Consider the following 72,089-nt stretch of genomic DNA (forward strand, 5'->3'; position numbering starts at 1 on the left):
ACCACACGAGCCTATGCGCCAGAGCACCTCATACCTCACCACTCCAAACTCTGCAGCCTTACCTCTCCCAGTCACACATATACATCCACCAGCCCAACACTCAAACCTAATCCTAAAATCCAAGGGGGCACACACCCCCACAAACCCTCGGCACATCCCAGTGATCATGCCACACCCCCACAAACCCTAGGCACACCCCGACTAACCCTGGCCACTCCCCCACAAACCCGATTACCTTTGTCAGGAGGGGCAAGATCCAAGAAAGGCAAGTGTTGGACCTGGTTAATGAAGGCGTGGGCCAGATCAAAGTGGCAGGGTCGCGTGAAATTGAATCTCAAGTGAGGAGATCAAAAAGCACAAGAGGGCTGATTTGCCCACTGCCCGCATACTCTCAACCTAACCCTAACCCTAATGCATCCTAACCCTAATGCCCAGTAAACACTGTCAATTTAACCCATGCAATCCCAGGCATACAGATGCCAGGTAATGATGTTTAAAAACGTCATTACCCTCATAGTTACATGCCTCTCATTATCCTGGTCCATGGGAAAACACAAGCCGAGCTTGATCAACTCCGGCTGGGTCATCTCGGGGAGGCTGTTTAATGATGAAAGACCCGAAACACCCCATGCTCCGAGGATGCATTACTGATGATGTGTCCCAGTGCACACCCGGTCCATTGAACCAAGTGGTGTCGGACCACGATAATGAAAGGCATGGGCCAGATTCACCTAGCTTCACCACACAAGCCTAAGCCCAATAGCACCTCATACATCACCACTCCAAACTCTGCAGCCTTACCTATCCCAGTCACACATATACATCCACCAGCCCAACACTCAAACCTAATCCTAAAGTACAAGGGGGCACACACCCCCACAAACCCTCGGCACATCCCAGTGATCATGCCACACCCCCACAAACCCTAGGCACACCCCGACTAACCCTGGCCACTCCCCCACAAACCCGATTACCTTTGTCAGGAGGGGCAAGATCCGAGAAAGGCAAGTGTTGGACCTGGTTAATGAAGGCGTGGGCCAGATCAAAGTGGCAGGGTCGCGTGAAATTGAATCTCAAGTGAGAAGATCAAAAAGCACAAGAGGGCTGATTTGCCCACTGCCCGCATACTCTCAACCTAACCCTAACCATAAAGGCATGGGCCAGATTCACCTGGCTTCACCACTAAGCCCCATAGCACCTCATACCTCACCACTCCAAACTCTGCAGCCTTACCTCTCCCAGTCACACATATACATCCACCAGCCCAACACTCAAACCTAAACCTAAAGTCCAAGGGGGCACACACCCCCACAAACCCGCGGCACATCCCAGTGATCATGCCACACCCCCACAAACCCTAGGCACACCCCTACTAACCCTGGCCACACCCCCACAAACCCGATTACCTTTGTCAGGAGGGGCAAGATCCAAGAAAGGCAAGTGTTGGACCTGGTTAATGAAGGCGTGGGCCAGATCAAAGTGGCAGGGTCGCGTGAAATTGAATCTCAAGTGAGGAGATCAAAAAGCACAAGAGGGCTGATTTGCCCACTGCCCGCATACTCTCAACCTAACCTAACAGTGACACGCTCTTCATTCTCCCGGTCGACAAAATGCCAAGAACAAAGCCCAGATGCCCAAACGGCAAGAGAGAACCAGAAAGTTAAACCCAAGCTGGGTCCACAGAAAACCAGTCACCACTAAACTCAGGTGCAGAGACACCGAATGCCCAGTAAACTCTGTCAATTTAACCCATGCAATCCCAGGCATACAGATGCCAGGTAATGATGTTTAAAAACAACATTACCCTCATAGTTACATGCCTCTCATTATCCTGGTCCATGGGAAAACACAAGCCGAGCTTGATCAACTCCGGCTGGGTCATCTCGGGGAGGGTGTTTAATGATGAAAGACCCGAAACACCCCATGATCCGAGGATGCATTACTGATGATGTGTCCCAGTGCACACCCGGTCCATTGAACCAAGTGGTGTCGGACCACGATAATGAAAGGCATGGGCCAGATTCACCTAGCTTCAGCACACAAGCCTAAGCCCAATAGCACCTCATACCTCACCACTCAAAACTCTGCAGCCTTACCTATCCCAGTCACACATATACATCCACCAGCCCAACACTCAAACCTAATCCTAAAGTCCAAGGGGGCACACACACCCACAAACCCTCGGCACATCCCAGAGATCATGCCACACCCCCACAAACCCTAGGCACACCCCGACTAACCCTGGCCACTCCCCCACAAACCCGATTGCCTTTGTCAGGAGGAGCAAGATCCAAGAAAGGCAAGTGTTGGACCTGGTTAATGAAGGCGTGGGCCAGTTCAAAGTGGCAGGGTCGCGTGAAATTGAATCTCAAGTGAGGAGATCAAAAAGCACAAGAGGGCTGATTTGCCCACTGCCCGCATACTCTCAACCTAACCCTGGTTAATGAAGGCGTGGGCCAGATCAAAGTGGCAGGGTCGCGTGAAATTGAATCTCAAGTGAGGAGATCAAAAAGCACAAGAGGGCTGATTTGCCCACTGCCCGCATACTCTCAACCTAACCTAACAGTGACACGCTCTTCATTCTCCCGGTCGACAAAATGCCATGAAGAAAGCCCAGATGCCCAAACGGCAAGAGAGAACCAGAAAGTTAAACCCAAGCTGGGTCCACAGAAAACAAGTCACCACTAAACTCAGGTGCAGAGACACCGAATGCCCAGTAAACACTGTCAATTTAACCCATGCATCCCCAGGCATACAGATGCCAGGTAATGATGTTTAAAAACGTCATTACCCTCATAGTTACATGCCTCTCATTATCCTGTTCCATGGGAAAACACAAGCCGAACTTGATCAACTCCGGCTGGGTCAACTCGGGGAGGGTGTTTAATGATGAAAGACCCGAAACACCCGATGATCCGAGGATGCATTACTGATGATGTGTCCCAGTGCACACCCGGTCCATTGAACCAAGTGGTGTCGGACCACGATAATGAAAGGCATGGGCCAGATTCACCTGGCTTCACCACTAAGCCCCATAGAACCTCATACCTCACCACTCAAAACTCTGCAGCCTTACCTATCCCCGTCACACATATACATCCACCAGCCCAACACTCAAACCTAATCCTAAAGTCCAAGGGGGCACACACCCCCACAAACCCTCGGCACATCCCACAGATCATGCCAAACCCCCACAAACCCTAGGCACACCCCGATTAACCCTGGCCACTCCCCCACAAACCCGATTACCTTTGTCAGGAGGGGCAAGATCCAAGAAAGGCAAGTGTTGGACCTGGTTAATGAAGGCGTGGGCCAGATCAAAGTGGCAGGGTCGCGTGAAATTGAATCTCAAGTGAGGAGATCAAAAAGCACAAGAGGGCTGATTTGCCCACTGCCCGCATACTCTCAACCTAACCCTAACCCTAACCCTAACCCTAATGCATCCTAACCCTAATGCCCAGTAAACACTGTCAATTTAACCCATGCAATCCCAGGCATACAGATGCCAGGTAATGATGTTTAAAAACGTCATTACCCTCATAGTTACATGCCTCTCATTATCCTGGTCCATGGGAAAACACAAGCCGAGCTTGATCAACTCCGGCTGGGTCATCTCGGGGAGGCTGTTTAATGATGAAAGACCCGAAACACCCCATGCTCCGAGGATGCATTACTGATGATGTGTCCCAGTGCACACCCGGTCCATTGAACCAAGTGGTGTCGGACCACGATAATGAAAGGCATGGGCCAGATTCACCTAGCTTCACCACACAAGCCTAAGCCCAATAGCACCTCATACATCACCACTCCAAACTCTGCAGCCTTACCTATCCCAGTCACACATATACATCCACCAGCCCAACACTCAAACCTAATCCTAAAGTACAAGGGGGCACACACCCCCACAAACCCTCGGCACATCCCAGTGATCATGCCACACCCCCACAAACCCTAGGCACACCCCGACTAACCCTGGCCACTCCCCCACAAACCCGATTACCTTTGTCAGGAGGGGCAAGATCCAAGAAAGGCAAGTGTTGGACCTGGTTAATGAAGGCGTGGGCCAGATCAAAGTGGCAGGGTCGCGTGAAATTGAATCTCAAGTGAGGAGATCAAAAAGCACAAGAGGGCTGATTTGCCCACTGCCCGCATACTCTCAACCTAACCTAACAGTGACACGCTCTTCATTCTCCCGGTCGACAAAATGCCAAGAACAAAGCCCAGATGCCCAAACGGCAAGAGAGAACCAGAAAGTTAAACCCAAGCTGGGTCCACAGAAAACAAGCCACCACTAAACTCAGGTGCAGAGACACCGAATGCCCAGTAAACACTGTCAATTTAACCCATGCAATCCCAGGCATACAGATGCCGGGTAATGATGTTTAAAAACAACATTACCCTCATAGTTACATGCCTCTCATTATCCTGGTCCATGGGAAAACACAAGCCGAGCTTGATCAACTCCGGCTGGGTCATCTCGGGGAGGGTGTTTAATGATGAAAGACCCGAAACACCCCATGATCCGAGGATGCATTACTGATGATGTGTCCCAGTGCACACCCGGTTCACTGAACCAAGTGGTGTCGGACCACGATAATGAAAGGCATGGGCCAGATACACCTGGCTTCACCACATGAGCCTATGCGCCACAGCGCCTCATACCTCACCACTCCAAACTCTGCAGCCTTACCTATCCCAGTCACACATATACATCCACCAGCCCAACACTCAAACCTAATCCTAAAGTCCAAGGGGGCACACACCCCCACAAACCCTCGGCACATCCCAGAGATCATGCCACACCCCCACAAACCCTAGGCACACCCCGACTAACCCTGGCCACTCCCCCACAAACCCGATTACCTTTGTCAGGAGGGGCAAGATCCAAGAAAGGCAAGTGTTGGACCTGGTTAATGAAGGCGTGGGCCAGATCAAAGTGGCAGGGTCGCGTGAAATTGAATCTCAAGTGAGGAGATCAAAAAGCACAAGAGGGCTGATTTGCCCACTGCCCGCATACTCTCAACCTAACCTAACAGTGACACGCTCTTCATTCTCCCGGTCGACAAAATGCCAAGAACAAAGCCCAGATGCCCAAACGGCAAGAGAGAACCAGAAAGTTAAACCCAAGCTGGGTCCACCGAAAACAAGCCACCACTAAACTCAGGTGCAGAGACACCGAATGCCCAGTAAACACTGTCAATTTAACCCATGCAATCCCAGGCATACAGATGCCGGGTAATGATGTTTAAAAACAACATTACCCTCATAGTTACATGCCTCTCATTATCCTGGTCCATGGGAAAACACAAGCCGAGCTTGATCAACTCCGGCTGGGTCATCTCGGGGAGGGTGTTTAATGATGAAAGACCCGAAACACCCCATGATCCGAGGATGCATTACTGATGATGTGTCCCAGTGCACACCCGGTTCACTGAACCAAGTGGTGTCGGACCACGATAATGAAAGGCATGGGCCAGATACACCTGGCTTCACCACATGAGCCTATGCGCCACAGCGCCTCATACCTCACCACTCCAAACTCTGCAGCCTTACCTATCCCAGTCACACATATACATCCACCAGCCCAACACTCAAACCTAATCCTAAAGTCCAAGGGGGCACACACCCCCACAAACCCTCGGCACATCCCAGAGATCATGCCACACCCCCACAAACCCTAGGCACACCCCGACTAACCCTGGCCACTCCCCCACAAACCCGATTACCTTTGTCAGGAGGGGCAAGATCCAAGAAAGGCAAGTGTTGGACCTGGTTAATGAAGGCGTGGGCCAGATCAAAGTGGCAGGGTCGCGTGAAATTGAATCTCAAGTGAGGAGATCAAAAAGCACAAGAGGGCTGATTTGCCCACTGCCCGCATACTCTCAACCTAACCTAACAGTGACACGCTCTTCATTCTCCCGGTCGACAAAATGCCAAGAACAAAGCCCAGATGCCCAAACGGCAAGAGAGAACCAGAAAGTTAAACCCAAGCTGGGTCCACCGAAAACAAGCCACCACTAAACTCAGGTGCAGAGACACCGAATGCCCAGTAAACACTGTCAATTTAACCCATGCAATCCCAGGCATACAGATGCCGGGTAATGATGTTTAAAAACAACATTACCCTCATAGTTACATGCCTCTCATTATCCTGGTCCATGGGAAAACACAAGCCGAGCTTGATCAACTCCGGCTGGGTCATCTCGGGGAGGGTGTTTAATGATGAAAGACCCGAAACACCCCATGATCCGAGGATGCATTACTGATGATGTGTCCCAGTGCACACCCGGTTCACTGAACCAAGTGGTGTCGGACCACGATAATGAAAGGCATGGGCCAGATACACCTGGCTTCACCACATGAGCCTATGCGCCACAGCGCCTCATACCTCACCACTCCAAACTCTGCAGCCTTACCTATCCCAGTCACACATATACATCCACCAGCCCAACACTCAAACCTAATCCTAAAGTCCAAGGGGGCACACACCCCCACAAACCCTCGGCACATCCCAGAGATCATGCCACACCCCCACAAACCCTAGGCACACCCCGACTAACCCTGGCCACTCCCCCACAAACCCGATTACCTTTGTCAGGAGGGGCAAGATCCAAGAAAGGCAAGTGTTGGACCTGGTTAATGAAGGCGTGGGCCAGATCAAAGTGGCAGGGTCGCGTGAAATTGAATCTCAAGTGAGGAGATCAAAAAGCACAAGAGGGCTGATTTGCCCACTGCCCGCATACTCTCAACCTAACCTAACAGTGACACGCTCTTCATTCTCCCGGTCGACAAAATGCCAAGAACAAAGCCCAGATGCCCAAACGGCAAGAGAGAACCAGAAAGTTAAACCCAAGCTGGGTCCACCGAAAACAAGCCACCACTAAACTCAGGTGCAGAGACACCGAATGCCCAGTAAACACTGTCAATTTAACCCATGCAATCCCAGGCATACAGATGCCGGGTAATGATGTTTAAAAACAACATTACCCTCATAGTTACATGCCTCTCATTATCCTGGTCCATGGGAAAACACAAGCCGAGCTTGATCAACTCCGGCTGGGTCATCTCGGGGAGGGTGTTTAATGATGAAAGACCCGAAACACCCCATGATCCGAGGATGCATTACTGATGATGTGTCCCAGTGCACACCCGGTTCACTGAACCAAGTGGTGTCGGACCACGATAATGAAAGGCATGGGCCAGATACACCTGGCTTCACCACATGAGCCTATGCGCCACAGCGCCTCATACCTCACCACTCCAAACTCTGCAGCCTTACCTATCCCAGTCACACATATACATCCACCAGCCCAACACTCAAACCTAATCCTAAAGTCCAAGGGGGCACACACCCCCACAAACCCTCGGCACATCCCAGAGATCATGCCACACCCCCACAAACCCTAGGCACACCCCGACTAACCCTGGCCACTCCCCCACAAACCCGATTACCTTTGTCAGGAGGGGCAAGATCCAAGAAAGGCAAGTGTTGGACCTGGTTAATGAAGGCGTGGGCCAGATCAAAGTGGCAGGGTCGCGTGAAATTGAATCTCAAGTGAGGAGATCAAAAAGCACAAGAGGGCTGATTTGCCCACTGCCCGCATACTCTCAACCTAACCTAACAGTGACACGCTCTTCATTCTCCCGGTCGACAAAATGCCAAGAACAAAGCCCAGATGCCCAAACGGCAAGAGAGAACCAGAAAGTTAAACCCAAGCTGGGTCCACCGAAAACAAGCCACCACTAAACTCAGGTGCAGAGACACCGAATGCCCAGTAAACACTGTCAATTTAACCCATGCAATCCCAGGCATACAGATGCCGGGTAATGATGTTTAAAAACAACATTACCCTCATAGTTACATGCCTCTCATTATCCTGGTCCATGGGAAAACACAAGCCGAGCTTGATCAACTCCGGCTGGGTCATCTCGGGGAGGGTGTTTAATGATGAAAGACCCGAAACACCCCATGATCCGAGGATGCATTACTGATGATGTGTCCCAGTGCACACCCGGTTCACTGAACCAAGTGGTGTCGGACCACGATAATGAAAGGCATGGGCCAGATACACCTGGCTTCACCACATGAGCCTATGCGCCACAGCGCCTCATACCTCACCACTCCAAACTCTGCAGCCTTACCTATCCCAGTCACACATATACATCCACCAGCCCAACACTCAAACCTAATCCTAAAGTCCAAGGGGGCACACACCCCCACAAACCCTCGGCACATCCCAGAGATCATGCCACACCCCCACAAACCCTAGGCACACCCCGACTAACCCTGGCCACTCCCCCACAAACCCGATTACCTTTGTCAGGAGGGGCAAGATCCAAGAAAGGCAAGTGTTGGACCTGGTTAATGAAGGCGTGGGCCAGATCAAAGTGGCAGGGTCGCGTGAAATTGAATCTCAAGTGAGGAGATCAAAAAGCACAAGAGGGCTGATTTGCCCACTGCCCGCATACTCTCAACCTAACCTAACAGTGACACGCTCTTCATTCTCCCGGTCGACAAAATGCCAAGAACAAAGCCCAGATGCCCAAACGGCAAGAGAGAACCAGAAAGTTAAACCCAAGCTGGGTCCACCGAAAACAAGCCACCACTAAACTCAGGTGCAGAGACACCGAATGCCCAGTAAACACTGTCAATTTAACCCATGCAATCCCAGGCATACAGATGCCGGGTAATGATGTTTAAAAACAACATTACCCTCATAGTTACATGCCTCTCATTATCCTGGTCCATGGGAAAACACAAGCCGAGCTTGATCAACTCCGGCTGGGTCATCTCGGGGAGGGTGTTTAATGATGAAAGACCCGAAACACCCCATGATCCGAGGATGCATTACTGATGATGTGTCCCAGTGCACACCCGGTTCACTGAACCAAGTGGTGTCGGACCACGATAATGAAAGGCATGGGCCAGATACACCTGGCTTCACCACATGAGCCTATGCGCCACAGCGCCTCATACCTCACCACTCCAAACTCTGCAGCCTTACCTATCCCAGTCACACATATACATCCACCAGCCCAACACTCAAACCTAATCCTAAAGTCCAAGGGGGCACACACCCCCACAAACCCTCGGCACATCCCAGAGATCATGCCACACCCCCACAAACCCTAGGCACACCCCGACTAACCCTGGCCACTCCCCCACAAACCCGATTACCTTTGTCAGGAGGGGCAAGATCCAAGAAAGGCAAGTGTTGGACCTGGTTAATGAAGGCGTGGGCCAGATCAAAGTGGCAGGGTCGCGTGAAATTGAATCTCAAGTGAGGAGATCAAAAAGCACAAGAGGGCTGATTTGCCCACTGCCCGCATACTCTCAACCTAACCTAACAGTGACACGCTCTTCATTCTCCCGGTCGACAAAATGCCAAGAACAAAGCCCAGATGCCCAAACGGCAAGAGAGAACCAGAAAGTTAAACCCAAGCTGGGTCCACCGAAAACAAGCCACCACTAAACTCAGGTGCAGAGACACCGAATGCCCAGTAAACACTGTCAATTTAACCCATGCAATCCCAGGCATACAGATGCCGGGTAATGATGTTTAAAAACAACATTACCCTCATAGTTACATGCCTCTCATTATCCTGGTCCATGGGAAAACACAAGCCGAGCTTGATCAACTCCGGCTGGGTCATCTCGGGGAGGGTGTTTAATGATGAAAGACCCGAAACACCCCATGCTCCGAGGATGCATTACTGATGATGTGTCCCAGTGCACACCCGGTCCATTGAACCAAGTGGTGTCGGACCACGATAATGAAAGGCATGGGCCAGATTCACCTAGCTTCACCACACAAGCCTAAGCCCAATAGCACCTCATACATCACCACTCCAAACTCTGCAGCCTTACCTATCCCAGTCACACATATACATCCACCAGCCCAACACTCAAACCTAATCCTAAAGTACAAGGGGGCACACACCCCCACAAACCCTCGGCACATCCCAGTGATCATGCCACACCCCCACAAACCCTAGGCACACCCCGACTAACCCTGGCCACTCCCCCACAAACCCGATTACCTTTGTCAGGAGGGGCAAGATCCAAGAAAGGCAAGTGTTGGACCTGGTTAATGAAGACGTGGGCCAGATCAAAGTGGCAGGGTCGCGTGAAATTGAATCTCAAGTGAGGAGATCAAAAAGCACAAGAGGGCTGATTTGCCCACTGCCCGCATACTCTCAACCTAACCTAACAGTGACACGCTCTTCATTCTCCCGGTCGACAAAATGCCAAGAACAAAGCCCAGATGCCCAAACGGCAAGAGAGAACCAGAAAGTTAAACCCAAGCTGGGTCCACAGAAAACAAGCCACCACTAAACTCAGGTGCAGAGACACCGAATGCCCAGTAAACACTGTCAATTTAACCCATTCATCCCCAGGCATACAGATGCCAGGTAATGATGTTTAAAAACGTCATTACCCTCATAGTTACATGCCTCTCATTATCCTGGTCCATGGGAAAACACAAGCCGAGCTTGATCAACTCCGGCTGGGTCATCTCGGGGAGGGTGTTTAATGATGAAAGACCCGAAACACCCCATGATCCGAGGATGCATTACTGATGATGTGTCCCAGTGCACACCCGGTCCATTGAACCAAGTGGTGTCGGACCACGATAATGAAAGGCATGGGCCAGATTCACCTGGCTTCACCACACGAGCCTATGCGCCAGAGCACCTCATACCTCACCACTCCAAACTCTGCAGCCTTACCTCTCCCAGTCACACATATACATCCACCAGCCCAACACTCAAACCTAATCCTAAAATCCAAGGGGGCACACACCCCCACAAACCCTCGGCACATCCCAGTGATCATGCCACACCCCCACAAACCCTAGGCACACCCCGACTAACCCTGGCCACTCCCCCACAAACCCGATTACCTTTGTCAGGAGGGGCAAGATCCAAGAAAGGCAAGTGTTGGACCTGGTTAATGAAGGCGTGGGCCAGATCAAAGTGGCAGGGTCGCGTGAAATTGAATCTCAAGTGAGGAGATCAAAAAGCACAAGAGGGCTGATTTGCCCACTGCCCGCATACTCTCAACCTAACCTAACAGTGACACGCTCTTCATTCTCCCGGTCGACAAAATGCCAAGAACAAAGCCCAGATGCCCAAACGGCAAGAGAGAACCAGAAAGTTAAACCCAAGCTGGGTCCACAGAAAACAAGCCACCACTAAACTCAGGTGCAGAGACACCGAATGCCCAGTAAACACTGTCAATTTAACCCATTCATCCCCAGGCATACAGATGCCAGGTAATGATGTTTAAAAACGTCATTACCCTCATAGTTACATGCCTCTCATTATCCTGGTCCATGGGAAAACACAAGCCGAGCTTGATCAACTCCGGCTGGGTCATCTCGGGGAGGGTGTTTAATGATGAAAGACCCGAAACACCCCATGATCCGAGGATGCATTACTGATGATGTGTCCCAGTGCACACCCGGTCCATTGAACCAAGTGGTGTCGGACCACGATAATGAAAGGCATGGGCCAGATTCACCTGGCTTCACCACACGAGCCTATGCGCCAGAGCACCTCATACCTCACCACTCCAAACTCTGCAGCCTTACCTCTCCCAGTCACACATATACATCCACCAGCCCAACACTCAAACCTAATCCTAAAATCCAAGGGGGCACACACCCCCACAAACCCTCGGCACATCCCAGTGATCATGCCACACCCCCACAAACCCTAGGCACACCCCGACTAACCCTGGCCACTCCCCCACAAACCCGATTACCTTTGTCAGGAGGGGCAAGATCCAAGAAAGGCAAGTGTTGGACCTGGTTAATGAAGGCGTGGGCCAGATCAAAGTGGCAGGGTCGCGTGAAATTGAATCTCAAGTGAGGAGATCAAAAAGCACAAGAGGGCTGATTTGCCCACTGCCCGCATTCTCTCAACCTAACCCTAACCCTAATGCATCCTAACCCTAATGCCCAGTAAACACTGTCAATTTAACCCATGCAATCCCAGGCATACAGATGCCAGGTAATGATGTTTAAAAACGTCATTACCCTCATAGTTACATGCCTCTCATTATCCTGGTCCATGGGAAAACACAAGCCGAGCTTGATCAACTCCGGCTGGGTCAACTCGGGGAGGGTGTTTAATGATGAAAGACCCGAAACACCCGATGATCCGAGGATGCATTACTGATGATGTGTCCCAGTGCACACGCGGTCCATTGAACCAAGTGGTGTCGGACCATGATAATGAAAGGCATGGGCCAGATTCACCTGGCTTCACCACTAAGCCCCATAGCACCTCATACCTCACCACTCCAAACTCTGCAGCCTTACCTCTCCCAGTCACACATATACATCCACCAGCCCAACACTCAAACCTAAACCTAAAGTCCAAGGGGGCACACACCCCCACAAACCCTCGGCACATCCCAGTGATCATGCCACACCCCCACAAACCCTAGGAACACACCGACTAACCCTGGCCACACCCCCACAAACCCGATTCCCTTTGTCAGGAGGGGCAAGGTCCGAGAAAGGCAAGTGTTGGACCTGGTTAATGAAGGCGTGGGCCAGATCAAAGTGGCAGGGTCGCGTGAAACTGAATCTCAAGTGAGGAGATCAAAGAGCACAAGAGGGCTGATTTGCCCACTGCCCGCATACTCTCAACCTAACCTAACAGTGACACGCTCTTCATTCTCCCGGTCGACAAAATGCCAAGAACAAAGCCCAGATGCCCAAACGGCAAGAGAGAACCAGAAAGTTAAACCCAAGCTGGGTCCACAGAAAACAAGTCACCACTAAACTCAGGTGCAGAGACACCGAATGCCCAGTAAACACTGTCATTTTAACCCATGCATCCCCAGGCATACAGATGCCAGGTAATGATGTTTAAAAACGTCATTACCCTCATAGTTACATGCCTCTCATTATCCTGGTCCATGGGAAAACACAAGCCGAGCTTGATCAACTCCGGCTGGGTCATCTCGGGGAGGCTGTTTAATGATGAAAGACCCGAAACACCCCATGCTACGAGGATGCATTACTGATGATGTGTCCCAGTGCACACCCGGTCCATTGAACCAAGTGGTGTCGGACCAGGATAATGAAAGGCATGGGCCAGATTCACCTGGCTTCACCACACAAGCCGAAGCCCCATAGCACCTCATACCTCACCACTCAAAATTCTGCAGCCTTACCTCTCCCAGTCACACATATACATCCACCAGCCCAACACTCAAACCTAATCCTAAAGTCCAAGGGGGCACACACCCCCACAAACCCTCGGCACACCCCAGTGATCATGCCACACCCCCACAAACCCTAGGCACACCACGACTAACCCTGGCCACACCCCCACAAACCCGAGTACCTTTGTCAGGAGGGGCAAGATCCAAGAAAGGCAAGTGTTGGACCTGGGTAATGAAGGCGTGGGCCAGATGAAAGTGGCAGGGTCGCGTGAAATTGAATCTCAAGTGAGGAGATCAAAAAGCACAAGAGGGCTGATTTGCCCACTGCCCGCATACTCTCAACCTAACCTAACAGTGACACGCTCTTCATTCTCCCGGTCGACAAAATGCCAAGAATAAAGCCCAGATGCCCAAACGGCGAGAGAGAACCAGAAAGTTAAACCCAAGCTGGGCCCACAGAAAACCAGTCACCACTAAACTCAGGTGCAGAGACACCGAATGCCCAGTAAACACTGCCAATTTAACCCATGCAATCCCAGGCATACAGATGCCAGGTAATGATGTTTAAAAACAACATTACCCTCATAGTTACATGCCTGTCATTATCCTGGTCCATGGGAAAACACAAGCCGAGCTTGATCAACTCCGGCTGGGTCATCTCGGGGAGGGTGTTTAATGATGAAAGACCCGAAACACCCCATGATCCGAGGATGCATTACTGATGATGTGTCCCAGTGCACACCCGGTCCATTGAACCAAGTGGTGTCGGACCACGATAATGAAAGGCATGGGCCAGATTCACCTGGCTTCACCACACAAGCCGAAGCCCCATAGCACCTCATACCTCACCACTCAAAATTCTGCAGCCTTACCTCTCCCAGTCACACATATACATCCACCAGCCCAACACTCAAACCTAATCCTAAAGTCCAAGGGGGCACACACCCCCACAAACCTTCGGCACACCCCAGTGATCATGCCACACCCCCACAAACCCTAGGCACACCCCGACTAACCCTGGCCACACCCCCACAAACCCGAGTACCTTTGTCAGGAGGGGCAAGATCCAAGAAAGGCAAGTGTTGGACCTGGTTAATGAAGGCGTGGGCCAGATCAAAGTGGCAGGGTCGCGTGAAATTGAATCTCAAGTGAGGAGATCAAAGAGCACAAGAGGGCTGATTTGTCCACTGCCCGCATACTCTCAACCTAACCCTAACCCTAATGCGAAGGCATGGGCCAGATTCACCTGGCTTCACCACATGAGCCTATGCGCCACAGCACCTCATACCTCACCACTCCAAACTCTGCAGCCTTACCTATCCCAGTCACACATATACATCCACCAGCCCAACACTCAAACCTAATCCTAAAGTCCAAGGGGGCACACACCCCCACAAACCCTCGGCACATCCCAGTGATCATGCCACACCCCCACAAACCCTAGGCACACCCCGACTAACCCTGGCCACACCCCCACGAACCCAATTACCTTTGTCAGGAGGGGCAAGATCCAAGAAAGGCAAGTGTTGGACCTGGTTAATGATGGCGTGGGCCAGATCAAAGTGGCAGGGTCGCGTGAAATTGAATCTCAAGTGAGGAGATCAAAAAGCACAAGAGGGCTGATTTGCCCACTGCCCGCATACTCTCAACCTAACCCTAACCCTAATGCGAGGGCACACACCCCCACAAACCCTCGGCACATCCCAGAGATCATGCCACACCCCCACAAACCCTAGGCACACCCCGACTAACCCTGGCCACTCCCCCACAAACCCGATTCCCTTTGTCAGGAGGGGCAAGATCCAAGAAAGGCAAGTGATGGACCTGGTTAATGGAGGCGTGTGCCAGATCAAAGTGGCAGGGTCGCGTGAAATTGAATCTCAAGTGAGGAGATCAAAAAGCACAAGAGGGCTGATTTGCCCACTGCCCGCATACTCTCAACCAAACCTAATCCGAAGTCCAAGGGGGCACACACCCCTACAAACCCTCGGCACATCCCAGAGATCATGCCACACCCCCACAAACCCTAGGCACACCCCGACTAACCCTGGCCACTCCCCCACAAACCCGATTACCTTTGTCAGGAGGGGCAAGATCCGAGAAAGGCAAGTGTTGGACCTGGTTAATGAAGGCGTGGGCCAGATCAAAGTGGCAGGGTCGCGTGAAATTGAATCTCAAGTGAGGAGATCAAAAAGCACAAGAGGGCTGATTTGCCCACTGCCCGCATACTCTCAACCTAACCTAACAGTGACACGCTCTTCATTCTCCCGGTCGACAAAATGCCAAGAATAAAGCCCAGATGCCCAAACGGCAAGAGAGAACCAGAAAGTTAAACCCAAGCTGGGTCCACAGAAAACAAGTCACCACTAAACTCAGGTGCAGAGACACCGAATTCCCAGTAAACACTGTCAATTTAACCCATGCATCCCCAGGCATACAGATGCCAGGTAATGATGTTGAAAAACGTCATTACCCTCATAGTTACATGCCTCTCATTATCCTGTTCCATGGGAAAACACAAGCCGAGCTTGATCAACTCTGGCTGGGTCGTCTCGGGGAGGGTGTCTAATGATGAAAGACCCGAAACACCCCATGATCCGCGGATGCAGTACTGATGATGTGTCCCAGTGCACACCCGGTCCATTGAACCAAGTGGTGTCGGACCATGATAATGAAAGGCATGGGCCAGATTCACCTAGCTTTACCACACAAGCCTAAGCCCAATAGCACCTCATACCTCACCACTCAAAACTCTGCAGCCTTACCTCTCCCAGTCACACATATACATCCACCAGCCCAACACTCAAACCTAATCCTAAAGTCCAAGGGGGCACACACCCCTACAAACCCTCGGCACATCCCAGTGATCATGCCACACCCCCACAAACCCTAGGCACACCCCGACTAACCCTGGCCACTCCCCCACAAACCCGATTACCTTTGTCAGGAGGGGCAAGATCCAAGAAAGGCAAGTGTTGGACCTGGTTAATGAAGGCGTGGGCCAGATCAAAGTGGCAGGGTCGCGTGAAATTGAATCTCAAGTGAGGAGATCAAAAAGCACAAGAGGGCTGATTTGCCCACTGCCCGCATACTCTCAACCTAACCCTAACCTTAACCCTAATGCGAGGATTGGTCTCCTTCCAGTTCAATAAAATGGATCTTCCGGCCATTAAAGTAACAAATGCGATCATCCGACAGGCTGAAGAGGATAAAAGTCTATGTTCTATCATTGGCAAACCAAAAATTGCCTAATAGGATGAGGTTGTAAATCAAAACGCAAAACTGTTGAAATAATATCAAAACTATCTTTCCAGAAATTTTCCAAAACAGGACAGGATCAAAACATATGAGTTAAGGAAGCCACCTCAGAGTGACATCTGTCACAAATAGGGTTTATGTGGGAATAAAAACGGGCTAATTTATCTTTAGACATATGGGCCCTGTGCACTGCTTTAAATTGCATTAGAGTATGTTTGGCACATGGAAGAAGTTCTCAAATGGCGGGGGTAGGCACCCGTGGCTGACAAGGGAAGTTTAGGACTGTGTAAAACCTGAGGAAATGTCATTTCAGGTAGCAAAAGTGAGTGGGATGCTCGATTACTGGATGCTTTGAAAATCGAACAAAAGGCAACTAAAAAGCGATAAGAATGTTAAAGATGAAACGTGAGGCAAACTAGCCAATAATATAAAGCAGGCCACTCAGAGATTTTTTCCCAGTTGAAAAAGGAGTGAAAGGGAGATGACAGTTGATATTGGACCACTGGAAAATAATACTGGTGAGATCGTAATGGGGGACAAAGAAATGGCAGATGAACTTAATGAATACTTTCCAACAATTTTCACTGTGGAAGACACAGCAGGATTGAGTGACTTTGCTATTACAAAGGAAAAAGAGCTGGACAAACTCAAAGGTCTTAAGGTGGATGTCATCTGGACCAGATGGACTACATCCCAGAGTCCTGAGGGATGTTGAAGAGATAATGGATGCATTGGTCACATTCTTTCAAGAATCACTGGATTCTGGCATGGTCCTGTAGGACTGGAAAATAGAAAATTGCACTCTTTAAGAAGGGAGAAAGGCAAAAGAAAGGAAATTATAGGCCAGTTAGCCTGACCTCAGTGGTAGAGAAAGTATCGTAGCCTTTTATCGACGTTGGGTTTTCAAGGTGTTTGGAGAATAATGATAAAATAAGTCAATGTCAGCATGATTTCTGTGAAAGAAAACCGGGCCTAACAAACCTTTAGAGGTCTTTGAGGAAGTGAAAAGGAAGGTGGACAAATGAGAGGCAGTGGATATCATTTACTTGGATTTTCAGAAGGCCTTTGATAAGGTAGCACACACGAGGCTGCTGAACACTATAAAATCCTATGGCATTACAGGAAAGATACTGGCATGGACAGAGGAATGGCTGAAAGGCAGGAGGCAGCGAGTGGGAATAAATAGTGCTTTTTCAGGTTGGCTGCCAGTGACTAGTGGTGTTCCTCAGGGGTCAGTTCTGGGACTGCCACATTGTTTGTAAAAGATTTATATAATGTAATTGATGGCTTTGTGGCAAAGTTTGTGGATGATGTAAAGATAGGTGCAGGGGTAGGTAGTGCTGAGGAAGCAATACGATTGCAGCAGGGCTTAGACAAATTCGAGGAGTGGTTAAAATAAAAGGTGGCAGATTGAATACAGTGTTGGGAAATATATGATCATGCATTTTGGTCCAAGGAATAATATTGCTCAGTATTATTTAAATAGACAGAAAATTCACAAGTGCAGGGGGCTTAGGAGTTCTCTTGCAAGAGTTCCAGAAGGTTATTTCACATTTTGAGTCTGTGGTAAAGAAGGGAAATGCAATGCTGGGTTTTCTTTGAAGTGGAATAGGATATTTAAGCAAGGAGATAATGCTGAGCCTTTATAAGACACAAGTTAGGCCGTACTTGGAGTTTTGTCAACGTTTTGGGTCCCATATCTCAGAAAGGAAAGGGGAGTCTCATTGAAACCTACCGAGTGTTGAAAGGACTAGATAGGGTGGATGTGGAGAGGTTGTTTCATGTGGTGGGGATATCCAGACGAGAGGACACAGTCTCAACATTGAGGGGAGACCTTGCGAACCGAGGTCAGGAGGAATATTTTTAGCCAGACAGTAGTGACCCTGTGGAATACTCTATCACAGACTGCGGTGGAGGCCAAGTCTGTGGGTATATTTAAGGCGGAGGTTGATCATTTCCTGATCGATCAGGCCATCAAACGACATGGTGAGAAGGCAGGTGTATGGGGTTGAGTGGGATCCAGGATCAGCCATGATGGAATGGCGCAGCGGAGTCGATGGGCTGAACGGCCTAATTCTGCTCCTGTGTGTTATGGTCTGACCAAGATTCACCCTGACCCCCCTCTCCTAGTCAGCACCACCCCCACCTGTCCCATTTAACCTGTCTCAGTGCGAGTGGACTTTAGGACCCGGGGGAGCTCAGGACCCGCCGCCCGCGGCTGCTGCTGAATCCGCGGTGTTTCTGTTCTGTTGTCGGACGCGGTGAACGAGTTAAAATTAACGGATCGAGAATTCTGATCTCGTGTTTATTTCACTCCCGGCACATTTATATTTACAGGGACTTTACTCCTGACGCCGGTCCCGGGACCCGACCCGTTTACAGACCCGGAGCGGAACCAGAGCAGATTCTCACCCACTGGTTTCCATCCCCAGTCATGAAGAAAGGATAAAGTTTCCCCGTGAATTTATTCCCAGTGAAGGTGTGGAGATGGGACTTGGTCTCCGCGTTGTAAAATGAAACTGTCCCGGACTCGTAACTGAGATAAACTCCCACCCTCCCGAGGATGGGACCGGCAGGGAGACGGGACTCAGGGGAGGGTAGATTATCGAACACGTCATAATCCCGATATAACACGTCATAAATCCGCCCGATGACCCAGAATCCGGTCTCCGGACTCAGTCTGACCCGTCCCTTCCTCTCCACAGACTCTGCGGCGACTCCCAGCCACCAGACCCGATTCCCCGCCACCTCCACCTCCCAGTAATGTCTCCCCGATGTGAATCCTTCCGATCCCAGCACGCAAGCCCAGTTTGCGAATCTCTTCCCGGTGACAGGGTGATCCCTCTTTGTCTCCGTCCGTCTCACACTCTTCCGATCCTCAGACACCTCGAGCCGCGGATTCGCCGTTTCCACATCCAGGGTGACAGAGACTGGGGGGAGAAGCGGAGAATTAGAGAGTCCCCGGGGATCGGGGGGAGACTCGGGCAGCGCGGCCCCGGGGATCGGAGGGAGTCTCGGGCAGCGCGGCCCCGGGGATCGGGGGAAGACTCGGACAGAGTGGTCCCGGGGATCGGGGGGAGACTCGGGCAAGGCGGCCCAGGGGATCGGGGGAGACTCGGGCAGCGCGGCCCCGGGGATCGGGGGGAGACTCGGGCAGCGCGGTCCCGGGACCGGTGGAAAATCCGCTGGGCCTCAGGCGCGGTCGGGTGGCCGACACGAACCTTCCCCGTGGTTTGAACCAGGGAAAGCGGATGGACAACTAATGTCTCCCCAAAGGGCTCCGGTGGACGGTGAGCAGAGATTTCGCGATCAAACAGACACAAAATGCTGGAGCAACGAGCAGGTCAGGCAGTATGAGTGGAGAGAGATGGACAGTTTACGTTTCAGGTCGTAACGTTCCCTCAAGGACAGAAATAGACAGCAAACGAGTGCGGGCAGGGAGTGGATTAAGATGGGAAGGGAGTGAGTGAATGGACTTAAACAGATCCACGTCCCTGCCAAGATGAATTTAGAAACATTGTGACTGTAGGGATTTCTACAGTTGATCAAGGGTCCGGTGTAAACAGAGATAACCCTCTTTGCTGTCCACTATACCATGAATTTTAGTGTCACCCACAAACCTACCAACTATGTCACCAACATTCGCACCCAAATCATTAATAGGAATGACAAACTACCCCGGCCACAGCACCGACCTCTGCAGGTCACAGGCCTCCAGTCCTCTGTGTTTAAGAGACACTTGGACAGACACTTCAATAGGCAAGGCACAGAAGGAGACTGACCTAATGCTGGCCAATGCGATGAATGTAGATGGGTAAATAGGTCAGCACAGATGTGATGGGTCGAAGGGCACATTTCTATGCTGTACGGCGATGGCTCTGTGAACTGAATGGCTAAGAACCCCCAAATCCCCTCCGCCTCCCCCCACGGGTGCTGAGAAATACAAACAGACAGTGACCCCTGACCCTTGACTCCTCAGACACGGGAAACGTCCCCCCTGTATCCTGCCCGTTGACCCCAGAAAGATTTTTTTCTTTCTCTGAGATCTCCTCTCTTTCTTCTGAACAGGGAACAGAGAACATAGAACAGTACAGCACAGGAACAGACCCTTCATTCAATGTTAACATTCATTTGTGAGTGTGAAGTGTGGAGTGGGGGAGTGTGAAGGTTTGAGACAGTAAAGGAGTTGATAATGGGAACCAGCAGCGGAGAGATAAACGGCAGATTGAACCAGAACCTGCTGGGGGAGGGGTGGAGAGCCTGTGGGTGAACTGTGTGTGTAGACGTAACGAGAAGGTGACGGGGGACAAAGGTGGAGATGAGGATCCCTTTGTCCCCTCTCCCACAACCTCATCACCCGCAGCCCCTCAAGAGGAAAGGGGAGGAATTTTCAGGGACCCTTAAGCAACAAAAGCCCTGATGAAGAGTTTCAGTCTGAACTGTCGACTGTTTACTCTTTTCCATAGATGCTTCCTGGCCTGCTGAGTTCCTCCAGCATTTTGTGTTTGTTGCTCCGCTTTAAATATACTCAATTATTTGGACTCCACAGCTGCCTGTGGCAGATTCACTGTCCTGTGGCTAAAGGAATTCCTCCTCATCTCTGTTCTAAATGGACATTATCTAATCAGGGGCTGTGCCTTCTGTTCTCGACCCACCCACTATCGGGAACATCCTCCCGACATCAACTGTCTCCAGACAGGTTTCAGAGAGATCAGGCCGAGACCCTTCATCAGGAGGGTTGTTGCTTGGGGAACAGCATCTGTTGATTTTCTCCTGTTTCATATTTAAAGCTGAAGTTGATAGGTTCTTCATTAGTCAGGGTGTCAAAAGTTATGGGGAAGGGGTAGGAGAATAGTGTTGAGAGGGATAATAAATCAGCCATTCTTCTAAACTCCAGTGAGTACAGGCCCAGAACCGCCAAATACTCCTCATATGTTAACCCTTTCATTCAGGGAATCATTCTCGTGAACCTCTCCAATGCCAGCACATCTTGTCCTATATAAGGGACCCAAAGCTGCTCACATACTCCAAGTGTGGTCTGACAAATGCCTTATAAAACAGCAGCATTACACCCTTGCTCCTGCATTCTAATTCTGACAAAATGAATGCTAACATTGAGTTTGCCGATCTTACCACTGACTCGAACTAAAAGTTAACCTTTAGGGAATCCTGCACAAGGACACCCAACTCCCTTTGCACCTCAGAATTTTGAATTTTCTCCCTGTTTACTAAATCATTCATGCCTTTATTCCTTCTACCAAATGCATGTATGACTTCCCTACTCGATAATCCATCTATCACTCTTTTGCCCATTTTCCTGATCTGTCTTCCGCAGCACGACTTGCCCATTCACCTTTTTCATATTCTCCGGAAACCCGGCCACAAAGGCATCAATACTGTTCCAAATCATTCTTTGTCTATCTTGGCTTTGTGCTCCTCGAAGTATTCCAACAGATTCGTCCGGCAAGATTTCCCCTTAAGGGAATCCGTGCTGTCTTTGGTCTATTTTATCATGTGCCTCCATGTACCCAAAAGCTCGTCCTTAATAATGGACTCCAACATCTTCCCAGTCACACCACATCCAGACTGACACACCTATAAGTTCTTTTCATAGAAACATAGAAAATAGGTGCAGGAGTAGGCCATTCGGCCCTTTGAGCCTGCACCACCATTCAGTATGATCATGGCTGACCATCCAACTCAGAACCCTGTACCAGCCTTCTCTCCATACCCCCGATCCCTTTAGCCATATCTAACTCCCTCTTAAATATAGCCAATGAACTGGCCTCAACTGTTTCCTGTTGCAGAGAGTTCCACAGATTCACCACTCTCTGTGTGAAGAAGTTTTTCCTCATCTCGGTCCTAAAAGGCTTCCCCTTTATCCTCAAACTGTGACCCCTCGATCTGGACTTCCCCAACATCGGGAACAATCTTCCTGCATCTAGCCTGTCCAATCCCTTTAGAATTTTATATGTTTCAATAAGATCCCCCTCAATCTTCTAAATTCCAGAGAGGAGAAGCTTAGTCGATACAGTCTTTCATCATATGAAAGTCCTGCCATCCCAGGAATCAATCTGGCGAACCTTCTTTGTCCTCACACTATGGCAAGAATGTCCTCCTCAGATTAAGGGACCAAAACGGCACACAGTACTCCAGGTGTGGTCTCAGCAAGCCCTTGTACAACTGCAGTAGTACCACCCTGAACCTGTACTCGAATCCTCTTGCTATGAATGCCAGCATGCCATTCGCCTTTTTCAACGGCTGCTGTACCTGCATGCCCACTTTCAATGACTGGTGTACAATGACACCCAGGTCTTGTTGCACCTCCCTTTTTCCTAATCGGCCACCATTCAGATAATAATCTGTTTTCCTGTTCTTGCCACCAAAGTGGATAACCTCACAGTTATCCACATTAAATTGCATCTGCCATGAATTTGCCCACTCACCTAACCTATCCAAGCCACCCTGCATCCTCTTAGCATCCTCCTCACAGCTAACACTGCTGCCCAGCTTCGTGTCATCCGCAAATTTGGAGATGCTGCATTTAATTCCCTCACTAATTTTAAGCCACTAATATATATTGTAAACAACTGGGGTCCCAGCACTGTGCCTTGCGGTACCCCATTAGTCACTGCCTGCCATTCTGAAAAGGTCCCGTTTATTCCCACTTCTTGTGACCTGTCTGCCAACCAATTCTCTATCCACATCAATGCCATACCCCCAATACCCCGTGCTTTAAGTTTGCACACTAATCTCCTGTGTAGGCCCTTGTGAAAATCCTTTTGAAAATCCAAATATACCGCATCCACTAGTTCTCCCCTATCCACTTTACTAGTTACATCCTCAACAAATTCTATGAGATTCGTCAGACATGATATTTCTTTCACAAATCCATGCTGACTTTGTCCGATGATTTCACCGCTTTCTGAATGTGCTGTTATCACATCTTTCATAACTGACTCCAGCATTTTCCCCACCACCAATGTTAGGCTAACCGGTCTATAATTGCCCGGTTTCTCTCTCCCTGCTTGTTTAAAAAAGCGAGGTTTCATTAGCCACCCTCCAATCCTCAGGAACTAGTCCAGAATCTAAAGAGTTTTGAAAAATTATCACTAATGCATCCACTATTTCTTGGGCTACATCCTTTAGCACTCTGGGATGCAGACCATCTGGCCCTGGGGATTTATCTGCCTTTAATCCCTTCAATTTGCCTAACACCACTTCCCTACTAACATGTATTTCCCTTAGTTCCTCCATCTCACTGGACCCTCACCTGCTCTCCCTTCTAAAAGAGTAAAGTGACCTTTGCAGTTTCTTGAAAGATCATTACTAATGCCTCCACATTCTCTTCAGCTGCCTCCTTCAGAACACACCGGTGTAGTTCAACTGGTTCAGGGGATTTATTTACCTTCAGACCTTTCATCTTCCCACATACTTTCTCCTGAGTAATAACAACAACACTCATTTCTGTCCCCTGACACTCACATTTCTGACAAACTTCTTGTACAGTATCTTCCAGTGAGGATTGACACAAAATACTAAATAAGTACCATTGTCATGTCTCTGTCTCCCATTCCTACCTCTCCGGCCTCATTTTCTAGGGGTCCGATAGCCACTCTCACCTGGCTTTTACTCTTTACATTTTTGTGTTCTCTTTTTCATTGTTGGCTTGTTTTCCCTCATATCTCTTCTCTTCTGATTGCATTTTTGTTACTTTCTCTTGGTTTTCAAAACCTTCTCTATTCTCCAACATCCTGCTAATTTTTGCGACTTTGTATGCCCTGTCTTTCGCTTTTATGGTGTCTGTGACTTCTCGTGTTACCTCATGCTGTCTGTGACTTCTGTGTTACCTTCCACAGTTACCTCATTCTCCCTTTGGAATAGTTCTTCATATTCAGGACGTGTCAATCCCATGCCTTCCAAATTGCCCCCAGAAACTCCAACCGTTGCTGTTCTGCCATCGTCCCTGTTCTTGTCCACTTCCAACCTACTTTGGTCAGCTCCTCCCTCATGCCTCTGTCATTCCCTTTTCTCTACTCTAATACTGATACATCCGACTTTATCTTCTCCCTCTCAAACTGCGGCGTAAATTCTATCATTTCAAAATCACTGTTTCTGTAGGGTTATTTAACCTTAAGCTCCCTAAATATATCTAATTTGTTTTACAAATCCCACTCCTGAATTGCCTTTTCTCCCATTGGGCTCAACCACAAGCTGTTATAAAAAGCCATCTCGGGGGCATTCTACAAATTCCCTCTCTTGGGATGCGGCACAAACCTGATTTTCCCAATCTACCTGCATATTGAAATCCCCCATTCCTATTACCACCCTGCCCTTTTTACATGCCTTTTCCATCTCCTGCTGTAATTTGTATCCCTGTTGTATCCAGGTCACTATTTGCAGGCCTGTATATAACTCGCATCAGAGTCTTTTCACCCTTACCGTTTCTTATTGATGCTGTAGCGCCGGTACCCACAAAGATTCTGCATCTTCCAAACTGATGTCACCTCTCTCTAAGGATTTGATCTCAATGTTAACCAACAAACCCTCTCCATTCCCTCTGCCGACCTGCCTGTCCTTTGAATACAAGCTGTATACTTGAATGTTGAGTTTCAAGCCAGGATCTCCTTTCTACCACAACTTAGTGATGCCAACAACGCTGTAGCTGTCAATCTCTACCAGTGCTACAACATCATCTAGCTTATTTCGTATACTGGAGCATTCAAATATAACACCTTCAGTCCTGTATTCATCAGCCTATTCGACACTGTCCACAGGAACTTAAGCAAGGTCTATGATGTTGATGAAAGACCACACTGGTGGTATTGTCTGCATTTCTGCTGCCCCGACTCTGGGAGGGGTGTGATTACACTGGACCAGGAAGCTTCAGGGTGTGGAGGGTGGGGTTACAATGACTGGGAGGCTCGGGTTAAAAAGAGACAGATTGGATGTGCTCGGGGTAATTCCCTGTAGTGTAGGATGTTGAGGAATGACCCCTTATCCAACTCTATAAAACCATAGGAGGCCGAGATAAAGTGAGAGTCTTTTTACCCAGGACATAAGAGTAGAGAACCAGGGGGCTTAGAATTAAGGTGAAAGGCGATCTATAGGGTAAAATTCTCAAAGAAAGGGAGAGGGAGGTGAGCAGATGGAATTTGCTGTCAGAAAAAGCTGTAGAAACAGGTGTAATTAAAATATTTTAAAATACATTTGGACAGTACACAGAGGGAAATGGGACAAACACTCACAAATAGAACATGCTCAAGAAGACATCATAGTCCAGCAGATGGATGAAGTGGGCCGTGGGTTCAACATCTGCCAAACCCTCCCAGATCATCCTCCTGTGGAATCTCACCCCGGAGTCTGTCTGTGAAGTCGCTCAGTGCACAGAACAGACAGACTAGGTAAGGACGGCAGATTTCATTCCTGAATAGGAATTTTAACCTGGCTCTTTGACCGTGTGTCACACTATGATGGCCTGTGTGTGTTACGGTGTTATTTGCTTTCACACCCTACAATATCATAAAATCAGTATTAATTTCCCAGCTCCTGTAGTAGGATTCAAACTCATGTCTTGGCGTGTTAGTGCAGTGTGTCTGGGATCAGGACCCAGTGGTTCATCTGCCAGTCCCGTGTATTGGTTGTATTGTGACCATGTGCTGGTGTGTTCAGGGGTCTGACATCTCCAGCTGACCATGTGACAGTGATGCCTCCCAGAGGGTGTATCAGCAGAGATGTCATTGAGTGAAGAACAGAAAGAAGAATTTGAAATACCAAACACAACCCCTCATGTCACTCTCCGTCAGATGTCAGGATGTACAACTGTTCCTGTCTCCTGTCCTCCTCAGCACGGTGTCCCCACGGCTGAGTGCTGAGCCCGTTGCTGTACACTCTGCTTACACATGACTCCACAGTCAAACACCTGAGTAATCACATCGTCAGGGTCGCCTGTGACACCACACTTGGGGGGCTCATCGCCAACAACTGTGAGATGGCCGACAGAGAGGAGGTGGAAGAGCGCTGAGCCTGATGCCTCTTCCTCAATGTCAGCAGGATAAAGGAGATGGTTATTGACTTTGGGAGAACTCGCACCTCTCACATCGCTCTTTACATCAGTGACGTGGCACTGGAAACTGTCAGCAGTGTCAAACTCTCATGGTGCCAGAACACATCCTACACCGTCACAGTAAACTCACCAACCCTCTGCTTTCTGAGGAGGCTGCAGAGAGCTGGGCTGTGCACTGTATATCCACACTCATTTCAATCTGCAGGTGCGCAGTGGAGAGTATCCTAACTCGTTGCATCACTGCACGGTACGGAAACTGCACTAGGGCTGACAGGAAGGCTCTGAACTGGCGGTCCAAACTGCCCAAAGCATCAGTGACATCAGCCTGTCCACCATCAGGGAGATGGATACAAAAAGGTGGCCTAAAGGCCGGTAACATCATGAAGGATCCCACCCACCCGACTCACGGGCTGTTGCCCCAATCCCGTCATGGAGGAGGCTACATTGCATCCACACCAGAAACGCCCCAGTTACTCAAAACAGTTACTCGCCCCAAGAAGCAAAGTTATTCAACACCTCCTCCCACTAACCCACTCCTGCACACCTGCAACCACCACTACTTTATCATTCCTGTCAGTCATCTTATGTACAGCCAGGCGTCACTTTAAGGACATACAATCAATCTGTGCATATAAGCTATCCTATGTGTTTATATTTATTGTATTTTTATTATTGTTCTTTATCATTGTGTGTTTCCTTTTTTGTTGCTGCATCTGATCCGGAGTAACAATTGCTTTCTTCTCCTTTACAGTTGTGAACAGAAAATGACATTAAACACAGCTGCTCTGATAAACATACCGGCAACATCATCACAGACACATGGCAAAGCCGCGCTCACAACAACAGAAACACAAATCATTCACACATTTTATGAGAAGGAACACAAATAGAACAAAAACATTTCGAGCACAGTGGGCAACATATTCATAGTACAACATCGCACTCATAGTGTTCAAAACTAAAGTGTCCAGTTCCAGATAAAATGGTAAACCGGCCTTCCTGTCCGTAAAAAATGAATGCAACTGATTGTCACAAACAAGAGAAAATCTGCAGATGCTGGAAATCCGAGCAACACACAGACACAATGCTGGAGGAACTCAGCAGGCCAGGCAGTATCTATGGAAAAGAGTACATTCGACATGTCGGGCCGAGGCCATTTGGCAGGACTTGCCCTTAGATCATCTAATAGATTTAGCACTTCTGATGTCAGCCTCACCGGCCTGTAGTTACCTGGTTGAGAACAGTAGGCAATTATCCCACCTAGTGGTGTCCTGCCGGAATGGCAGGTTCTCTGTGACAGCATTCTCACCTGGAGGTTTCCTGCCGCCAATGGCCGGACCCTTGTTTATAACACTCCCACCTAGTGGTGTCCTGCCGGAATGGCAGGTCCTCTGTGACAGCATTCTCATTTGGAGGTTTTCCGCCGCAATGGCCGGTCCCTTGTTGATAACACTCCCATCTGGTGGTGTCCTGCCGCATGACCGGACCGCAATGGACAACATGCCTACCGGGTGAGTCCTACCACAAAGACAGGTCCGCTGTGAGCAACACTCCCACCTGGCGGTGTCCAGCCGCAATGACATGTCCGCTGTGGACAACACGACAGTTAACAGACAACCGTCAACGTTTTGTAAAATGACACTTCATCAGCACCGTAAAGGACGGGGATAGATGCTAGAATGATAAATTGAGGGAAGTGGTCGAAGTTGAAGTTGGTAGTTGGTAGATGTGGGGCAATGTTGGTGGGATGGAATGGAATTGAAATCGGAAGCTGGGAGATGAGAGTTGGAAAAGTTCAAGAGCTGCAGAAGAACGAATCTAATAGGAGAGTAGAGTGGAATACTGACGAAAGGAAGGATTACTAGAATCAGAGAAAGGTGATGGGCAGGCAAGAAGAGAAGGGGTGTCAGGGTAACTAGTAACACACACAATATTGCTGGAGGAACTCAGCAGGCTATGCAGCATCTATGAAAGGGAGTACATAGATGGGAAACCAGCAGGGCTGGTGGAATAAAGATGAGAAGTCAGGCTTAGAGGTTGTGGGGATGAGAGGGAGAAACACAAGGTGATAGGTTCAACCGGAAGGAGGGTGTAGGGTGAAGTAAAGAAGACAATAGAAGAATTAAAAGAGGGTGGATCACCAGACGGAGGCGCTGCACATCTGTCCTCTATTAGATTCCCCACTTCCAGTCCGATATCTCTTCCAACTGTCACGTACAAGTTTGGGGTAAGGAGATACTGTCTTACGATGATGAGTAAAGTTCAGTTCAGTTCAGTCCGTGGTATTGAGTTGAGTAGTGATGGAGAGAGAGCGAGAGAGGGATTTGAATCTTCAGGTGAGCTGACGCCGTCGATCTTCCCTTTGCCCTCCGAAATCCTTTAATAGTCACCGACTGTGACTTCAACAATGGGGACCGGTTTTCTATGGTGGAGCTATCAGCCAGGCAAGGGTGGACACATGGACAACTCCCCACCGGTCACTGCCTTTTCTTTTCACCGCAAGAGCCACTGATCGATCCTCCAAAAAACCCGCTTTTTCTGCGGGCACAGCAAAGCTCATTCAGTGTCCAAAACATGTATCTGAGGTCTATATCATCTGACCTATTTTATCTTCCCGTGCTGAGCGCCGACTGTCTCTCAAATAACTCCGCCCTTCTCTGTCTGTGGAAGAATATAAGCAGGCGATGTCCTTGAAGAAAGTACAAACAACCTGTGAGCGGTCTGCGTCTCTCTGCCTCTTTCAAAAGCACATGTCGGTGTTAAATAACTCTCTCTCTCTCTTTCAAAAGCACAGTTCATAGGGGGAATCGAGCACAATTTATAGGACCCCGTCACACCCGTTTCTTCAGAGAGAGAAAAAAAATTGAAAAAGGCAATTTTTTCCCCGTCTAAGTGTACATTACAGAGTTTGAAACAATACATGTTGATCATCAGATGACAGAGCAAAAATCTGTACAGTTTCCAACTTAACATCTGGATAAACAATCAGCTCTAATATTGTCAGTACCTTCACATGCTTGTTTTTTTAAGTCACATTCTTGCAATATCAGACTCCAATTTAACAACCTTCTATTCTTATCCTTCATCTTAGTTCGAAACACCAACGGATTATAGTCCATGTAAACCACAAGCGGTCTCTGGGCAACAGGCAGATTTTGAGGTCTCTGAACATAGACCTTAAAATGTTGTAAAGCCAGAATAAGTGCTAACAATTCCTTTTCAACAGTTGAATAAGTTCTCTGAGAATTACTTTGAGAAATAAGCTACTGGATGTTCAATGTCATCCACACCCTCTGTAACAGTACCGCCCCGACAGCTTCGTAACTAGCATCGGTTCCAATCGCGAATGGTTTCAAAAAGTCAGCAGCTTTGAGCAGAGGATGATAACACAGGATGGTTTTCAGATGTTCAAATGCCTCCTGGCAAAAGTCATTCCAGACAAATCTTTCACTCTTCCCTGGGAATCTTGTTAGGGGGACAGCGATGTCAGCAAATTTCTTACAAAACTTACGATAATACCCAACCATTCCTAAAAACCTTCTTAAAGCTTTCTTGCCGGTCAGAACAGGAACCTCAGCAACAGCTTGAACCTTGGCCTGAACAGGAGCCAGTTGACCCTGGCCTACTACATAGTCAAGATAAATAACAGTAGCATGATCAATTTCACTCTTATAAAAGTTCACGGTAAGATTGGCCTTGGAAAGTCTGTCATTTAGTTTTTCTACTGCTGCAATATGCTCTTCCCATGTGTCATTCCAGACCTGTCAATCATTGCTATAAACCTCTGTGTTTTCTAAACCTCCAATCACAGAGCTGATCATTCTTTGAAATGTCCCTGGTGCATTTTTCATCCCGAAGGGTAAAACATTATGTTCATACGGTCCAGATGGTGTCCCAAATGCTGATATCTCTTTAGCCCTCTCTGTTAAAGAAACACCCCAGCATCCTTTTAACAGGTCAATCTTTGTAAGGTATTTAGCCTTCCCCACTCTATCAATACAGTCATGCATTCTCCTTCCTTGTTCTTTCTAGTTTCTAATTTCTTGCTCAAACATTTTACTTTTCTCAAGGTTCACTCTGTAAAGATGCTGTTTCATGGGCTGGACTGAATTTATAACGACGTGACGCACTGCATATGTGCACCATTTCAAAATGTCACAAAATACATTTCCATGCTTGTCGATTAGCTCCTTCACTTGTTTCTTGCGGTCTAGGGTCCAACTGATGGAGCTTATCAGTAATATTTTTCAAAACACTGGAATTGGAACATCTTGATGAGACTCGGTTCAGTGGGGAAACAGGTTTTTGCATTTCATTATCAGATGTCATGACTCCGTTTTGTTCCATAACAATCCCCCCACGCGCTATTCTAGCGAACAAATGTTTTACTTCAGTCCTGGATACTGTTGGCGGGGACGACCGACCAGGTGTGAGCTACGGTGGCAGGGCCTCCGGCATTGAGACTGAACCTGTGGTGCAGAAGGGTGGGACGGAGAAGAGGAGAGCAGTCGTCATTGGAGATTCTATAGTCAGGGGAGCAGACAGGAGATTTTGTGGACGTGAGAAGGACACCCGCATGGTTTGTTGCCTCCCGGGTGCGAAGGTCCAGGATGTCTCTGACCGGGTGCACGACATCCGGGTACGAGAGGGAAACATGTTGGGACCAACGACATAGGCAGGAAGAGGGATGAGGTCCTGAAATGCGAGTTTCGGTAACTAGACAGAAGGCTGAAGAACAGGACCTCAAAGGTGGCGTTCTCAGGATTGCTGCCAGTGCTACGTGACAGTGATGGTAAGAATTGAAGGAGATGGCAGTTGAATGCGTGGCTAAGGGGTTGGTGCAGGGAGCAGAGTTTTAGATTTTTGGAGCATTGGGATCTCTTCTTGGGAAGGTGGGATCTGTACAGATTGGTGGGTTGCACCAGAACTCGAGAGGTAGGCTTGCTAGCATGGGTCGGGAGGGTTTAAACTAATTTGCGAGGGTGATGGGACCCAGAGCGATAGAGCAGTGAAAGAAGTGCATGGAGTAAAGCCAGATCTAACATACAGAGAGGCTTTGAGCAAAGAGTAGCAGAATAAACTGTGTAAAAGTAGTAAGGTAGCAGAGCTGAAATGTGTGTACCTCAATGCAAGAAGCATCAGGAACAAAGGTGATGAACTGAGAGCTTCGATACATACATGGAATTATGATGTAGTGGCCATTATATAGATTTGGCTGGCACGAGGGCAGGAATGGATTCTCAATATTTCTGGATTTCAGTGCTTTAAAAGGGATAGAGGGGGCGGAAAAAGGGGAGGAGGGGTGGCATTACTGGTAAGGGATACTATTACAGCTACAGAAAGGGTGGGTAATGTAGCAGGATCCTCTTTTGAGTCAGTATGGTTGGAAGTCAGGAACAGGAAGGGAGCAGTTACTCTGTTGAGGGTATTCTATAGGACCCCTGATAACAGCAGAGATTACAGAGGAGCAGATTGGGAGGCAGATTTTGGAAAGGTGCAAAAATAACAGGGTTGTTATCATGGGTGACTTTAACTTGCCTAATATTGATTGGCACTTGATTAGTTCCAAGGGTTTAGATGGGGCAGAGTTTGTTAAGTGTGTCCAGGACGGATTCCTGTCACAGTATGTAGACAGGACGACCAGAGGGAATGCCAAACTAGATCTAGTACTAGGTAATGAACCGGTTCAGGTCACAGATCTTTCAGTGGGTGAGCATCTGGGGGACAGTGACCACCGCTCCCTGGCCTTTAGCATTTTGATGGAAAAGGATAGAATGAGAGAGGACAGGAATTTTTTTAATTGGGGAAAGGCAAATTATGAGGCTATAAGGCTAGAACTTGCGGGTGTGAATTGGGATAACGTTTTTGCAGGGAAATGTACTATGGACATGTGGTCGATGTTTAGAGATCTCTTGCGGGATGTTAGGGATAAATTTGTCCCGGTGAGGAAGATAAAGAATCGTAGGGTAAAGGAACCATGGGTGACAAGTGAGGTGGAAATCTAGTCAGGAGGAAGAAGGCAGCATACATGAGGTTTAGGAAGCCAGGATCAGATGGGTCTATTGAGGAATATAGGGAAGCAAGAAAGGAGCTTAAGAAGGGGCTGAGAAGAGCAAGAAGGGTGCATGAAAAGGGCTTGGCGAGTAGGGTAAAGGAAAACCTCAAGGCATTCCTCAATTATGTGAAGAAAAAAAGGATGACAGTAGTGAAGGTAGGACCGATTAGAGATAAAGGTGGGAAGATGTGCCTGGAGGCTGTGGAAGTGAGCGAGGTCCTCAATGAATACTTCTCTTCGGTATTCACCAATGAGAGGGAACTTGCTGATGGTGAGGACAATATGAGTGAGGGTGATGTTCTGGAGCATGCTGATCTTAAGGAAGAGGAGGTGTTGGAGTTGTTAAAATACATTAGGACAGATAAGTCCCCGGGGCCTGATGGAATATTCCCCAGGCTGCTCCACGAGGCGAGAGAAGAGATTGCTGAGCCTCTGGCTAGGATCTTTATGTCCTTGTTGTCCACGGGAATGGTACCGGAGGATTGGAGGGAGGCGAATGTTGTTCCCTTGTTCAAAAAAGGTAGTAGGGATAGTCCGGGTAATTATAGTCCAGTGAGCCTTCCGTCTGTGGTGGGAAAGCTGTTGGAAAAGATTCTTAGAGATAGGATCTATAGGCATTTAGAGAATCATGGTCTGATCAGGAAGAGTCAACATGGCTTTGTGAAGGGCAGATCGTGTCTAACAAGCCTGATAGAGTTCTTTGAGGAGGTGATCAGGCATATAGATGAGGGTAGTGCAGTGGATGTGATCTATATGGATTTTAGTAAGGTATTTGACAAGGTTCCACACGGTAGGCTTATTCAGAAAGTTAGAAGGCATGGGATCCAGGGAAGTTTGGCCAGGTGGGTTCAGAACTGGCTTGCCTGCAGAAGGCAGAGGGTGGTGGTGGAGGAAGTACATTCAGATTGGAAGATTGTGACTAGTGGTGTCCCACAAGGATCTGTTCTGGGACCTCTACTTTTCGTGATTTTTATTAACGACCTGGATGTGGGGGTAGAAGGGTGGGTTGGCAAGTTTGCAGACGACACAAATGTTGGTGGTGTTGTAGACAGTGTAGAAGATTGTCGAAGGTTGCAGAGAGACATTGATAGGATGCAGAAGTGGGCTGACAAGTGGCAGATGGAGTTCAACCCGGAGAAGTGTGAGGTGGTACACTTTGGAAGGACAAACTCCAAGACAGAGTACAAAGTAAATGGCAGGATACTTGGTAGTGTGGAGGAGCAGAGGGATCTCGGGGTGCATGTCCACAGATCCCTGAAAGTTGCCTCACAGGTGGATAGGGTAGTTAAGAAAGCTTATGGGATGTTAGCTTTCATAAGAGGAGGGATAGAGTTTAAGAGTCGCGATCTAATGATGCAGCTCTATGAAGCTCTGGTTAGGCCACACTTGGAATATTGTGTCCAGTTCTGGTCACCTCACTATAGGAAGGATGTGGAAGCATTGGAAAGGGTACAGAGGAGATTTACCAGGATGCTGCCTGGTTTAGAAAGTATGCATTATGATCAGAGATTAAGGGAGCTAGGGCTTTACTCTTTGGATAGAAGGAGGATGAGAGGAGACATGAGAGAGGTGTACAAGATAATAAGAGGAATAGATAGAGTGGATAGCCAGCGCCTCTTCCTCAGGGTACCACTGCTCAATACAAGAGGACATGGCGTTAAGGTAAGGGGTGGGAAGTTCAAGGGGGATATTAGAGGAAGGTTTTTCACTCAGAGAGTGGTTGGTGCGTGGAATGCACCGCCTGAGTCAGTGGTGGAGGCAGATACACTAGTGAAGTTTAAGAGACTACTAGACAGGTATATGGAAGAATCTGAGGTGGGGGCTTATATGGGAGGCAGGGTTTGAGGCTGGGCACAACATTGTGGGCCGAAGGGCCTGTACTGTGCTGTACTATTCTATGTTCTATGTTCTATAATGGACATAAGGACAGACACTTTTACAGAATACATAAACCTGATGGGTTTATAGAAGAAGGCCTTAAAACAAGAAGGGAAAGAATTATATTACCACAACTTAAAACTGCCCACACTATGATTAATTATACCTTGTATCTAATTGGAAAACATCATTCTGTGTCATGTACATTTTGACATTATGAAAATGTTAAACACATACTATTTCAGTGTGAAGCATATGAGGCTGAAAAATCAATTGCAGTCTCAGTACAAATTTGGGGGATAGATAGTTTTCAGATAAAATCATTATTAAGTTCTGGGAGTGACTTTAATTTAATTCACAGTATTTAGTGGGGAAAGGGCGTGTAATAATGGTAATGTCACAATTGTAATGAGAGATTTCAATATGCAAGGGGATTGGGAAAATCAGGTTGGTGTCGGATCACAAGAGAGGGAATTTGTTGAATGCCTACGAGAAGGCTTTTCAGAGCAGCTTGTGCTTGGGCCGACTTGGGGAAAGGTCATCCTTCATTGGGTGTTGTACAATAACCCTGACCTTATTCAGGAGTTTAAAGTAAAGGAACCCGTCAGTGACAGTGATCATAATATAATTGAATTCATACTGAAATTTCATAGGGAGAAGCCTAAGTCACATGTATCAGTCTCGCAAAGGAATAATGGGAATTACAGAGGCATGAGAGAGGAACTTGCTGAGGTGAATTGGAGGGGGATACTGGTGGGATGACGGGTGGCTGAAGCATCTGGGAATAGTTTGCAAGGTGCAGGATAGACATGTCCCACAGAAGAAGTTCTTTCTTTCTTTATAAATCCTTTTATTAATTTTCCAAAATTATAAACAGAATAACAATATTGATAGAGAGAGATTGGAATAATCTTATTGTTGTTAAGAATGTACAAAAAAAGATTTCAAATAATACAGGTATAATAGACTTCCAAACTCTTAATATAATTAATCATAGAGAAGAAAGAAATCAAAAGAAAAAAAAATACAAAGAAAACCCCCCAAAAATCTAACTACTTACCCCCCCCCACAAAAAAAAAGCAAACGGAACAAAACAAGGCTAGACCAATATCATACATCGAACACGTTCAGTACTGTCGTCAACTCCGTTCCTCTATTCATATATTTTAAGTTAATAAGAAGGATTCGGAAAGGTCAAATTACATCACATGAAAATGTTGTATAAATGGTTTCCAAGTCTCTTCAAATTTAACTGAAGGATCAAAAATGTCACTTCTGATTTTTTTCTAAATTTAAACATGATATAGTTTGGGAAAACCATTGAAATCTGGTAGGAGGATTGGTCTCCTTCCAGTCCAATAAAATGGATCTTCCGGCCATTAAAGTAACAAATGCGATCATCCGACAGGCTGAAGAGGATAAAAGTCTATGTTCTATCATTGGCAAACCAAAAATTGCCTAATAGGATGAGGTTGTAAATCAAAACGCAAAACTGTTGAAACAATATCAAAAATATCTTTCCAGAAATTTTCCAAAACAGGACAGGATCAAAACATATGAGTTAAGGAAGCCACCTCAGAGTGACATCTGTCACAAATAGGGTTTATGTGGGAATAAAAACGGGCTAATTTATCTTTAGACATATGGGCCCTGTGCACTGCTTTAAATTGCATTAGAGTATGTTTGGCACATGGAAGAGGTTCTCAAATGGCGGGGGTAGGCACCCGTGGCTGACAAGGGAAGTTTAGGACTGTGTAAAACCTGAGGAAATGTCATTTCAGGTAGCAAAAGTGAGTGGGATGCTTGATTATTGGATGCTTTGAAAATCCAACAAAAGGCAACTAAAAAGCGATAAGAATGTTAAAGATGAAACGTGAGGCAAACTAGCCAATAATATAAAGCAGGACACTCAGAGATTTTTTCCCAGTTAAAAAAGGAGTGAAAGGGAGATGACAGTTGGTATTGGACCACTGGAAAATAATACTGGTGAGATCGTAATGGGGGACAAAGAAATGGCAGATGAACTTAATGAATACTTTCCAACAATTTTCACTGTGGAAGACACAGCAGGATTGAGTGACTTTGCTATTACAAAGGAAAAAGAGCTGGACAAACTCAAGGGTCTTAAGGTGGATAAGTCATCTGGACCAGATGGACTACATCCCAGAGTCCTGAGGGATGTTGAAGAGATAATGGATGCATTGGTCACGATCTTTCAAGAATCACTGGATTCTGGCATGGTCCTGTAGGACTGGAAAATAGAAAATTGCACTCCTTAAGAAGGGAGAAAGGCAAAAGAAAGGAAATTATAGGCCAGTTAGCCTGACCTCAGTGGTAGAGAAAGTACTGTAGCCTTTTATCGAAGTTGGGTTTTCAAGGTGTTTGGAGAATAATGATAAAATAAGTCAATGTCAGCATGATTTCTGTGAAAGAAAACCGGGCCTAACAAACCTTTAGAGGTCTTTGAGGAAGTGAAAAGGAGGGTGGACAAATGAGAGGCAGTGGATATCATTTACTTGGATTTTCAGAAGGCCTTTGATAAGGTAGCACACACGAGGCTGCTGAACACTATAAAATCCTATGGCATTACAGGAAAGATACTGGCATGGACAGAGGAATGGCTGACAGGCAGGAGGTAGCCTGTTGGAATAAATAGTGCTTTTTCAGGTTGGCTGCCAGTGACTGGTGGTGTTCCTCAGGGGCCAGTTTTGGGACTGCCACATTGTTTGTAAAAGATTTATATAATGTAATTGATGGCTTTGTGGCAAAGTTTGTGGATGATGTAAAGATAGGTGCAGGGGTAGGTAGTGCTGAGGAAGCAATGCGATTGCAGCAGGATTTAGACAAATTCGAGGAGTGGTTAAAATAAAAGGCGGCAGATTGAGTACGGTGTTGGGAAATATATGATCATGCATTTTGGTCCAAGGAATAATATTGCTCAGTATTATTTAAATAGACAGAAAATTCACAGGTGCAGGGGGCTTAGGAGTTCTCCTGCAAGAGTTCCAGAAGGTTATTTCACATTTTGAGTCTGTGGTAAAGAAGGGAAATGCAATGCTGGGTTTTCTTTGAAGTGGAATAGAATATTTAAGCAAGGAGATAATGTTGAGCCTTTATAAGACAAAAGTTAGGCCGTACTTGGAGTTTTGTCAACGTTTTGGGTCCCATATCTCAGAAAGGAAAGGGGAGTCTCATTGAAACCTACCGAGTGTTGAAAGGACTAGATAAGGTGGATGTGGAGAGGTTGTTTCATGAGGTGGGGATATCCTGACTAGAGACACAGTCTCAACATTGAGGGGAGGCTATTTGAACAGAGGTCAGGAGGAATATTTTTAGTCAGAGAGTAGTGACCCTGTGGAATATTCTATCACAGACTGCGGTGGAGGCCAAGTCTGCGGGTATATTTAAGGCGGAGGTTGATCATTTCCTGATCGATCAGGCCATCAAAATACATGGAGAGAAGGCAGGTGTATGGGGTTGAGTAGGATCCGGGATCAGCCCTGATGGGATGGCAGAGCGGAGTCGATGGGCTGAACGGTCTAATTCTGCTCCTGTGTGTTATGGTCTTACCAAGATTCACCCTGACCCCCCTCTCCCAGTCAGCACCGCCCCCACTTGTCCCATTTAACCTGTCTCAGTGAGGGTGGACTTTAGGACCCGGGGGAGCTCAGGACCCGCCGCCCCGCGGCTGCTGGTGAATCCGTGGTGTTTTTGCTCCGTTGTCGGATGCGGTGAACGAGTTAAAATTAACGGATCGAGAATTCTCATCTCGTGTTTATTTCACTCTCCGCACATTTATATTTACAGGGACTTTACTGCTGACGCCGGTCCCAGGACCCGACTCGATTACAGACCCGGAGCGGAACCGGAGCAGATTCTCAGCCACTGGTTTCCATCCCCAGTCATGAAGAGAGGATAAAGTTTCCCCGTGAATTTATTCCCAGTGAAGGTGTGGAGACGGGACTTGGTCTCCGCGTTGTAAAATGAAACTGTCCCGGACTGGTAACTGAGATAAACTCCCACCGTCCCGGGGATGGGACCGGCAGGGATACGGGACTCAGGGGAGGGGAACTCGTCATCGAACACGTCACAATCCCGATGTAACACGTCACCAACCCGCCCGATGACCCAGAATCCGGTCTCCGGACTCAGTCTGAACCATCCCTCCCGCTCCACGGACTCTGCGGCGACTCCCAGACACCAGTCCCGATTCCCCGTCACCTCCACCTCCCAGTAATGTCTCCCCGATGTGAATCCCTCCGATCCCAGCACACAAGCCCAGTATGTGAATCTCTTCCTGGTGTCAGGGAGATTCCTCTGGGTCCGGGTCCATCTCACACTCTTCCGATCCTCAGACACCTGGAGACACGGATGCGCCGTTTCCACATCCAGAGTGACAGAGACTGGGGGGAGAAGCAGAGAATTAGAGAGTCCCAGGGGATCGGGGGGAGACTCGGGCAGAGCGGCCCCGGGGATCGGGGGGAGACTCGGGCAGCGCGGCCCGGGGATCGGGGGGGAGATTCGGGCAGCGCGGCCCCGGGGATGGGAGACTCGGACAGCGCGACCCCGGGGATCGGGGGAAAGGCCGCTAGGCCTCAGGCGCGGTCGGGTGGCCGACACGAACCTTTCTCGTGGTTTGAACGAACGAAGCCGGATGGACAACTAATATCTCCCCAAGGATTTTCCACTGGACGGAGAGCAGAGATTTCCCGATCAGACAGACACAAAATGCTGCAGGAACAGAGCGGGTCAGGCAGGATGTGTGGAGAGAGATGAACAGACTGCGTTTCAGGTCGACATCTTCCCTCAAGGATAGAAATAGACAGCAAACGAGTGCGGGAAAGGGGTGGATTAAGATGGGAAAGGGGTGGGTGAATAGATTTAAACTAGAGGTCACGGAGGCCCATCGGCCCAACTGGTTTGTGCTGACCAACTTGCTCTAGTGAGCTAGTCCCATTTGCCCATTACTCCTTTCCCCTTTTCTTATCCACGTCCCTGCCAAGATGTATTTTAAAACATTCTCCCTGTACCCATCTCTACAGTTGATCAAGGGCCCGGTGTAAACAGAGATAACCCTCTTCCCTGTCCACTGTACCATGAATTTTAGTGTCATTAACAAACCTACTAAATATGTCACCGACATTATCATCCAAATCATTAATAGAAATGACAAACAACCCCGGCCCCAGCACCGACCTCTGCAGGTTACAGGCCTCCAGTCCTCTGTGTTTAAGAGACACTTGGACAGACACTTCAATAGGCAAGGCACAGAAGGAGACTGACCTAATGCTGGCCAATGGGATGAATGTAGATGGGTAAATAGGTCAGCAGAGATGTGATGGGTCGAAGGGCACATTTCTATGTTGTACGGCGATGGCTCTGTGAACTGAATGGATAAGAACCCCCAAACCCCCCCTCTCCCTTCGGGTGCTGAGAATTCCAAACAGACAGTGACCCCTGACCCTTGACTCCTCAGACAGGGGAAACATCCCCCCTGTATCCTGCCTGTTGACCCCAGAAGAATTTTTTGTTTCCCTGAGATCTCCTCTCTTTCTTCTGAACAGGGAACAGGGAACATAGAACAGTACAGCACAGGAACAGGCCCTTCATTCAATGTTAACATTCATTTGTGAGTGTGAAGTGTGGAGTGGGGGAGTGTGAAGGTTCGAGACAGTAAAGGAGGTGGTAATGGGAACCAGCAGTGGAGAGATAAATGTCAGATTGAACCAGAACCAGGTGGGGGAGGGGTGGAGAGCCTGTAAGTGAACTGTGTGTGTAGACGTAACGAGAAGCTGGCGGGGGATAAAGGTGGAGATGAGGACCTCTTTGTCCCCTTTCCCACAACCCCATCGCCCGCAGCCCCTCATTTGGACGGGGGAGAATTTGCAGGGACCCTTAAACAACACAGGTCCTGATGCTGGATTTCAGCCTGAACCATCAACAGTTCACTCTTTTCCATAGATGCTTCCTTGCCTGCTGAGTTCCTCCAGCATTTTGTGTGTGTGGCTTCACGTTAAATATACTCAATGAAATATATTCCCTGTGGCAGATTCACTATCCTGTGGATAAAGGAATTCCTCCTCATCTCTGTTCCAAATGGACATCCTCCAGTCAGAGGCTGTGCCTTCTGTTCTCGACCCAGCCACTGTAGGAAACATCCTTCTGACATCCACTCTCTCCGGGTAGGTTTCAGTGAGATCAGGCCAAGACCCTTCATCAGGACCTGTGTTGCTTGGATTACCAGCATCTGCAGATTTTCTCGTGTGTGATTTTAAAAGCAGAAGTTGATATGTAAACTTCTTGATTAGTCAGGGTGTCAAATGTTAATGGGGAGGAGGCGGGAGAGTAGAGTTGAGAGGGATAATAAATCAGCCATTCTTCTAAACTCCCGTGTGTACAGCCCAAAACCATCAAACACTCCTCATATGTTAACTCGTTCATTCCCAAAATCATTCTTGTGAACCTCCTGGACCCTTTCCAATGCCAGCACATCTTTTCCGATATAAGGGACCCAAAACTGCTCACAATACTCCGAGTGTGGTCTGACCAATGCCTTATAAACACTCAGAATGACATCCTATTCGAATCCTCTCGAAATGAATGCTAACGTTGAGCTTGCTGACCTTAACACTGACTCAAACTGCAATTAACCGTCAGGGAATCCTGCACAAGGACACCCAAGTCCCTTCTGCACCTCTGATTTTTGAATTTTCTCACTGTTTACAAAATCGTCTGTGCCTTTATTCCGCCTGCCAAATTGCATGCACGACTTCGCTACTCGATAATCCATCGATCACATCTTTGTCCATTTTCGAATCTGTCTCTGTCCTTCCCCAGACTCTGAGCTTCTGCACCACTACCTTCCCCTTCACCTAACTTCATATCATCTGCCAACTTGGCCACAAAGGCAACAATTCTGTCATCCAAATCATTCTTTGTCTATCTTGGCTTTGTGTTCCTCGAAGAATTCCAGCAGATTTGTCGGGCAAGATTTCCCCTTCAGGGAAGGCACGCTGTCTTTGCCCTATTTTATCATGTGCCTCCATGTACCCAAAAGCAGTTCCATTAATACTGGACTCCAGCATCTTTCCAAGCACACCACATCCAGACTAACTCACCTGTAATTTTCTTTCCTCAGCTGCTCTCCCGTCATAAAGAGTGAAGTGACCTTTGCAATTTCCATTCATCTTGAATGTCCAATTATCTAGTGATTCCTGAAAGATCATTACTAATGCCCCCATATTCTCTTCAGCTAACTCTTTCCGAACACTGGGGTGTAGTCCATCTGGTCCAGGTACCCTCAGACCGTCAATCTTCCCACGCACTTTCTCCTCAGCAACATCAACAACACTCAATTCTGTCCCCAGACACTCTCACATTTCTGACATACAGCTGGTATCTTCCACAGTGAGGATTGGCACAAAATATTAAATAAGTACTTCGACAATGTATTTTGTCACATGTCTCCTCTCCAGTGTCACTTTCTTGGGGTCCAATATCCACTCTTGCCTCTCTTTTACTCTTTAGAGTTTTGTGTCCTCTTGAGTATTGTAGGCAAGCTTTCCCTCATATCTCATTTTCTCTCCTTCGGGCTTTGTAATTGCTTTCTGTTGATTATCAAAATCTCCTCAATACTTCAACATCCTGCTAATTTTTGCTCTATTGTATGCCCTCTCTTTCACTTTTATGCTGTCTTTGACTTCCCTTGTTAAACAAAGTTACCTCATTCTCCGTAGATAATACTCCTCCGTCTTTGGGATTTATCTATTCAAATTGCCCCCAGAAATTCCAGTCTTTGTTGTTCTGCAATCATCCCTGCTGGCGTCCCCTCCCAATCTACTTTGGTCAGCACATCCCTCATGCCTCTGTAACTAACTTTACTCCACTCTAATACCGATACATCTGACTTTATCTCCCTCTCAAACTCCAGGGTGAATTCTATCATTTTATGATCACTGCTTCCTAAAGATTCTTTTCCCTTAGTCTCCCAAATCATATCTGGTTCACTATACAAATCCCACTCTAGAATTGCCTTTATTCCATTGGACTCAACCACAAGCGGTTCTAAAAAGCCATCTTGGGGACATTCTACAAATTCCCTCTCTTGGGATGCAGCACCAACATGATCTTCCCAATCTACCTCCTTGTTGAAATCCCCCATTCCGACTGTCACATTGCATTTTTTTTTCCATTTTCTAGTGTAATTTGTATCCCATTTCGATCCTCGCTACTATTTAGAGGCCTGTATATAATTACCATCAGGGTCTTTTTACCCTTGCAGTTTCTTAACTCTACCCACAATGACTCAACATCTTCCAATCCTATGTCACCTCTCTCTAAGGATTTTATTTCATTTTTTACAACAGGCCCTCCCCATCCCCTCTGCCTACCTGCCTGTCCTTTGAACACAAGGTGTATCCTTGGATGTTGGGCTTCAAGCCAGCATCTCCTTTCAGCCACAACACTGTGATGCCAACAACGTTGTACCTGCCAATCTCTACCTGTGCTACAACATCATCTACCTTATTCCGTATACTGGAGCATTCAAATATAACACCTTCAGTCCTGTATTCATTAGCATATTCGACACTGTCCACATGAGCTTAAGCAAGATTTATGATATCAATGATAGACCACAGTTCGGGTATTGTCTGCATTTCCACTTCCCCGAATATAGTGAAACATAGAAACACAGAAAACATAGAACACAATACAGGCCCTTCGGCCCACAAAGCTGTGTTGAACATGTCCCTACCTTAGAACTACCTAGGCCTTACCCATGGCCCTCTATTTTTATAAGCTCCATGTAGCCATTCATGAGTCTCTTAAAAGACCCTGTCGTTTCCGGCTGCAGCACCACCACCAGCAGCCCGTTCCACGCACTCACCATTCTCTGCATAAAAAACATACCTCCGACATCTCTGTATCTCCTTCCAAGCACCTTCAAACTATGCCCTCTCATGCTAGCCATTTCAGCCCTGGGAAAAAGCCTCTGACTGTCCACACGATCAATGCCTCTCATCATTTTGTACACCTCGATCAGGTCACCTCTCATCCTTAGTCGTTCCAAGGAGAAAAGGCCGAGTTCACTCTACCTATTCTCATAAGGCATACCGTCCCCGACCCCAGCAAAAACAGGCAACATCTGTGTAAATCTCCTCTGCACTCTTTCTATTGGTTTCCACATCCTTCCTGTAGTTGTAGTGAGGTGACCAGAATTGAGCACAGTACTCCAAGTGGGCTGACCAGGGTCTTATATACGTGCAACATTACCTCTCGGCTCTTAAACTCAATCCCACAATTGATGAAGGCCAGTGCACCGTATGCCTCCTTAACCACAGAGTCAACCCGTGTAGGATATCATTACCCTGGACAGGAAGGTTCAGGAGGATGTTACCGGGACTGGGGGGGCTTGGATTGAAAGTAGAGAGTGGATAAGTTTGGGCTATTTAGCTGTAGTGTAGGACGTTGATTGTTGACCCCTTATCGAGGTAAATACATTCACAACGGGCTGAGATAAAGTGAGTCTTTTTTCTGAGAAACGGGAGTACAGAACCAGAGGGCTCAGATTGAAAGTGAGAGGGAAAATTTTCATGAGGGATCTGAGGGAGGTGGGCAGATGGAATTTGCTGTCAGATGCTGTAGAAACAGGTAAAATTAAAATATTTTCAGATGAATTTACACAGGTACATAGATAGGAAGTGATTAGAGGGATCTGGGACAAACACACACAAACGGGACATGCTCAGGAAGACACCTTAGTCTTGCAGATGGATGAAGTTGGCCGTGGGTTCAATATCCGTCAAACCCTCCCAGATCATCCTCCTGAGGAATCTCACTCTGGAGTCTGTCTGTGAACTGTTGATGTGACATCACGTCAGAGGGCAGCTCTCTGCACAGAACAGACTGGGTAAGGACGGCAGATTTCATTCCTAAGTCGGAACGTGGGCCAATTTCTTTGACCATGTGTCACACTCAGATATTATGTGTGTGTGTCTGTGTGTGTGTGTGTGTGTGTGTGTGTGTGTGTTGTTTGTGGTAAATATCAGTGTGTTTGTGTGTACATATTGAAGGAGAGTGTGCACATTGAAATATTTGTATGTCACAGTGTGTCATCACATGTCTGGTGTGTGCTGACAATGTGTGACATGTGTGAACTGTTTAAATAAATAAATTACCGTGTCTGAAGAGAATAGTTTCCAGGTTACTGAAGGAAATATCAACGTACATTGCTGCGTCTCTGACTACAATCTGCCAATCCTTCCTGTGTATGTGTGTGTCGGGCTGTTTTGCCAGTCTGGTTATGCTGTGTGTGCTTCTCCTGAGATGAAATCCTGAATGATGTCAATACTGGTTGCATTGTCTGGGCTCATTCTCACAATGCTTCAATGTTGTGGTCTGATAACCATAAGCTCATAAGATATAGGAGCAGAATTTGGCCATTTGGCCCACTGTGACTGCTCCACCATTCAATCACAGCTGATCCTTTTCTTCTCCTCCTCAGCCCCACTCCCCGGCTTTCTCGCCACAACCTCTGATACTGTGTGCAATCTAGAACCTGTCAAGCTCGGCCTTAAATATGCCCAACGACCTGGCCTCCACGGCTGAATTCACCACCCTCTGGCTAAAGAAATTTTTCTGCGTCTCTGTTTTTAAATAGGACACCCCTGTATCCTGAGGCTGTGCCCTCTTGTCCCAGACTTCCCCACTATGGGAAACGTCCTTCCCACATCTACTCTGTCTTGGCCTTTCAACATTCAAAAAGTTTCAGTGAGATCCCCCCTCATCTTTCTAAATTCCAGTGAGTACAGGCACAGAGCTATCAAACGTTTCAAGTCTGATAACCCTTTCATTCCTGGAATCATCCTTGTGAACCTCCTCTGGACCCTCTACGATGCCAGCACATCCTTTCGCAGATGAGGAGCCCAAAACTGTTCACAATACTCAAGGTAATGACTCACCATTGCCTTATAAACCCTCAGCATCACATCTCTGCTCCTGTATACTAGACTCCTTGAACTGAATTCTAACATTGCATTTACCTTCCTCACAACTGACTCTACCTGCAAGTTAACCTTCAGGGTGCTCTGCAGAAGGACCCCCACATCCATCTGCATCTCAGATTTTTGAATTGTCGCCCCATTTTAAATAATCTGCATATTATATCTCCTACCACAATGCATGACCATGAATTTCCCAGCATTGTGTATCGTTTGCCACTTTCTTGCCCATTCTCCTCATCCAAGTCCTTCCACAGCCTACCTGTTTCCTCAACACTACCGGCCCCTCCACCAATCTTATTATATGCCAACGTGTCCTATCTTGTCCAGTATCACCAAGTATTCCATTACCTCATACTTAACAATTGACACTAATGTCTTCCCACCCACAGAGGTGAGGCTAACTGGTCTATAACTTCATTTCTGCTGCCTTCCTCATGACTAAGAGTTGAGTGATATTTGCAGTTTTCCAGTCCTCTAGCACCATATCAGAGTCCAATGATTTTTGAAAGATCATTTCAAATGCCTCCACAATGTCTACCGTTACCTCTTTCAGAACACGAGGGTGCAGTTCATCTGGTCCGGGTGACTTATGTACCTTTAGGCCTTTCAACTTTTTGAGCACCTTCTCCTTTCTAACAATAACCGCACTCACTTCTCTTCCCTCGCACCCTTCAGCATCTGGCACAGTGCTAGTGTCTTCCACAGTGAAGACTGATGCAAAATACTCATTTAGTTCATCTATCATCTCTTTGTCCCCTGTTATTATATATCCAGCCTCATTTTCTAGTGGTCCTATATCCACTCTCATCTCTATTTTATTTTTTCACAATACTTGAAAATCAATTTGATATTGTTTGTTTGTTTGACCTGCTGCGTTCGCCAGGAACTTTGATGTGTGTTGCTTGATATTGTTTGCTTACTTGTTTTATAAAGACAGGTGTGTAAAAAGGGCCTGAAGGATCATTGGAGACCCAAGTCACCCCAACAACAAACTGTACCAGTTGCTACCATACAGGAACTGGTACCGCAGCATAAAAGCCAGAACCAACAGGGTCCGGGGACAGCTTCTTCCACCGGGCTAGCAGACTGATTAACTCGTGCTGAGACAACTGTATTTCTATGTTATATTGACTAGAATGTTATACATATTATTTATCATAAATTACTATAAACTGCACATTTAGACGGAAGATTTTTACTGCTTGTTTATAGAAAGGATGTAAGTAATAAAGTCAATTCAGTTCAATTCAATATCATATTTCATTTTTCCCCTCCCAATCATCTTTTCAGTTCCTCTCTGTAGGTATCTGAAAGCCTCCCAATTATAAGACCATAAGACAAAGGAGCAGAAGTTGGCCATTCGGCCCATCGAGTCTGTTCCGCCATTTTATCATGAGCTGATCCATTCTCCCATTTAGTCCCACTCCCCTACCTTCTCACCATAACCTTTGATGCCCTGGCTACACAGATACCTATCAATCTCTGCCTTAAATACACCCAATGACTAGGCCTCCACTGCTGCCCTTGGCAACAAATTCCACAGATTAACCTCCCTCTGACTAAAAAAATTTCTTCGCATTTCTGTTCTGAATGTGCGCCCTTCAATCCTTAATTCATGCCCTCTCGTACTAGACTCCCCCATCATGGGATACAACTTTTCCACATCCACTCTGTCCATGCCTTTCAACATTCAAAATGTTTCTATGAGGTCTCCCCTCATTCTTCGAAGCTCCAAGGAATACAGTCCAAGAGCGGACAAACGTTCCTCATATGTTAACCTTCTCATTCCTGGAATCATTCTAGTGAATCTTCTCTGTACCCTCTCCAACGTCAGCACATCCTTTCTTAAATAAGGAGACCAAAACTGCCCACAGTACTCCAAGTGAGGTCTCACCAGCGCCTTATAGAGCCTCAACATCACATCCCTGCTCCTATACTCTATTCCTCTAGAAATGAATGCCAACATTGCATTCGCCTTCTTCAGTACTGACTCAACCTGGAGGTTAACCTTAAGGGTATCCTGTACGAGGGCTCCCAATTCCCGTTGCATCTCAGAACTTTGAATTCTTTCCCCATTTATATAATAGTCTGCCTGTTTATTTTTTCTGCCAAAGTGCATAACCATACACCTTCCAACATTATACTTCATTTGCCACTTTTCTGCCCATTCTTCCAATCTATCCAAGTCTCTCTGCAGACTCTCTATTTCCTCAGCACTACCGGCCCCTCCACCTATTTTCGTATCGTCAGCAAACTTAACCACAAAGCCATCGATTCCATAATCCAAATCGTTGCAGCCTCAACACTGATCCCTGCAGAACACCACTGGTAACCGGCAGCTAACCAAAATAGGATTTCTTTATTCCCACTCTCTGTTTCCTGCCAATCAGCCAACGCTCTATCCACGTATGTAACTTTCCCGTAATTCCATTGGCTCTTATCTTGTTAAGTAGCCTCATGTGTGGCACCTTGTCAAAGGCCTTCTGAAAATCCAAATATACAGCATCCACTGCATCTCCCTTGTCTAGCCTACTGGTAATTTCCTCAAAAAATTGTAATAGGTTTGTCAGGCAGGATTTTCCTTTAAGGAAACCATGCTGAGTTCTGCCTATCTTGTTATATGCCTCCAGGTACTCTGTAACCTCATCCTTGACAATCGACTCCAACAACTTCCCAACCACCCATGTCAGTTCTCTGTCTTCCTATTAATTTTCACTTTGTTGTATGCCCACTCTTTTGCATTTACATCAGCATTATCAGCCACGATTGTACTATTTTGCCATTTGAGTATTTATTTATTTTTGGAATATATCTATCCTTCACCTTCCTCATTTTCCCAGAATCTGACATCATTTCTGCTCTGCTGTCATTCCGGACAACATCTCCCCCCAATTTACTTTGGCCAGCTCCTCTTTCAGGCCACTGTAATTTCTTTTACTCCTCTGGAATACTACAACGTCAGACTTTACTTTTTCCTTATTTGAACTCAGTCATGTTGTGAGCACGGCCTCCTCGGGTTTTTTTTTCCCTAAGATATCACCTCTGGTTCAATACATAACACGCAATCCAGTAGAGCTGTTCCCCAAGTTGGCTCAATGACAAACTGCTCTAAAAAGTTATCACATGGCATTCAACAAATTCACTCTCTTGAGATCCATTACCAACCTAGTTTTCCCAATTGACCTGCTTGTTGAAATCTCCGATGACTATTGTAACATTGTCTGTTTCATCAGCCTTCTCTATTTCCAGTTGTAATCTGTGGTCCACATCCAGCTACTGTTGGGATCCTGTATATGACTGTCATCAGTGTCATTTTCACTTCTGAATTTCCTTAACTCAACCCACAAGGAATCAACATCTTCCAATCCTGTGTTACAACTTTCTATTGATTTACCAGGAGAGCCATTTCACCCCCTCTGCCTACCTTCCTAACCATCTGATGCAACGTGTCACGTTGGACATTCATCTCCCAACTACAACCATCCTTCAGTCATGATTCAGTGATGGCCACAACATCATACCCGACAAACTGTAATAATGCAACAAGATCATCCACCTTATTCTTTATACTTCATGCATTGAGATATAACACTTTGGGTACTGTATTTCCTATTCTTTTTAATTCTGCATCCCGAATGCACTGATACTCACCCTGCTGGCTGCAGTTTTGTCCTCGTATCTGGCTGCCCCATCTGACAGTCTGACTGCACACTATCTTTGCATTTTTACCATCAGTCCTACCCCTTCACTCGTTCCTAACCACCCCCCCCCCCAACAAATTAGTTTAAACCCTCCCCAACAGCTCTATCAAACCTCTCTGTGAGAATATTGTTCTCCCTCGGGTCCAGGTGCAACCCATCCCTTTTGAGCAGGTCATTTCTCCACCAGAAAAGATCCCAATGATCCAAAAACCTGAAGCCCTGCCCCCTGCACCAGCTTCTCAGGCATGCTTTAATCTGCCAAATTATCCTGCTTCTACCCTCACCAGCACGTCGCACAGGCAGCAGTCCAGAAATTATAAACCTGAAGGTACTGCTTCTGAGCTTTCTACCAAGCTCTCCAAATTCTATTTTCAGGACCTCTTTGTTTTTACTTCCAGTGTCATTTGTCCCAAAATATACCAACATATCCAGCTGTTTTCTCTCACTCTCTAAAATGCTGCAGACACGACCCGAAGCATCCCTGATTCTGGCACCTAGGAGGCAACATACCATTCAGGTGTCCCACTCACATCCACAGATTCTCCTGCCTGTTCCCCGACTGAGTCCCCAATCACTACCACTCCCCTCTTTTCCCTCGAACAACAGTGAGAGTTGCCAATCCAGAAGGGGGAAGACCTGCGTCAATCAGAGTCTGCACTCACAGCGCACGAAGGACTTGTGCATGTTTCTGACAAGCCCGGTGACAACACTGATGCCCGCTTTTATTCCCTACAATATCATCAAGTCAGCATTAATTTCCCAGCTCCTGCGGTAGGATTCAAACTCATGTCTTGGCACGTTAGTGCAGTGGCCTGGGATCAGGACACAGTGGTTCATCTGCCAGTCCGGTGTATTGGTTGTATTGTGACCCTGTGCTGGTGTGTTCAGGGGTCTGACATCTCCAGCTGACCATGTGACAGTGACGCCCACCCCCCCCCCGCCAGTCGGTGGGGTTGACTTCAGTTCCCCTTCAGTCATTATTACAGCCAATCTTTGCCTTAAATAATAACAACTGTGTTTCATAAACAAGGTGAAATGAATCTTTGTAAATTTTACCTCGATTAATGGCATCAAGTGCTTCTCTCAGCACTGTGTTCAACAAATAGGGGTGAACAAATTTTTCCACTGGTAGGGTCTCATCTGTCACTGAATATTCCTGGACATCATCATTAATCCTGTAAATAATAAACTGATGGTGATAAACTGCTATTCTGAACTATTTTACAAATCCATACAGGGTTTCAGTGAAGAGGATGTCCTACCTCCTGTTCCTACTAGTTTCCACCTGAAATAAATAAAAACACAAATCTGATTAGACTTGGACTTACCATCTACATCCTGAATTTTATCCAAATCATTACAATGAAAATTCCCTCTCCCACAGTCACTCACACACACACAAACAACACAGAACCACGAGGAAAATTACAGGTAATGTTTCTGAAAATTAGATCATTACTGAGAGGATGAAACTTACAGGAAAGACAGGACGGGTTGCGCATTTTCATCTGGATAAGACGTCAGGGTGATAAGATGGAGCAATTTAAGATCAATGATGGATTTGATTGTTTGCATGTGGAGAAAGTATATCTATTTATGGGCAGATGAAATTCCAGATGGATCTTAAAAAATCCCATAAGAAATTTAGTGAAGAGCACGTGGAACTCACAAGCACAGGAGTGATTGAAGCGGAACAGCAGAGATTGAATGTCATGGGGAAACTGGATGAACACGAGGGACCAGGGAGTTCGGGCACTGTTGCTGGGTGTGGTGAGTAGGTGGGAGGAGGTTTGTTTAGCAGGGAAGCAGATCGGAGAAGATGGACCGAATAGCCTGTTTATGATGGAGAATGGGATATTATCCTGTATGAAGTTTATCCGAGAAAGTATAGAAACAGTGAATGTTTCCCTAATCTGACGGAAATCGGATATTGAGGATAAGTCTGATGTGTGGGTCGCATTCTTTGTTCTCAGTGATTGACAGAGAGACCCTCACACCCACCACATCAGACACACTCACAGCCTGTGATTGGAACTGGGTGTTAATGTGAGATTTAGAGGATATTTAGCAGGTAATTCAGGACACAGTCTGCAACTCTGTGTTATTTTCAGAGCAAATAATTTCAGAGCACATTACATTCTGTCCTGGAATGTACAGAAGTTGTGGAAGTCCAGTTCTGGGACAGCAACAACCCTGAATAGTTTCAACAATTGTCTAGTGAGAAACAGTTTACTACCATTTGTAAATGCTGTGTGTAGGAGCAATGCACCTGTTTTCTGTCTGCAATGTATTCTGTGTTACGTGTTTATTATGGTAACACATCATGTGAGTGGGGGCGTGGGAAAAGCGAACCGAATAAGTTACATATTCGAACTTTGTTCTCAAAAGTTTTGAGCTGGGGACGGACGGATGTCATATCTTTGTTGAACGATACGTTGCAGCTTAACTTACGATTTATAATGCTTAAGATTCATCGCTTCTAGATTGTACGTTGCTAATAGAGGATTGAATACATATCTTAGACATTTTGGAACGTCATCATTGGAGTGATTGGAGGGTGCGTCATTCAAGTATAACAATCTGTGTGAGGTTGCCTGCAGCGGCAATTGATTTGTTAGAACTGGCCACTGTGCTGTGTTTATTTCAAATATACCACTGTTCATTTCGTGCTCTTTGACAGGAACAAATTGAAATATAATTCCTCACCTTGAGAAATATCACACTGTCTTTTTGATCCATCTGTTCCTTTAACTTTGAGATTTCCTCCTGAATCCACCCGATATTCTCTTGAATCTCTCGAATATTTTTCTCCATTCGATTTAGAATCCTCTCCTCTTCCTCCCTGAGATCCCTGAGTAAGCTCTGCTCTTTCTCAGTGATAATCTGGCGCAGTTCTGCAAACTGAGACGTGATGTGGGTCTGAACGCTTTGTGACTGTTCCTATCGAATGAAAGGTGAAGATTAATTTACTACATTGCTGTCTGTATTTCCTGATGACGTTAAGGTGACCATTCGGTCCATTAAAGTTCATGCTTCTGAATCATTCCCGTCAACCCCATTCCCTCACGTTTTCCTGAAACCTCCCTCATTGACCTATTAACTCCCACCTGATTCACATACAACCTTCCCCACCTTCACAGGGTTAATTGTAATTAACCATTCATCCATCATGTCCTTGGGATGTGTCTGAAACTGTCGTGGTCACAGGAAGAGCATGCAAACTCCACACGGACAGTACCAGAGGTCAGGATCGAACCCGAGTCACTAGAGCTGCGATACTCTGCTATTCTGCATTAAAGGGAGCAAAACTATACAGTAATATCAGAAAATCCGCTCAGGAAGCCTCACCCGAACTCCGGAAATCTTCTCTTTCTGTTGCTGCTCCTTTTCCTGGAAGTCTGATTTCTTTTTTGTGAGAGAGTCTAAGGAATATTTTAGCTGATCCTGAAAGTCAGAGAGCGTAAGAAATAGAAAAAAAGGTAGAACAAAAGAAACGGGATCAAACGCGATTACCGCACACAAAATGCCAGAGAAACTCAGCATCTACAGTGGCATGCAAAAGTTTGGGCACCCCGGTCAAAATTTCTTTTACTGAGAATAGCTAATCGATTAAAAGATGAACTGATTTCTAACATGCATAAAGTTAAAGATGACAGATTTCTTTAATGTTCTAAGCAAATATGTTTTTTTTTATTTCCATATTTTGCGTTTTCAAAATAACAATAACATTGCGGCCTAGAAGTTCTATTTTAACTTCATCAGTCCACAGGACTTGTTTCCAAAATGCATCAGGCTTGTTTGGATGTTCTTTGAACTCTTCAAATAGAACTTTTTGGCCACAATGAGCAAAGGTATGTTGGAGCAAAAGAGGGTGCAGGATTTCATGAAAAGAACCCCTCTCCAACTGTTCAGCACGGGGGTGGACCGATCATGTTTTGGGCTTGTGTTGCAGCCAGTGGTCTGGGGAACATTTACTGGTAGAGGGAAAAATGAATTTAATTAAATACCAGCAAATTCTGGAAGCAAATGTCACACCGTCTGTAAAAAAGCTGAAAAGAGGATGGCTTCTGCAACAGGATAATGAACCTAAACACACCTCAAAATCCACAATGGACTACCTCAAGAGGCGCAAGCTGAAGATTTTGCCATGGCCCTCACAGTCCCCCCGACCAAAATATCATCAAGAATCTGTGGATAGAACTCAAAAGTGCAGTGCATGCAAGACGGCCCAAGAATCTCACAGAACTTGAAGCCTTTTGCAAGGTAGAATGTGCAAAAATCAACCAAACATGAAATGAAAGACTCAGCTGGCGACAGAAAATGTTTACAAGCTGTGATACTTGCCAAAGAGGGTGTTACTAAGTACTGACCATGCAGGGTGCCCAAACTTTTGCTTCGGGCCCTTTTCCTTTTTTGTTATTTTGAAACTGTAAAAGATGGAAATAAAAACATTTCTTGCTTAAAATATTAAAGAAATGTGTCATCTTTAACTTCATGCCTTTTGGAAATCTGTTCATTTTTACTCGCTTAGCTATTCACAGGAACAGAAGTTTTGACCAGGAGTGCCCAAACTTTTGCAAGCCACTGTATGCAGGGCAAAGAAACAGTCGGTGTTTCGGGATGAGACCCTTCACTAGGACTGGGAAGGAATGGGGCAGAAGCCAGAATAAAAAGGTTGGGGTGGATAACCAGCTGACAGGTGACGGGTGAGACAACGTGAGGGGGAACCTGGGTGAGGGTGATGAAGTAAGAAGCTGGGAGGGGACAGGTGGAAGAGGCAAAGAGCTGAAGAAGGAGGAAACTAACACGAGAGGACAATTGGCCATGGAAGTAAAGGGAGGAATTCGGTCTGTTGGGGCCCCTGAATGGTGACGAGGGAGGAGGTGTAGAAGTCAGGTGTATCACCTGTCCCGTTTACAGGTATCGGTGTCAGGAGGGAGATCAGTTGGACGGAGCGAGTGGATAAGGGAGTTACGTGGAGAGCTATCTCTACGGAGAGCGGAGAGTTGTGGAAGTGACATGGCGGTGGGATGTGCTTGGTGATAGAATCCCATTAGAGATGGCGAAAGGTGGGGGAATGATGTGATGTTTACGGAGGCTCGTGCCGTGGATAATGACGATGGGGTGAGTATCAAATTCGGATTAGTTTTACCTTGTAGATTTTAACAGCTTCTTTAATCGGCAGGAAGCGGTGCTCTCTGTGTTCCTGCGCATCTCTACAGATCAGACAGATCAGTGTCTTGTCCGTTTCACAGAACAGCTTCAGTTCTTCCTCATGTTCCTCCCAGTGAAGTTTACCTTCCTTCCCTTTCTGATTCAGGTTTAAATTTCGAATTTTTTCAACCAGATTTGCTAAGGCCCGATTGACCCTGAGGGTGCGGTCTGCAATCTCCTCTCTACACTCCGGGCAGGAGTTTCTCTCCTCCTTTTCCCAATACTGTGTGATACAAGAGCGACAGAAGTTGTGCGCGCACTCCAGCGACACCGGATCTGTGAAGAAATCCAGGCAGAATGAACAAATTGCCTCCTCGCTCAAACTCTCGACCTGTTCTTTCGAAGCCATGTTAACTCCTGGCACTTCCTGATTCAGAACGCTGCCGATCCCCTGCAGTACCGCGATTGTCCACTACAGGCGCTGCAGACTCAGCGAATGAACATTACGTTACTGCCTGTGATTTCCACACCAGGGTGGGATCGGAAACACATAAACTGGTCGGAAATAAACACCTGGCCATGGACTGTCCAAGCCCGGCTGCAAAAACGAGGATGGTCGGCATGGGGCTAGTAATCACAGTGCGACAGATACTTCAGGGAACACTGGCGAACTGCTGTTGGCGGCCTGTGCCCCACTAGGCGTGATGGGCTAAGGAAGAAGCGGAACAGAAATGAAACCAGAGGGAAGAGCCTGGTTCAGTCTGAGGCAGGATTGAAAGGGACAAGTTCTGAAAAGAGAGGCACAAGAGACTGCAGGTGCTGGAATCTCGAGTAAAAAAACGTGATGCTGGAGGAGCTGAGCGGGACAGGCAGCATCTGCGGAGAGGAATGTACAGTAGACTTTCCGGTTCGAGATCCTTCATCTGGACTGTTTCAACCCGAAATGCTTGACCCGATGAGTAATTCCAGCAGCTCCTTTATATTTTTTTTCTCTCCAGATCTAAAGAGAGTAAGACTTTGGTGCAAAACGGTGGCAAATATTGAAAGCAACTATTAAATTGGTTCATGCCATGAAACTGGGGATGAGGAGACGATATTGTTCTGTGAGGAGACAGATGCAGTGGTGATGACCGACCTGTGGCTGCAGGAAAAAAAAAACACAGGACCGGACAGGGAGCAAAACAGTATTTTTTCAGTGACGTCCTGATCTCAACAGCTCTTCGTGTGAGAAACTTCGTGACTTAACGCATCCAGTGGAGGGCCCGGTCTCCCTCACTCAGCCCAGAAGATGAATATTATTATGGTGACTAATGCCCATATGGATATTCAAAAGGATAAACCGTACAATGCCTTCACCCAATGAATTTACATTCGTTGTTAGTGGGGTATTAAGTACCATTTTACATTCGTTAAAGCCGATAGGACTGTTGTCGCTCATGTGGCCCCCTGGGGTGGTCTACTGCAACAATAATTGAGAAGCTTCCTCAGCCAACCGGGCCCCTCCCTGTCCAGTGGCAAAGGAACCCTAGAGTTCAATGGTGTCCCTGCAGCCGAGAATGTGCCAGTCGGCAGAATTCCTGTACGACAGCGGTTCCCAGCATTTGTTATGCCATGGATCAATGTCACTAACCGTGGATCCCAGGGTGGGAACACCTGCTCTACGGACATCTCGATGTGATGTCAGACCGACACTTTTCGGGAGTCTTTCACCGAGTTGACGATCTTCCAGCAGAGACAAAGATACAATATATACTTGTTTTTATTGTCCCAGGATTGAAATATCACAGACTAGGTGGCATGCATTTACGCTGAGAGGGGTTCAGTTTTAAGGTGATGTGCAGGGTAGGGTTTTGTTGACACATTGTCGTGGGTTCATGAAATGCCCTTCCAGTGGTGATACTCAAGGCAAATACGACAGAGGTTATCAGGAGGCTCTTGAATAGGTATATGAATGTGCAAGGAATGGACAAGTGAGGATATTACTGGCAGATTATATTAGTTAGGTGGGGCATTAAATGATAAATTAATGACATGTTTCTGGACTGCATTGTTCAGTGCTCGATGTTCATCAGAATGTTGTCCCACCCTTGGACTGGATACAGCAAATCTGGCTGATTATATTAGTTCCTGTGAAACCTTCATCACCCTTTTTGCAATAAATCAAACCTACAATTCTTTCTTGACAGTTCCAGGTAAATTTATTATCAACACGTGCATACATTACCACATACTTCATGAAGAATCAATTTCTTGCTGCTGTTTAGAAGAAAAAAAACACAGCAGCATTTATTAAAAACGACTTCAAAGACAGAGAAACAACTGATATGTAGGGAAATTAAAGAGTGCAGATAAAAATATGATGATGATATTGAGCTGTGGACTCCTTGAAAGTGAGTTTGTAGTTTGTGGAATCAGTTGACATTTGTTGGTGAATTAGTTTCAGGAGCCTGATGGTTGTAGGGTAATAACTGTTCCTGAACAGAAGGGTCCAGTATCTCTTTCCCACATGTAGCGGTGAGGAGAGAGCATATCCTGAATGCTGGGCGTCCTTCATGAGAGATGCTGCCCCCTTGTGGCAGAGGTCCATGTGAGTGTGTTTAATGGTGTAGAGAAGTTTGCCTGTCATGGACTGGGCTGTATCCACCGCTTTCTCTACATTTTCTCTTCACCAGGTTATTTAAGTAAACATGACAGGAAGTCGCCCAGGAATACCATAATGTGGAGCAAATTGAGGAATCAGATGTGCACAGGGAGTTGGGAGTTGATTAAAAGTCTGAAGGTCTAAAAGGGACAAAGTAGTATCGGTGGATGTTTTGAACTTCGATTTTCAGAAGGTCTGACAAGGTGAGGTTGCTAAAGAAGATAAGAGTGCAGGTATTACAGGAATGATACTAGCATGGGCAAAGCATTGGCTGATTGGCAGCAAAGATTGGGAATAAAGGCAGCTTTTCCTGGTTGTCTGCAGTGACCAGTGGTATTCCTCAGGGATCAGGGCTGGTCCTCTTCTTTTCCGTGTTGTGTCAATGATCTGAATGATGGATTTAATGCCTCGGTGGCAATGTTTGTGGAGAACATGAAGGTTGGTGGAGGGTCAGATAGTGCTGAGGAAGCAGGGGAGCTACAGAAGGAATTGGATAGATTAGGAGTATGTGCAAAGCAGTGGCGCATGGAATACAGTGGCAGAAGCACATGGCCATGCATTTTGGGAGAAGAAATAATAGTGTAGACTATTTTTCTCGTCAGTGACAAAATTTTAAAATCCATGTTGAAAAAGGGACCTGTGTGGCCTCAGGCAGGATTGACTAAAGGTGAATTTGCAGTTTGGGTCATGGTGAGGAAGGCCAATGCTTTGTGAGCATTCATTTCAAGAGGACTAAAATTTAAAAGCAAGTATGTAATGTTGAGGACTGTTGAGGCACTGGTGATGCCTCGCTTGGAGTATTGTAAGAAGTTTTGGTCTCATCATATAGGGAAGAATTTGTTGACATTGGGGAGGGTTCAAAGCAGGGTCACAAAACTGATTCGGACATGAAAGGCTTATATGAAGAGCGTCTGAAGGTACTGGGACTGTGATCAGTGGAATTTGAAAAAACAAGGAGGAGCTAGTTAAATACTATTCAATAATAAAACGCCTAAAGTGGATGTAGAGAGGATGTTTGTAGTGCGGCAGCCTGTGACCAGAGGAGACAGCCTCAGAATAGAGGGACATTCCTTTGCAACGGAAATGCGTAGGATTTTCTTTACCAAGTGTGTGGTGAATCTATGGAATCCATTCCCACAGTTGGCTGTGGCGGCCTCGTCATTGGGTGTATTTAATTAAACGTGTGAAGAAGTATAGGAGAGGAGAGTGGACTGTGGGAGAACAGGAAGGTGGAGGGATAACAGAGGAAGGCGATGGAGATGTGAACACAAAACAGGAAGTCTCCAAAGTGGGGATGTTTAAATTTTGTTTATGAACACATAGAGTTGTGTAGGCCCTTTAGGCTCCGTGAGCTGAGCCTCCCAGCGAACCCCCAATTTAATCCGAGCCTAATCATGCGACAATTTACAATGGCCATATATCCATAAGTAGGGCGAGATCTGGACTTTCTGTTCACCTACCTGGATGACATACTTATCGCCAGCCGCTCCGGCCAGGAGCATACAGCACATCTACACCTGCTCTGCCGCCGCCTCAGCGACTACGGCCTGGCTATCAACCGCGCCAAGTGCCAGTTCGGCCTATTCACCATCGACTACTTGAGACACAGGATCGACCGCTATGGAGCTGTTCCTCTGCCGGCGAAAGTTGAGGCCATCCGCCAATTCGCCAGGCCCAGCACTGTTAAAGGTCTGCAGGAGTTTGTTGGGATGGTTAACTTTTACCACCGTTTCCTGCCCTCAGCGGCCCAGATCATGCGGCCCCTTTTTGGCTTGATGTCCGGCAAGGTCAAAGAGGTCACCTGGACAGAGGAGGCGAAGGCGGCTTTCGAACAAGCCAAGAACGCGCTAGCAAACGCCACGCCCCTGGTCCACCCCCGGGTCGACGTCCCTACTGCCCTCACCGTGGATGCCTCTGACCTGGCAGTTGGCGACGTGCTCGAGCAGCTCATCGAAGGCTAGTGGAAGCCGCTCGCCTTTTTCAGCCGGCACCTACGACCCCCGGAACTTAAGTACAGCGCTTTCGACAGGGAGCTGCTGGCCCTGTACCTTGCCATCCGGCACTTCAGGTACTTCCTGGTGGGGAGAAAGTTCACGGTCTTCACAGACCACAAGCCCCTCACTTTCGCGTTTGCCAAAGTGTCGGACCCGTGGTCGGGCCGCCAACTGCGCCATCTGTCGTACATCTCGGAGTTTGCCACCACGATCAAGCTCATCTCCGGGAAGAGCAACGTGGTGGCAGACGCGCTGTCACAAACCTCCGTCCAATCGGTGTGTTCTCTGTCTCCGAGGCTGGATTATGCGGCGTCAGCCGAGGCGCAACGGCTGGACGGAGAGATGCCGACGTACCGAACCGCAGTCTCAGGACTCCGCCTCGAAGACATAACCATTGGGCCCGAAGGTAATGAAATCCTTTGCGATGTGTCCACCGGGCAGCCTCGGCCCATTGTCCCGACCGCTTGGAGGCGCTGCGTTTTCGACATCTTGCACGGTTTAGCTCACCCTTCCATCGGGGCGACCATTCGGCTGATCACAGACAGGTTTGTGTGGCACGGCCTACGCAAAGAGGTCGGGCACTGGGCCAGGACATGCACGCACTGTCAAACATCCAAAATCCAGAGGCACATGAGGGCTCCACCGCAACCCTTCCAGCCGACACAGAGGAGGTTCGAACATGTCCAGCTGGACATCGTCGGCCCACTGCCGGTTTCGAGAGGAGCGAGATACCTGTTCACCATGGTGGGCAGGTTCACGAGGTGGCCGGAAGCTGTCCCACTCGCTGTCACGGCCACGGAGACATGCGCCAGGGCCCTGATTACCACCTGGGTGGCACGGTTCGGACTCCCAGCCCACGTCACTTCAGACAGGGGTGCGCAGTTCACATTGGCTTTGTGGTCTGCTCTGGTACAACTACTCGGAACCCAGCTCCACCGAACGACTGCTTACCACTCGCAGACTAACGGCCTGGTGAAACGTTTCCACAGGCACTTGGAGTCGGCCCTGATGGCACGCCTCCGAGGGCCAGACTGGGTGGACGAACTCCCCTGGGTGCTGCTTGGTATCCGCACGGCACCCAAGGAGGACCACGCCGCATCATCGGCCCAATTCGTTTACGGTGACCCGCTCACAGTTGCCGGTGAGTTTGTGCCAGTACCCCGTGGCCCGGAAGACGCACCTGCGGGGGTCCTAACTAAACTCTGGGAGCGGCTTGGAACACTTGCTGCAGTCCCGACGTCCCACCACGGCACAACACCCTCTTTCGTGCCCAGGGACCTAGAACAGAGCAAGTATGTTTTCGTTCGCCGAGGCGCGCACAGACCACCACTACAGCGACCATATGAGGGACCCTACAAAGTGGTGCCCCATAATGGAGCGACCTGCGTTCTCGACATCGGCGGTCGGGACGAGACTTTTACCGTTGACCGTCTCAAACCGGCGTATCTGGACAATGAACGCCCGGTTGCGGTACCACCTCCACGACGTCGAGGCCGGCCACCTAAAAGAACTGAGAGTGTGCAGGCTGCAGACCATGCGCCTCCTATCGCCGGTTCTGGGGGTCGGTGGGGAGGGGGTCATGTGGCGGCTCGCCCACGCAGCAAGCGAACCGGCTCCAGCAGTCGCCGGTGAACCCGCAGCCAGCGGCAACCGAGAGGAATCTGAGTGCGGGGCAGACCTCGGCCCGGAGGCCGACGTCGCTTCCGCACCGCAGAGAGCCCGGGTTGCTGGGAGCCGGTACTTAAGCGCGCGCCGATTCAAACAGTAAATGGTTCAACCGGACCCTGCTCGAGTCAGTGTGTTGTTTTCACTCGGAGCGTATCAGCGCGACTACAGTACTACCGTTGTCTGAATTATATGCTTTTCTAAATAGCTGTATCAGACATGTACTTGCCTTGGTTACATTTATAACCGTCCTATTAACATACTATCGCATCTGTAAATACCGGTAACAGTCTTGTTTTTGTAATAAGTGTTTCTCTTTGAGCATTTTAAAAATGAACAGTGTTTCTTCTTTCATTACATTGCAAACAGCTGTTATTCCTTTCGCTGCCCAGTCCTTAAATCTAGCATCCAGTTTATTTGGCGTAAAATCCGAGTCATATGCACAGCATTAAAGAATTGAAACCTCTCTCTCTACTTTATATCCTTTTATAATAGTTTTCCATATTTTAAGAGTCCATTTCACTCAATATTATTTATGTAACTTTGTATGTTGTTATCAGCCAAAATTGCCTGTATGGGGATGGGAAGTATCCTCTCCTCAATGTTTTTCCGTTAAGCGCTATATGACGGGCTGCCCCATCATATCACGTCTCCCGATTGTGCTGCAAAATAATAATCTCTAAGGGAAGGTAGGCCCCATCCCCCCCGACCCTTTTCCTTGGCTAATTGCAAAGTTTTGAGACGAACTCTCGGCCTTTTACTTTGCCATATATATCTTGATAGCATCTTGTTCCATTGATTGAACTGATTTCGGTTAATCTCTATTGGTAGGGTCTGAAAGAGATATAGTAGTCTGCGCAGTATATTCATTTTAATAGATTCAATCCTTGAACTGAGACCAAGAAAAGGAATTAGGTTCCTTCTTGTTATATCTTCCTTAACTTTTTTATATATAGGCTGATAATTGCATTCTGATAATTTTGCCAAACCGTTTGGCATAATGATGCCCAAATATTTGACGGACTCTGTTTGCCATGCCCAAGGATATGTATTTTCAATTTTTCTTGGTGGGCTATAGTTATGTGAAAGTAGTTGGGTTTTATCTGTGTTGATCTTGTATCCTGATAATTGGCCATATTGTTAAAAGGATTGCATCAGTTTAGGTAAAGAGTATGCTGGTTGCCCTAGATAGATCAAAATGTCATCCGCATAACAGGGCAATTTATGCCTTGTCCTTTTAATAGTAATTCCCCTGATATCTTCATTTTGTCTGATGTATTGAGTTAATGGTTCCAGATATAATGCGAAGAGTAGCGGTGACCAGGCACAACCCTGCCTCCTACCCCTTTCTAGAGTAAAACTATTAGATAAATATCTATTGATTTTAATCCTGACAGTAGGATTGTCGTATAGTGCCTGTATAGTTTTAATAATTGTGTCATGTAGACGAAATCTATGTAAAACTCTGTATAGAAAATTCCAATTAACCGAATCAAACGCCTTTTCAGTATCCACGTTTATCACTATTGCCTCAATTTCATTTTTATATGATCCATAATGTGAAGTGTCCTTCGAATATTGTCTTGTGTTTGGCGTTGTTGTATAAAACCTGTCTGATCATTATGCATCAGTATGGGTAGAAACTCTTCTAATCGTTTGGCCATGATGGAGGTAAATATTTTATAATCCATATTAAGAACAGATATTGGTCTAAATGACAACACATTCCATTTTATCTTTGCCTTCTTTCGGTATAGCTGAGATTATCGCCTCCTTCCAGACGGGTGGCATTTGCGCCTTTCTTAGAGCCCAGTTCAGTGTGGGGAGTAAAACAGGAATTAACTCACTTCTAAACTCTTTATACCACTCTGCTGTATATCCATCTGATCCTGGTGACTTGCTTAATTTAAGCCTACTAATTGCAGTTTTTGGTTCAGCTTCAGTTCTGTCAGCAGTCATCGCTCTATTTTGTTCTTTGCTTAAAGTGAGTAACTCTAAAGAATTCAGAAAGGTGTCAGTTTGGGTAATGCTTCCCCCTGGGACTTTGGAATATAGAGTTTTGTAAAACATTTCAAAAGCTTCTTGAATTTCAGTTAGCTTATTTTTTCTTTATCACTTTTGTTCTTGGATTCCTAATTCTATGAATTGCATTTTCAGCTATCTTTTTTTCAGTTTCCACGCCAGTATTTTCATAGATTTAGATCCACTTTCATAGTGTCTGTTTCAGAAACATTATTTTTTGTTCTAATTTCTTGTGTAGCCAGACTATTAACTTCATTCCTTTTTTAAAAATTTCCTCCAGTGTATCCTGTGCCTAACTCAATTTGTGTTTTTTTTTCTAGTTCATTCAGCTTATTTTGAAATTCCTCTAATGTTTTATTCTTTTTTTCTTATATGAAGTTATCGCTATAATTTTCCCTGTCACAGCAGCCTTCAGAGTATGCCATAGAATATGAGGAGAAACCTCTCCATTATAATTGTATTCTAAGTAAGGACCAATTTCTTTTTTTTTTTAATTGTTCCTTAAAATAGAGATCGTTGAGTAGACTTGAATTTAGTTTCCAAATAGTATTCTTTGGTTGTAGGTCAAAATCAACAGATAAATATATAGGTGCATGGTCACTTACATCTATTCTCCCAATTCCACAGGTGATTATTTTGTCTGTATCTTTTCCAGCTGTTATAAAATAGTCTATTCTTGTATATACGGAATGGAGGGCAGAATAATGAGTGTAATCTCTTCTGTCATGGAAAAGGTCCCTCCATGTATCAATTAGACCAACATCCTCAAAAAGAGTGTGAACTTCTGAAAGTAAGAACTTTGTTGCATACGTTTTTCTATTGGAAGAGTCTAACTTTGGTTGAAATTGTAAATTTAAGTCTCCCACACATATTAAGAGACCTTCTGTTTCCGTTACCATGATATTCTTAATTTTCTGGAAGACACTAATATCACTTTCTGGGGGTGCGTATATATTCAATAAAGTAACTTGATGTGAATTTATGTTCCGCCTTACCAGAATATATCTGCTCTCCTTATCTCGCATTTCGAATACCTTTTCAAAATTTATCTTGCTTGAGATGAGAATAGCAACTCCTCTTCCATGTCCTGCTTTATATGAGGAGAAAAACAAATTAGTGAAGCCCATTCTCTTTAATTTTCCATGCTCAGTATCATTTAAGACAGTTTCCTGTAAATATGCTACATGGGCTCGTTCTTTTTCATTTTTGATAGAATTTTACTGCGCCTGATTGGATTCAACAGCCCATTGACATTAAAAGAAATGAATTTTACTTTGTCCTTAGCCATGTGTATTTATCTGTTAGTATATCATTGAAATTTGCAGAATATAACTTAATTGATCTACTCCCTGAAAAAAAAACAGCCAAGAAACGCGATTAATAATAAAAAGAAGTAAGGAAGGTGTGATTCCAAGGCTGGGGTCTCTGGATGACCATGGGTTGAGCTAGAAGAAATGTCTAGCCGTGGAGGATAGCCCCTCCTACCTGTGAGTTGAGGACCCCTGCTGCAGTACCTATGAAAGTAAGTTAAAACAAATCTATGTCCATTACACAGAATTGATTTCCTGTGTAATCTTCCCATGTATATATTCTCATTTAGGTGGGGGAAAGGGAATGAATGAATGAATTTTTCAAAATTGAGTAATATAAAATCCATATTATAATACGTATTTCTCGAGGTAAGTGTATCACCGTCTATTTTAGTTTCCGTTTAGTTTATCGACACTTTTAAAGTCAGCCAAACTTTATGGTTCTTCTGGAGGAGGTGAGGGCTGCCCTCAGAGAACTCACAGTCTCTTCCTGATATCCTTCTCTCGTCCTGACGCCGGTCCCGGGACCCGACCCGTTTACAGACCCGGAGCGGAACCGGAGCAGATTCTCAGCCACTGGATTTCAACCGGAGTCCGGAAGAAAGGATAAAGTTTCTGAATGAATTTATTCCCAGTGTAGCTGTGGAGATGGGACTTGGTCTCCGCGTTGTAAAATGGAACTGTCCCGGACTCGTAACTGAGATAAACTCCCACCCTCCCGGGGATGGGACCGGCAGGGAGTCGGGACACAGGGGAGTTGTGAACACCGGACACGTCATAATTCCAGTGGACCACCTCATAATCCCGATGTAGCACCTAATAATTGCGGTTGATGACCCAAAGTCCGGTCTCCGGTCTCAGTCTGAACAATCCTTTCCTCTCCACAGACTCTGCGGCCACTCCGAGACCCCAGACCCGATGCCCTGCCACCCCCACCTCCCAGTAATGTCTCCCCGATGTGAAACCCTCCGATCCTAGTACACATTCCCAGTCTGTGAATCTCTTCCCGGTGTCAGGAAGATCCCTCCGGGTTCGGGTCCATCTCACACCCTTTCGATCCCCAGACACCGCGAACCGCGGACTCGCCGTTTCCACATCCAGGGCGACAGAGACTAGGGGGAAAAGCAGAGAATTAGAGAGTCCCCGGGAATCGTGGGGAGACTCGGCAGCGCGTCCTTGTGGATCGGAGGGAGTCTCAGTCAGTACGTCCCTGGGAACTGAGGGGGAGATTCCGGCAGCGCGGCCCCGGAAGTCGGGGCGAGACTCTGGCAATGCGGCCCTGGATCTGGTGGAAAGGCTGCTGGGCCTCAGGCGCTGTTGGGTGGCCGACTCGAACCTTTCCCATGGTTTGACCCAATGAAAACGGATGGACAACTAATACCTCCCCAAGATTTGTCCGCTAGACGAAGAGCAGAGATTCCCCGATCAAACAGATACAACAATCTGGAGGAACCTATCGAGCCAGGCACCATGTGTGGACAGAGATGAACAGTCTACGTTTCAGGTCTACAGCTTCCCTCAAAAATAGAAATAAATAGGGAAGATAGACCGCAGAAACGAGTCTACCGCAGAAATCGGAAAGGGGTGGATTAAGATGGGAAGGAGGTGAGTGAAGAGATTTAAATAGGAGGTCACATAATTTCTTCGGCCCAATTTGTTCATACTGACCAATTTGCCTTAATGAGCTAGTCCCATTTGCCCATTGTTCCTTCCCACCTTTCTTATCCACGTACCTGCCAAGATGTATTTTAAAACATTATCACTGTACCCATCTCTACAGTTGATCAAGGGGCCGCTGTAAACAGAGATGCCTCTCTTCCCTACCACTATACCATAAATTTTAGTGTGACCCACAAACCTACTAACTATGACACCTACGTTATCATCCAAGTCATTCATATGAATGACAAACAACCGCGGCCCCAGCACCGACCTCTGCAGGTGACAGGCCTCCAGTCCCGTGCTTAAGAGACGATTGGACAGACACTTCAATAGGCAAGGTTGTTTTAAAAAGGCTCTAAAAGTAATCCGGGAAATTATAAACCGGTAAATGTGACGTCGGTAATCGGTAGATTATTGGAAGGAGTACTAAAAGATAGGATCTACAAGTATTTGGATCGTCAGGGACGTAATAGAGAGAGTCAGCATGGCTTTGTGCGTGGTAGGTCATGTTTAACAAATATATTAGAGTTTTTCGAGGGGGTACCAGGAAAGTGCATGCAGGGAAGGCAGTGGATGGTGTCTACATGGAATTCAGTAAGGCCTTTGACAAGATCCCTGATGGGAAGTTAGTTAGGAAGATTCCATCGCTCGGTATACACGGAGAGGTAGTAAATTGGATTAGGCATTGGCACAGTGGAAGAAACCAGAGAGTGGTAGTGGAGGATTGCTTCTCTGAGTGGAGGCCTCTGACTAGTGGTGTGCCACAGGGATCAGTGCTGGGTCCATTGTTATTTGTCAACTATATCAATGATCTGGATGATAATGTCGAAAATTGGATCAGCAAATTTGCTGATGATATAAAGATTGAAGATGTAATGGACAGTGAGGAAGGTTTCCAAAGCTTGCAGAGGGATTTGGACCAGCTGGAAAAATGGGCTGAAAAATGGCAGATAGATATTAATACAGACAAGTGTGAGGTACTGCACTTTGGAAGGACAAACCAAGGTCGAACATACAAGGTAAATGGTAGGGCACTGAGGAGTACAGTAGAACAGAGGGATCTGGGAATACAGATACAAAATTCCCTAAACGTGGGGTCAAAGGTAGATAGGGTCGTAAAGAGAGCTTTTGGTACATTGGCCTTTATTAATCAAGTATTGAGTATAAGAGCTGGAATGTTATGGTGAGGTTGCATAAGGCATTGGCGAGGCTGAATTTGGTGTACTGTGTGCAGTTTTGGTCACCAAATTACAGGAAGGATATTAATAAGTTTGAACGAGTGCAGTGAAGGTTTACAAGGATGTTGCTGGGACTTGAGAAACTCAATTACAGAGAAAGGTTGAATAGGTTAGGAATTTATTCCCTGGAGCGTAGAAGAATGAGGGGAGATTTGATAGAGGTATATAAAATTATGATGGGTACAGATAGAGTGAATGCAAGCAGGCTTTTTCCACTGAGGCTGGCGGAGAGAAAGAAAAAGAGGACATGGCTAAAGAGTGAAGGGGAAAATGTTTAAAGGGAACATCACTGGGGGCTTCTTCACACACAGAGAGGTGGGAGCGTGGAATGAGCTGCCAGATGAAGTTGTAAATGCGGGTTCACTTTTAACATTTAAGAAAAAACTTGGACAGGTACATGGGCGAGAGCTGTATGGACGGATATGTTCCAGGTGCAAGTCAGTGGTTCTAGGCAGAAAAATGGCTCGCCACAGCGAAGAAGGGCCAAAAGGCCTGTTTCTGTGCTGTAATGTTCTATGGTTCTAAGCCATAGAAGGAAACTGACCTAATGCCGGCCAATGGGATGAATGTAGATAGGTAAATAGGTCAGCACAGAGGTGATGTGTCGAAGGGCACATTTCTATGCTGGACGGCGATGGAACTGAATGGCTAAGAACCCCCAAACCCCCGCCCTCCACCCACCCGACCCACGTGTGCTGATACTTCCAAGCAGACAGTGACGCCTGACACTTGACGCCTCAGACAGGGGAAATATCCTAGCTGTCGACCCCTGAAAGAATGTTGTGTTTCCCTGAGATCTCCTCTCATTCTTCTGAACAGGGAACAGAGAACATAGAACAGTACAGCACAGGAACAGGCCCTCCATTCAATGTTAACATTCATTTGTGTGTGTGAAGTGTGAAATGGGGGAGGGTGAATTTTCAGATTGTACTAGAGGTGATAATGGGGAATAGTGGGAGAGAGATGAATGGCAGGTTGAACCAGATAGAGGAGGGGTAGAAAGCCTGTGGGTGAACTGTGTATGTAGATGTAAAGAGAAAGTGGAGGTGGTTAAAGATGGAGATGAGAATCCCCTTGTCCCCTTTTCCACAACCCCATCGCCCGCAGCCCCTCATTAGGAAATAGAAGGAATTTGCAGCGACTCTTGATGAAGGATTTCTGCCTGAAACATCGATTGTTTACTCTTTCCCATAGATGCTTCATGACGTGCTGAGTTCATCTAGCAGTTTAGGTGTGTTGCTCCTATTTAAATATACCAATCTAAAGAGTGAAGTGACCTTTGCAATTTCCGGTCGCTTTGAATGATCTTGAATCTACTGATTCTTGGAATATCATTAATAATGCCTCCACCTTCTCTTCAGCGACCTCTTTCCGAACACTGGGCTGTAGTCCGTTTGTCCAGGTGACTTATCTACATTCAGACCTTTCATCTTCCCAGGCACTTTCTCCTCAGTAATAGCAACAACACGAGTTTCTATCCCCTAGTACTCTCACATTTCTGGCAAACAACTATTATCTTTCACAGTGAGAATTGACACAAAATGCTTGATAAGTGCCCCTGCCATGTCTTTTGCTCGCATTTCTACCTCTCCAGCGCCATGTTCTATAGGTCAGTCTCCACCCTCGTCTCTCTTTTACTCTTGAAATATTTTAAAGAAAAACTTTTTGCATAGTCTTCTTCATATTTGGGAGAGAGCTATCGTCTGCTATCCAAATTGTATTGTGACCCTGTGTTGGTGTGTTCAGGGGTCTGACAGCTCCAGCTGACCATGTGACTGTGATGCCTCAGAGTCGGTGGGGTTGATCTAGAATAAACTTCAGTTCCCCTTCAGCCCATAATTACAGCCAACCTTTGCTTCAAGTTATAACAATTTTGCTTCATAAACAAGGATAAATAAATCTTTGTGAGTTTTACCTCGATTAATAGCATCAAGTGCTTCTCTCAGCACTGTGTTCAATAAATAAGGTTGATCGAATTTTTCAACCGGTAGGGCCTCATTTGTCACTGTCAATCCCTGGATATCGTCATTAATACTGTAAGTATCAAACTGCTGGTTATGAACTGGGATTTTGAACTATTTTACAAATTCATACAGTTGTTCAGTAAAGAGCATGTCCTACCTCCTGTTCCGATCAGCTTCCTCCTGAAATAAATAAAATACACATTTGATTAGACTTGGACTTACGGTACACACCCTGAATTTCATCCAAATCATTACAAGTTTTTGAAAATTCCCAGTCCCGCAATCACTCATACACCGAAAAACTATAGTAGAACATGGAAAAGTACTGGGAATGTTTCTGAAAGTTAGACTTAGAGGATGAAAGTTACAGGAAAGAGAGGACAAGTTGTCTATTTTCATATGGGTATGACGTCAGGTGATATAATCGATGAATTTAAGATTAGTGATGGATTTGATTATGTTCAGGTTGAGAAAATACCTCTATTTATGGGGAGACTTACGAGAAGATGAAATTCTGGATGGAATTTCATAAATCCCACTAGAAAATTAGTGAATAACATGTGGTACTCACGACCACCGGAGTGGTTGAAGCCGAACAGCAGAGACTGAATGTAATGGGGAAGCGGGATAAACACATGAGAGACCATGGAGTTTGGGGTGCTGTTGCTGGGTGTGATGAGTAGGTGGAGGTACTTGTGATGCAGGGAAATTGAGAGGAGAAAACGGACCGAATGCCCGGGTTATGATGGAGAATGGGATATAATCCCATTTGAACATTATCTGTAAAAGTAAAGAGGCAGTGAAAGGGTCCATAATCTGACGGAAAACGGATATGGACGATATATCTGATGTGTGGGTCACATTCTTTGTTCTCAGTGATTGACAGAGAGACCCTCACACCCACCGCACCAGACAAACTCACAGTCTGTGACTGGAACTTGGTGTTCATGGAGTTGTAGAGAATATTTAATGTGGTAATTAAGGCCAAATTCATTAACTCTGTGTTATGATCAGAGTAAATCATGTCAGAGAAGATTGCATTCTGTCCTGGGATGTACAGAAGTTGTGGAAATCCATTTTTGGACAAAAACAACACTGAATAGTTGCATCAATTGTCGGGAGAAAAGCAGTTTACTGCCATTTGTAAATGACGTGTGTCGGAGCAACGCATTTGTTTTCAATCTGCATTGTATTCTGTATTGCGTGTTTATTATGGTAACTGGTCACGTGAGTGGAGGCGTGGTAAAAGCGAAAGGAAAAAGTTACGTATTCGTGCTTTGTTCTGGACAGTTTTTTATCTGGGGACGGACCGATGTCATATCTTTTCTTGACCACTTCATTGCAGCTTAATTTACAATCAATTACCCTGAAGTTTCATCGCTTGAAGGTTGTATTTTGCTAACTAAGGATCGAAAGCATGTCTTGGACATTTTGAAATGTCATTATTGGAGTGATTAGAGGGCGCGTCATGCAAGTATAACGATTTGTGTGCGGTCGCCAGCAACGACAATGGATTTGTTAGAATTGGCCTCTGTGCTGTGTTTATTACAAATATATCACTGTTCATTCAGAGTCCTTTGACAGAAACCGGTTGAAATGTAATCCCTCACCTTGAAAAATATCACACTGTCTTTTTGATCCATCTGTTCCTTTAACTTTGCGATTTCCTCCTGAATAAACCTGATATTCTCTTGAATCTTTCGAAGGTTTTTCATCATTAGATTTAGAACCCTCTCCTCATCTTGTCTGAGATCCCTGAGTACGCTCTGCTCTTTCTCAGAGATAATCTGGCGCAGTTCAGCAAACTGGGATTTGAAGCGGGACTGAACGCTGTGTGACTATTCCTGTGAATTCAAGGTGAAGATTAATTTACTGCATTGCTGTGTTCTGTTTCCTTTTGTCGTTAAAATGGCCGTTCGGTCCATTAGAGTCCATGCTACTTCTGTTTCCCGTCAACACAAATCCCTCACGTTTTCCTGAAACCTATTCTCACTTATTGATCTACAATATCCCATAAGATTTACGCACATCTTCTCCCGCCTTTACAGGGTTAATTGTAATTCGCCATTCATCCAGCATGTCTGTGGAATATGTCTGAAACTGTCGTGGTCACAGGGAGAACATGGAAACTTCACACAGACAATACCAGAGGTCAGGATCGAACCCAGGTCACTGGAGCTGCGATACTCGGCTATTCTGCATTAAAGGGAGCAAAACTATAAAGTAATATCAGAAATCCCGCTCAGGAAACCTCACCCGAACTCCGGAAATCTTCTCTTTCTGTTGCTGCTCCTTTTTCTGGAAATCTGATTTCCTTTTTGTGAGAGAGTCTCAGGAAGATTTCAGCTGATCCTGGAAGTCAGAGAGAGAAGGAAATCGAAACAAAGATGGATCATAAGAAACAGATGATCAAACCCGATTATCGCACAAAATGCCGGAGGAACTCAATGAATCAGGCAGCATCTACATAGGGAAAATAAACAGTCGGTGTTTCGGGATGAAAACCTTCATACGGACTGTGAAGAAATGGGGCAGAAACCAGAATAAAAAGGTTGGGGATGAGAACCAGCTGACAGGTGACAGGTGAGACAACGTATGAGGGAACGTGGGGGTGGGGGAGGAAGTTAGAAGCTGAGAGGGGACAGGTAGAAGAGGTAAAGGGCAGGAGAGGGAGCAATCCAATGCGAGAGGGGAATCGACGAAGGAAGAAACTAGAGGAATCGCGACTGCTTGGGGATCTGAATGGTGACGAGGGAGGAAGTGGAGGAGTCAGGTGCAGCAATTGTCCCGCTTGCAGCTATCAGTGCCTGGAGGGAGATCAATGGGGAGGAACGAGTGGATAAAGGAGTTTCGTAGTGAGTGATCCCTGCAGGAAGCGGGGAGTCGTTGGGTATGTGGTGGGGCTGGGCTGTGGGAGAGAAGTATGTGCTTGACGGCAGAATCCTGTTGGAGGTAGCGAAACTTGCAAAGAATGATATGGTCATCTTTAATATCTTTAATTTTTTCCCTTTCAGAGTTCTTTTGAAGACCCTGACCTGGAGTTGTATGCTGACATTGGTTGTTTGCGGGAATGGCAGCGGGTCTCAGGATTTCAGGACCGGCCATTATTCGTTACGCCAAGGGGTCACCCTGAGAGTCCGGCTCGTGTTGGAAGCCTAAGACCTCGGGGCTCTGGAGACGGGCGGATCGAGGGTCGGCGTCACGGCAGAAGACCGATGTGTAGTCAGGGGAGCTGGAAAATCGTCTGCTGTGGGCCCGATGACCCGATCTTCAGGCACAGAGCTCGGAAAAAAGCGAC

At 46.7% G+C, this 72,089-nt stretch overlaps 1 protein-coding gene across 1 annotated transcript; it reads right to left on the bottom strand.

The window, feature by feature from the left end:
- Positions 1–38,283: 38,283 nt before the first annotated feature.
- LOC140185367 (zinc-binding protein A33-like) lies at positions 38,284–54,857 on the bottom strand. The gene is made up of 6 exons (XM_072238749.1): positions 54,294–54,857; positions 52,490–52,585; positions 51,848–52,081; positions 50,404–50,426; positions 50,198–50,316; positions 38,284–38,840 (listed from the first exon to the last, which is right to left on the bottom strand). Exons 1-6 carry the CDS (start codon positions 54,702–54,704, stop codon positions 38,284–38,286), a joined length of 1,440 nt encoding a protein of 479 aa, XP_072094850.1. The 5' UTR covers positions 54,705–54,857.
- Positions 54,858–72,089: the final 17,232 nt, after the last annotated feature.

Source organism: Mobula birostris, chromosome 20 (assembly GCF_030028105.1).
Source record: "Mobula birostris isolate sMobBir1 chromosome 20, sMobBir1.hap1, whole genome shotgun sequence".
Lineage (NCBI taxonomy): Eukaryota > Metazoa > Chordata > Chondrichthyes > Myliobatiformes > Myliobatidae > Mobula > Mobula birostris.

Bases quoted from the DNA above. Each gene is read 5' to 3' on its own strand.
- LOC140185367 (XM_072238749.1), bottom strand. From the start codon at position 54,704: ATGGCTTCGAAAGAACAGGTCGAGAGTTTGAGCGAGGAGGCAATTTGT. The intron at 52,586-54,293 runs GTAAAACTAATC...TCTGACTTTCAG, and splicing joins AAGCTGTTAAAATCTACAAG to GATCAGCTAAAATATTCCTT. The intron at 50,317-50,403 runs GTAGGACATCCT...TATTATTTACAG, and splicing joins GAAACTAGTAGGAACAGGAG to GATTAATGATGATGTCCAGG.